We start from the raw sequence: 60,948 nt of genomic DNA on the forward strand, positions 1-60,948 counted from the left end.
AATTAGTTGGAACTCCCAGGTGTTTTTATAGGACAAAAAAGTTCCATTGTTTATCTTGTTTGTATCAACACAGTGGGCCGTGATCATGGAAATCAATGTAGTGCCACCAAGGCTATGCTTACTGGAAAATATGCTCTTGTGGGATGCTTTTCACCCTACCCAACCAAGACACCCTACCCGACTTCTGCATGTCCCTGGATTTTAACCAAAAAGTTTTAATGGCCCTTCAAGCACCATTCTCAGAAAGCACACTCAGTGTACATTTCAAATGGCTGTAAGAGTTAGCCCTGGAAAAGCTCCCACCGACATTTAGTTCACATGATTGCCTTGAGATGTACATGTTAACATGCCGGCATTCATTACATCTTGACATGTGTAACCTACTCCAGGGGACCTGGGACCCTTCAATTCTGATTTAAGCTTATGTTTTGACTCAGTAGCAGTATCCAGGAATAGATGGAAAGTTATAGTAGACGCAGATACATTTACAGATCCCTAAATGTATCAGTGCGGTGCAAAATTAGGAAATGAGTAAATTCTATCTCTTAAAGTGCATAGCTTCATGAAGCATTAAGCAATGCCTTGGCTGGCGAGTGGCATTATATGTCTCCTGTGACAGTGTTTTTTAGATTGAGTGCCCTCTTAAACCGTCATTTAACATCAATCACCTCAGCTTGTGTCACATGCCAAAAGGAGCTCAACGCCCCTCAAACAGCAGAACACTCTGGGAAATGACCCAGTAGGTCTATATATTGTGTACATCTGACAGATCCTGATCTTATAGGATCCAGTAGATCTAAACCAGGTAAAGGCCCAGACTAAGCTGATATTTCACTCACCAACTGCTGTGGGTATAAAGGCCGCACATAAAACTTCAACCTCAACTTAAAACATCTCCTGTTGTAATTTTGTTGGGAATAATCAATGACACACATAAGTCTGTAAAACATTATTTGATTCTTTAAGATTTAAGTCTGTGGTGAACATGCAATATAAGTAGCTGGTGGTGCTTGTGAAAACCCATCCCCCTGTGAAGTAATTCCATCAGCCCTACAGAAATCCACAAAGAGTTCTAACTTGTAGTTTCCTTTCAAGATGGCTGAGGAGACGTTTCATGATTAAGACCGTGGCTCGACGGCTGCCAGCTCCTAAACAGACGGGGTGTGGAGTGTTTAATTAAAGGGATTATTGCTCTGTTGAAATTTAAAACAGGGAATTTGTCCAAGATCCATTTTGTAGGAGTGCCGTTGGCGCAATAAAAGTCTGACACTCCTAATCATATTTTATCTGCCACTATTCGTGGCATACATTACTACCGATTTCTTTCATCAATCTCAGAATGAAACAACCCCATATTCAAAGTGTGTGTGTGTGTGTGTGTGTGTGTGTGTGTGTGTGTGTGTGTGACTATGACTGTGTGTGTGTGTGTGTATGTGTGTGTATGTGTGTGATTCCTAGTGGTCCCCCCTTGATCACAGCTCTTTGAAGGGAATGAAGATTAGGCCTGTTGCCTCTAAGTGCCCAATCATATTTGGTGCCAAACGCCCCTAAGGATTGCTCGGTTGACTGTTGACAGTCTGAAAATAACACTGCTAGAATATTGCCCAAAGTAATTAAAAGACACTCTATTAGGCTCAGGACAGTGAGATCAGCTAAGCATCCAGCGGCACAAATCTGTGATGAGCGTGTCACTTCTCGATTACATCAGAAAGGATTTCTGATTGTGAGAACATGGTAGAACTGCAGGAAAACTTGATACAATTTAATAGTTGAACGTCAGTTTTAATGTGAGGTGTGGTACAGACATTTAGGAGACGATTTTGTGAGGTATTTTTACTGTGTCAGACAAAAACTGGGGTCTGAATCAGACAGTGACCTCTGGCTCTTGTCATCTGCTATACTGTAGTGCAGTTTTTTTGTGAAGCCCATGACACAACCCACTCTGTTAACTTGTGAGTTCCTTTTGCATCTCACTTGAAAAAGTCCAGAAGCCAACGCAATGAAACAAAACCAGATCCTGCCACCACCTAAAAACAAGTGAAACACCACACTCCTCTACTCCCCTAGGGAGCTACTATGAGCCTTGTACTAGCCTTGTTCATACATCACTATGGGCTCTTTCAAATGGCTAGATAGTTGTGTTTTGCATGATCCTTAGATAGTATTCACTAACCATCACAGAGACATTGTCAGCTTTTGCAGCTTTTGTTATTTGCATTTATAATGCAGGGTGGTATGTTACCATTCAAAGCAGTAGAACTGCAAACAAACTATTTTTGCGGCTGATATGTATGCCTTTGCTCTCCTTTGACAAACACATGGTGGTCACATATTTCTCCAGCAAAGGATTAAATTAACAATCAGCCACACCCACACCCACACCCACACCCACCCTACACACACTCACACACACACACACACACACACACACATACACACACACACACACACACACACACACACACACACACACACACACACACACACACACAGGTGTTTGCTTTCAGGCTCATCTTCTTCGCTGTGTGTTCTGTCCACCTGCAGAGTGTGTGTGTGTGTGTGTGTGTGTACAGCTCAACTTGTTTGTCCTGCCCGGTGAATTTGCACAGTAGTTTTCCTGCACGCTCAATTGTATCAGCATCATTTCCCCACCTTTGTCGTTCACTTTTAACTGCTTGCCATCAGACCATGACAGGTGGGTCCAAAACACCGGGGCCATGATCCAAAACAAATAAGCTGTCTCATCAGTGACCGTTTCGGCACTGGCGATGGCAAAACCCAAAGCCCCCTACAAAGGTAATTACCAGAGAGGCCGCGCACAAGCAGCTGTCCCATGGCTTAAGCTAGCCACAGCGAGGGCCTGACCGGTGACACAGCGGGCCTCGTGCCCCTGCGTGCATTAGGAGCTGCCCCATGGCATCTGGAAAAAAACACGCCACGAGGCTTGTGACTTCGCTATTCCCCCAGGAAGGATATCAGAGTACATGAGTCTGCATTCAGAGCTCACACTATGTTTGAAATGCTCCTTTTGCTGTGCCCCCTGATAGAGGCTCAAAGGCACGTGTTGGGCTCACACAACGGCCCTCTCCATTGATACAGTGTTATAAATAGACGGCGGAGGCTGAGAGCATGCCTGTTTGAACACAGAACAGACACAAGTGCATTATTTATAGCAGGGCTACTTCATGCTTTACAGGAAAAGACAGAGCCCCTGATATTTTTCCCATTTCACGTCTGTGGAAACTACAAATGAAAAGAGCACCACCCATGGTAATCACCTCTTTGCTGTTAATATACATGGAATGCTGTATTTGGTAAAAAAAATAACAAAAAAAAACAAATGGGTTGTGGTTAGGGTTAGTGAACAGGCGAGAGGCTGCCCTTTAGATGTTAATTCAGTCTGTGCTAGAAGTTTCTACCTCTGAAAAGCAAAACCTTGCCCTTTCCTCAGTCTTTTGTTCTCTCAGGAAAACGGGCGTGAAGTGAAATAAGAGCCGCTTTTCCACTTTCCCTTGTTCCCCCCTTTAAGTCCGTCACCACCCTTTCCATTCAGCACAACCCACAGCAAGTTGTTTTTTTTGTGTCTTAGTTTGCATGCATGATGCAGTGCCAGCCCGACACGCAAAAAGCCTGTGTGTGTGTGAATTTGTGTGTGTGTGGGAATCGCTGCCGCATTCTCCAGGGGGTTTTGAATACGGATGACGGGCATTTCCGGTGAAGGCGCGGACGCCCGGAGACGTGCCGCTAAACGGTTCACGCTTGTCCAACTGGCACTGCGCCTCGGGCAGAATGCGAAATGCAATTTAACATAACACGTTTTACTCCTTCACAGGCTCTTTAGTGCGTACGCAGCTGCGAGGCTGGTTAAATGCACTGAGTGGCTCTGTGCTGGCCGGTGTTGGGGGGTGGGTGGGTGAGTTGGGGGTTTAGATGTGGAGGCGAGGTGGGAGGAAGTCTCCTGCAGCATATTGCACTGTCAGAAAGGCCCTGCCTGTCAGCGTGCGATTGTCCCGCTGGGGGTCGACCTTGGTACGACTCCTGGCATATTGCGATCTCCCACTCGCAACCGCAACATTGCCACCCACCAGTCTCATTACCGGCAACATTTCTGGCTGGGCTTGTAATGCCTGATTACAGAGTGCCTGGAGCCAGATTGACCGTGCACCTGTCAGTAGGAGACAGCTTAGGGGCCTGGGGAACGAGCCCGAGCACTTTGACAGCCCTCTGTGGTTTTTATGATGTCAAGGCCTGCTCCTGCTCTCATCAGTGCAGCCTCCACACACGCGGCGGCTCACGCCAAACGCCTGTGCTGTGGGGTAGAGATGCATTCACACGTGAAGCTGCCATAACCCACACCTCGGATACAACTCAGCTCTGTTGTTCAGGGATTTGACGTTTGGTGGTTTGGAGTGCTTGTGCTTGTGCTGGAGTCTCCCATGCTTCCCAGCGACGCTGTGCTTGCGGGTTTGTATGTCTGCTAGAGTTCATTGCCTTGAGGTTTGGCCCCCTGCCTAATTTACCACATAATCCCTCCATATATGCAGCTCACATTAGCACTGCAAATTTGTTATGCTGCTAATTTCCTCATGTCTTTGTTCCTGGTCCATGTCTCATCAAATCCGAGACCAATGACCTTTTATGCGATCGAGAGTCCAGAAAAAACAGCTATATGCACGTCCGCTTGCTTACTAGACTTTCACTTACATCAAGGCGCATATTCACACAGGCATCTGATGAATTGCTTGATTAAATGTGTATTGATTTTTGGCCATGACATCCGAATGTCGTTCCATTTGGGTGGAAGCATTATTTGCCACTGCTAATGCCATCATAATATCATTCTGTTTGTGCACCCCAAGCACATCAGTGTAATGTGCAAGATTGTGTTGTGCTGTGAGCAGCCATTAGTGTAGAGTGAGGTGTGCTGACTCCCCATATCTTCTGTAATGCTCCTCGCTTGATGTCAGAAGGCTTGATGGCCAGAGATTTACACTAATGTTGTTGAGGACCCTGTAGGATACATTCACTCTTTGCACTGATACACAGCTAGATCGTAGCTTTTAAAGCAGCACAACGGATCAATAGCTATTCGCTAACGGTATGCTAGCAGCTAAAACTAACGAAATCTCTTGAAATGTGCTGACTTTGACATTATGACAAACAAGTTACTCAACGACTGTCCTTACACAGTCATCAAGCAAGTGCAACACAAGACAAAGCAAGACGGCAAATAAGCTACTTACTAGCTCGGCAGACAGTAAACAAGTCGGGCTGCGGCAGGCAAAACTACGAAGTTATATGCCTATGGACCCTGGTAAGGCAATGGCACGGAGGCGATTCTCCATATTAAAAGTCATTGTAGCGCCCCACTTTTTTTCAAGCTGTTTTTTTTAAGGTAAAACTGCGTATCCTAACCCTAATCCTGAAGTATAATTGTTGCATAGTGTTACTTTAGGGACTGGTAGTTGTCAATTAATTCTGTTTGAAATTAATTACAAACTTCCCTTTTATAGGTTTTAGGCCAGGTAAGGTGGAGGCAAGGTGAAGGGCTCCACCCAAAACTATTAGAATAAGAACTCAAAAAATTACAAATATAAATAAAAGAATATTTGTGTTTTTGTGAAATGTGTGTGGACAGGGCAGGACAGGGTCCCCGCCAAGTGTATTAATTCTCTGTGTACACAAACCATACTTTCCCAACCATGTCCTCCACTGCTCATAGACTATGAAGAAGACTTTGTTTTCTGCCATGTTGGATATCGATTTACATCACTAAACAGGGCTTACACTTTAAACAAACAGGGATCAGTATATGTACACAAGCGCTGAAATGCTCACTGAGTTTGTCTGTGCCATGACCTCATGCATAGCCTAGGACTGTTAGGATGCAGATGTGAATGGCATAGGTGAAGCCTCCAACCTGAATGTGTGGGGACCCAAGTCACTCTCAGACTCAGACTGAAACTGGTACCAATAATTTGGTGGAGTACCATCCCAACGCTGTCCGTTTCCAAAGAATGCTTGGATGGAGATCTGTTGTGAGGAAGGGATTATGCGCAGTGATGTGATTGATATGGAGAGTTCCAGGAACCTCGTTGAGGGGAACCTGTGCTTTGAGCCCAGCATGAACCACTGCCCCGGCTAAGGACACGGATCCGCTTTTGCCCACTTTGTCCATTTGTTTGTACGGCGCCAGGGACCTGGGTGATGGCCTTGTGTTGAGAGCCTTGCAGGATGATCAAATTATCTCCTCTTTTCCTTCTCCTCCTCTTCCTTTATTCTTCATCTCCCCACCCTGTCTGTGTTTGCACTCCACACTCCCAAACTGCAGCCTGCCTCCTGTGCCACCATGGAAACTGGGCGCAAAACAAAAACATAACAAGGTTTTTTGTGTGTGTGTGTGTGTGTGTGTGTGAGTGTGTGTGTGTGTGGCATGCACCTGGCTGGCAGGGAGTATGACCGCCAGCTTTCTCACATGAGATGAACACAGTAATTGGGAACATCCAGAGTTGGAAACTAATGTGAGAGTGCTGAATGACCACCATTTACAAATAACTTGTGTTGTATTTTTGATAGCAATGGAAAATCTTATGACTAACATGAGAGTGGAAATACAGTGGGGACTATTGAGAAGCAACTGGCATGGCAGCTCACCCTGAGCAAACAGCGGTGGCTAGATTGCACAGATGAAGGCAAAAGAAGTCCTATTGATCTCATATACAATCAACACAGCCTCTTTTGTGAGAAGCATGTGCTGTCAGAAGTGCATTATAAAGTCCCAGAGAATACATGTGTCTGTCATTATGACTAAATGTTCACGACTCCTCAACTCGACTGTATCCCAGACTAAGTTATTTTTGTGAGAAGTAAATGGAATGTTGTTAAATTTGTGTCTGTGCACGTTCATTGACAGGGGATCTGCTGTATGTCGATGGCCGACTGACAGAGAGGCTTCATCTTTTCCACAGGTTCATTGGTTTGGCTTTTCCTTTTGCTTTTAAAAAGAGCTATGTCTGCCTGAAGGGAGGGCGATAGCACAGCAGTAAGACAAGCGAAAAGATAGATGCAATTAACTTGTACTTGTATGTACTTGCTTGCACACATTTGGATGCAAATACTCTTGGTTTCCTACAGTAAACACACAATTACTTGTCTTCACCCCATGCAAAAGGAACACCATTTATTATAAAGTGCAGTAATTAACAATTAATTTAATATGGGTGCCTACACATGGTGCTTGGAATTTACTGCTTGTGAATAACTTCTATTAATGATAATTAGTTTGTGTAGTGGTCATGATGTTTGTGAGATTTCCTCCTTTCTCAAAATTCTTGGACTTGGAAAGACTTGGATACTATGATTAAGTCATATAGTAACTCATGCACTGACCGAAGTAGCAAATATTTTGCTCCTGAAAATCTCTTTTGTAGGCTACCCTTGCACGGATGTCATAGGGGTCTCTACGCATCCTGGTGACAGTAATACATATAAATGCGACATGCAGCAAATCCGCCTCTCATCTGTCACGGGGTCCAAGCATCCAGGAGCAAGTCTTCAGCTCTTTTCTAATGCCATGGCAGTTGCTATGGAGACTGTTCCAGAAGGGGCACGGATGGGCAGCGGAGTAGCACTCTCCTGTACTCTGGCCGATGTACACTTCAAGCTGGACGCAATGCCAGTTAGTTGGTTAATATTGTTCTTTTGCATGGGTATTTCTGTGTGTGTGTGTGTGTGTTTGTGTGTTTGTGTGTCTGTTCTGTGTGTGTGTGTGTGTGTGTGTGTGTGTGTGTGTGTTTCTGTGTGTGTGTGTGTGTGTGTGTGTGTGTGTATGGTGGGGGAAGCCCATGTAGTGTCAATCAATGACATTTTCTGTTTACTCAGAAAAGAAAATGTACCTACACTCATTTGTTATTTTAATGTCCATTAAAATATTGGTTTTCTATCTCACCCTCAATAACAGAGAATGGCAACTCTTCCGTACCTAACTAGCTTCAACTAACTTCTTCATTCCTGGGCCATTCTACCGAATTGGTGCAAAGTCAGGTCGGAAATATTTTGAATTTTTTTTTGTTTTATTCCCAAAACTTTGTCTGTATGTATATTGTACCATATCTAAAGTACACATATCTAGTAAAAGAACAGTCAATTTTGATATTGTATTTTCAGAATGTGTTGGAATGTTTTTCCTCCTCCAAAAATTGTCACTACCGAAACATCACATTTACTATAGTAAAAAAGTATTATCATTGACCTGTTCAGATTGTGTTTCCTTCCCTTCTCTGAAGAGTATTTTTACAAATATTTCTTGAAGGTTTTCATAATGAAATTCATAAAAATGAAATTTTAACCAAATTTTCAAGTTCAATTTATACAATTCATCAAAATCTAAGTGCAATATTTCTTTGTAAAATGCAAAATACTGATCATATTGATTCCAGAATTGTTGATTGATGAAATTGAACATACATTAATCCAATCAGTATCATAACATTTTAGTTGATTACTTAATATACTTAATTTTTTACAAAACATCCAGTGTTTCGGTAGTGCTGCACTGTTTCGGTAGTGACATCCAGTGTTTCGGTAGTGACTGCACTGTTGGATGGATGTTCATTTCTCTCCCAAAATCATCCAAAAGGTGCTCTGGGCCGCCCTTTAGTCAACACAACACATTTATTTAAAAATTATGGGATCAAACTACTTACCATTTCATTTTGTCACTACCGAAATCATCTGGTCACTACCATATGTTTCGGTAGTGACTGTTTCGGTAGTGACAATTCTAGCTAACTTTAAGCATAAATAAAGAATTCTAGCAAGCACACGGCTTGCAAACACATCTTTGAAGAGGTGAACACACATACAAACATAAGATTTTCCATGAAACCCCAAAAGGTTTACTTAATTGAAGAAAACATGCGTTTCGGTAGTGACCATTCTTAAGGTTACACGTCGATTTTCAGACTTTGGAACACATTTATATAAAAACTATGGGATTTAGCTACTTACCATTCAACCATGAGGGACAGAGATGCAGTGTCAATGCATGGTCAAAAATGCAGAGTCGTGGCTAAAACACAGGCTCAGCTAATGGACTAAAACTGTTGTGTTTCGGTAGTGACATGAAAACTAGGGACATGATTTTTTGAGTATAGAAAATTGATTTAAAAATTAAACCCACAATAAATCTAAATATTCCAAGTTCTGTTTCAACCCAATCATAAAGATCTTTGAAATTAAATCATTGAAAAAATCTAAAAAAAATTGAAAAGTGTTATTTAAAGGCATTGAAATTTAGATGTCAGGGTTGGGGACAGCTACTTCCCAATAGAAAGTACCCTATAAATGATGATTTTGTATATATTTAGCTTATCACTATCTCATGTAATGCATTGGGTTTATATAGACCATAACATGTTCTAATTAAATATCTATGCCTAAATACCTAAATGTTTTGTAAATAGTTTTTATTGTTGAGGGACTGCATATTACACGAATTCGGTAGAATGGCCCTCCTATTAAACCTACTACTATTAAACATGTCCACATGAAACAGACAGTTTTATAGGTCATTCATAATTCTTTTTTTTAAACTCTCGGATACACAATGTCTGATTCCTAAAAGCAGAGCGAATGAGAAGACATGAGAGTGGAATACCGGAGGCCGCAGAGAACTAAAGCAATTAGACATCTCTTTGACAACTGTTTGTCACATGCCTATCCAGCCCCCATGACAAATGCATGGACCATATGGAGGGCCATCAAAAGGTTGCCGCTGTTTTGTGAAAACATTTCTTTTTATGTCCCTTGTAAACACTTGCATTTCATGCTGGGCAATTGGCTCCTTTTCTGTGATTAAAGAGGTAATTAAAGGTACTTAGAGACTCAGGGGCTCAAACACGTTTTGTGCCTGACCAATGCAACAAGGGCCAGATCATGTGGCGTCACTGCCAACGACTGTGTTGGACATTTCCAGTCCAGTATACAGGCCTCTACGAGTCTAAAGATGAGCGAAAATGAGAAAAAAATGACAAAAAGTGTGAACTTTTTTACCCCATGCCATGAGGTTGTGCTGCCCTGGAGTGAATAAGTAAACGTTTCACACTCTATGGAAGCAGACCTGTTATACAGTAAAGACAGTAATCATTGCATGATGAGAATGAACTCTGTCATGACACAGAGGTACATCAGAGTTCACCGTGACCTAAAACCTCTGTATCTGCTGCAAAATATGATTATGTGACAGATCCCTTGCCCAGCAAATAACAGATTGTACAGCCCTATCACATGAGCACATAGCATGCAGTAGGCTTTATGATTTATGATGATTATGATTCAAAAAGTTTACTGTTGTCAAGCTACATAACTTCAAGGCAAACATTTGTGACCATTTGTTAAATTCATTTTAAGTGTAAAGAATAATTTAATCTGTGTTCAGAAGTGTACAACTGGCAGAGCCAGTGATGTCACAACAGGCAAACGTTCCACCATTCATTTCAACGGGAAAAAAGAGGGATGACAGGGCCATTTTTTACAAGGTCACTACACAGGATCAGGATGAATGTGTCAGAGTTGGAGTGGTGTTGATACCTTTTAAAAAAACTTTAGTAGCAACAGTGGCACCAAAGAAACAGGTGCAATAAAGAATAAATATATATAAATGATAATACAAAAATAAATACAACTTAAAAAGAGCAATAGTGTGTTTGCTTCACAATGCTGCGTGATTGAGCAATCACACTAACAAAATGGGTACTCGATTACAACCCGATTTCAAAGTTCCAGTCTGACTCTCTTTAGAGATGAAGAATTAGCCTTGTGGGTCTCATATTCTCTGTGTCCTACAGTTTGTTCTGTAAGTACTATAATGCTTCTACTTAAGGAATCAATACCAAGAACTCCTCCTGCTCTGTCAAATGCATCATGGGACAGAGGATATCACCAAGGCTTGTTGTTGTCCGATTGGTTAGTCAAAGACGAATGTGTGTGTATTGTTGATTTAGTTTAATAAACATTGCATTTCCTTATTGGTTTACTCCAGTGTGTGCCTGGAGTGCTGTGTCGACGTCACCACTGGGTGACTGGGTGGACATGTTTATTCTGCCCCATTGTTCTACGTTTCCCTTTTCCCATTTCATGATAAGTCCTGGCAGGAGCGCTCAACTTCTCGTTGGCAGTCCACCCTTTCCCAAAACCCTATAAATAACAACGATTCCAGGGAGTTACACAAATCCTCAGATGTCTCCCTATTCATTCAGACATTCCTGGCAGCAGACTTCTCCACCCACATACTTCTGTAGTGCTCTCTCTGACTCATGGTCACAGAGAGACTGAAACACATTACATCCACACAACACACCAACACATACACCCAAGTCATATTAGGCCAATTGTTGATTTATAATTATCAATATTATTATTCAAATAAACATATCATGAAATCATAAATAAAACATATCGTGAAATTATATATAAATCTTTACTAAATGTTTATAAATATTTAATAATCAATCATGTTTAGCCACATGACACTGCATGTCAAACATACATATAAACATACGTGCAAACATACATTTATTAATTCATATTTTATTAATTCAAATTCAATTTACCTCAAACTCCACACTAACCCAATATCAAATGCTCTGTAATGAAAATTTACTATAAATTATACTGCATTCTCATTTTTCAGATAGCTCCTCACCTGTAATAGTATCTGTAAATGATACTGTGCAGAGACATGGCCTTTGCTGTGCCTTGTGTAAACATACGCTTGGGTGCAGGGTTAACTGTGCCCTTTCAGTGAGTCAGTTTAAGATAATACCAATAAAGTATTCAGTAAAACAGTAATGTACAATTTCAGAGCTTGATAGATCTACAACCGTGCGGTGCAGCCTTCCATATTACCATTCCATCAACAATAGGCCTACAAGCTTGCATAACACAATTACACCACCACAGAAAAGGGCACATTCAGGAGCTAATATCTCTCAATCATTTGTCATGGCAACCACTGTGTGTGTGTGTGTGTAGGTCTCTTTGTGTGTGTGTGTGTGTGTGTGTGTGTGTGTGTGTGTGTGTGTGTGTGTGTGTGTGTGTGTGTGTGTGTGTGTGTGTGCGTGTGAGTGAGTGTGCACTCATCCCAGCCATTCTCACCGTACACAGTGGGTAGATTTCTCAGCAACTGAGCTATAGAGACTTGGAGCTTTTATGGAGGTTTTGTAAAAATATGAATTTTATTTTGGTGAACATGGCTGGTGACCCTAACCCCACAGCCGCCAAGTTAGGTGTTGCAGCCAAGTGGTGTAACAGCTCCTGTGCCTGCACTATTAATACAAACTGTTACTGGCACAGTGCTGTAGCTGTACCACTGCTAAAATATTAACTCTCACCTCTTCCGATGTAGGCTGCTTTAAGAAAACCACAACTACCAGGAAAATGTTGTGTTTGATGGGACCTATTCTTATGGCATGCAATGCTGCAAGACAAGAATGACAACAAGGCACATTAACAGCATGAAGCTGTACAGTGCTTTGGATTGATGCTGTATTGCGTTTTGAGCTTTTTCTAGTGCAGATTATTGAGATCAAAAAATAGAGTACATTTGAATTCAGAAATGTCAGAAAGAAAATGGCATCCCATTTCGCTGACAGCGCTCCCCTTGGAAGCAAGAGGACCTCCCATGTTTTCCATGCAGATTGGCGCACAGCAGTAGCCCCATAACTCATATTTGCCCTGGTGATCTGCTCATCTGTGGGCTCATTAAATTTCACCACCAGCAAATGGGCTAATCAAAGAACAATGTGAGACACAGTTGTGCAGCTGACCTTCAAGATGGATGTACACACACACACACACACACACACACACACACACACGCACACGCACACGCACACGCACATGCACACTAACACATACATGAACACTCCCACACATACATACACGTGTGACACTGCCATCAATAGACGCTATGTCCACTGTGCTGTAAGGCCCCACTGTGCTGTGCTGATGGGTTGATTGATAGCAAACTCCCTGCCCTTGTGTTTTCAAACTGAGACACTTCTCATTTGGTTATACAGTATAATTACAAAGGTGACCTCTCATTCACTGACCAAAGCTCATTCTGATAAAAAGTGATATGACAAATGCCTTATCAAACAGCTTTCATCATTTCCAGCTAGAGAAAGAGCATTTTAAATGTTCATTTGAGCAGAATTCTCTCCGGCACAAAGTGAAATCAGCATGGACCAGCAGGTGATGCGGTCTGACCACTTAACTGCTTTCTACAAGAACCCATGCACACAACAAATTCCTTAAAGTTTCTTAAAATATGACTCTTTTCATATATCAAAACATGGAACACCCCTTAGCAGTCCTTGATTTGCCCCTTAATGGGTTGAAATAATGTAGCCAATCAATGGATTGTTCCAGAAATATGTTCTGTCTGTTCTGAAGTTTGTATAAAACTTGGTTGAGGGTTTATGCTGTCCCACTCTTACCCACTGTGTTTAGCTCTTGGGTTATTTATTCATGGGTGAATTCGCTTGTTCTGCCCTACAAGCCTGTCCAATGTGGATGTAAACCTCAATGGTACTTTGTCAAAAATTAATGAACAAATTAATGAATACATGGATGAATGAATGAATGAATAAATGGATGAATGAATGAATGATTAAATAACCCACTCCACAGTTAGAGCAGTGGCCTCCAGATCACTGATATGGGTGCTGAAGATGTATGTAAGGTCAGCTTAATAGAGTTTTTTTTAAAGATGGAACTGTATTCATGTGAAGTGTTGCCAAAAGGTCATCAGCTCATTAGTCTGACCAGAGATGGGCAGTATTTCAATTACTTGTATTTGAAATACTAGTTAATTTGCTTTTGAGTATTTTGTAATTTGTATTTGATAGGGCTAATAAAAAAATCGAATGTAGTTTGTATCAAAATACTTTAGAGTGGAGTAATTTTGTATTTAAAATACTCAAATTACTTTGCAGTGTTTAGGCAGAAGGAGATTTTTTTTCTGTCAGATTCTACCACGAGACCATCTGATCTGCCTCTGAATGTCATTGTCGAATCAGTCAATTTGCCAAAAGTGTTGCTTCTTATGGCCCGCCTCTTTTTGGGGCGAAAAGGAAATCACCCTAGATCTCTCTCATTGACTCAATTTTTTTCACAAAACAGGGTTGTGGTCGTAAACTTAGAAAGCTGTCTTGATCCTTGTCAATTTATCTTCATTAGTACACCGACTTAAAGGAGGTTCTTTCAAAGAGCAAATCCAGTTGTTGCACAGGACGTGATCTGGCACTCCGCGCCTGGGCGAGACTCTCCATTTTGTGAATGAGACGCACCTCACCTAGGACGCGATCTGGCACTCCGCGCCGCATTGCATAGAGGCAGGCATTAAAGATCTTAGCCTACTACAAACGTTGTTGAGACTCTTACTAAAGATCTTACTCATTCTCACAGAGACAAAACAAATAGCTACACGGTCATTTATCTGTGTGATGTCACATGTGTATGCCAGTGTTGTCAATCACATGCGGGCGCCAATGTTTTCCAAGATAATCTGTAACTTGTGGAAGTTGAATTGTTAAACGGTGAGTACTTTGGTAGATTAAAGTGTAAACTTTGAATACAAATGCTAGTACAACTTCTATGCGTTATTGTTACCGACTTTCAACCTAATAAAAATCTCAACAACGTTTATAGTAGGCTAAGATCTTTAAAAAGAGTCTCATCTGCGCGGAGTGCCAGATCGCGTCCTAGGTGAGGCGCTCCTCATTCACAAAGTGGAGCGTCTCGCCCAGGCGCGGAGTGCCAGACCCGCGTCCTAGGTGAGGCGCGCCTCATTCACAAAGTGGAGAGTCTCGCCCAGGCGCGGAGTGCCAGATCACGTTCTAGTCCTTACCTGGCAATTACGTATGACGAAAGCACGGTGGGGATAGCCCTCCCGGAAGCCATAGATATTGCAATGAGAGCCCTGTGGCGGTGGTTACAAACATGAAAAAAAGGATACGGAACCACTGACATGGGCCCGTCAAGTCATAATAGCCTGCACCTGGCCCTGTGGTTACTACGTTACACCACTGATTAGCCCAAACCTGAATGTTCTGTTATACCAAATTGTGAGAAAACTGAAAAATCTGAAAAAGTATTTCCTGTATTTTAAAAATAGAAAATACATGTATTGTATTTTGTTACATTTTCTGGCAACAGTATTTTGTATTTTATTTTGATACATTTATTTGAGGGGTATTTTGTAATTTGTATCAAAATACATTTTGATGTATTTTTGCCCATCTCTGAGTCTGACTTAGTCACTCTCAACAAAGAAAAGTAGAAAAGTTATAGCATCCAAAGAGGCTCATAAATAAATGCACACATCCAATTACAAGAGCAGTTTTCTGCTGAGTGAGGTTCTACCACAGAGACAAAAGACATACACCTATGAGATGTGTGTCAGTGTGTTAAAGATGCACTGTGGTAGATGTGCCTTAGACAACAGAAAGGGTAAACTTGATTGGCGTGTTCCTGAAATGCGTATTGTAATGGTGACAGAAGTATATCACAAGCCTTCATTTTATTCTTATTTATTGGACATTAACAATATACTGTACAGTTCCTGTGAACACAATAGATTTACACGACCCCTACACACTTGTGTTTTATTTATGTACAGGCAGACATTTTTCTCAGCAGCTTGACTGAGACATGACCCAATCTTTATGGGGGTCACTCATAAAATGTCAACTATCTAACTGACAGCATTCACTCTCCATGTGATCAATTGCTGAGAGGTTTGACAGACACGATTCTATGAGAGGCAGGGCAAAGAAAGGCAAGGCACATTTCTTTATAGAGCACATTTAAAAGATACTAGTGTTGACCAAAGTGCTATCCAGGGTTTAATCTTTAATGTAAATAAATGCCATATACATAGGACTGATTTATGTGGACATACCAAATGATAATAATACAAAGATAACACACAAAGAGAGGGCTAAGATACACTTTGGGCCATGCAAGTTCTTACAACACGAAAGGGTCACCAGACCCAGTAAGATTCAGATCCTTAAGTGATGTGCGCCTGTAGAATCAAACGTTTCTTTCTAAGCAACCATAATGGCAAGGAATATCAATGACTGCAAAAGTTAGTAACCAAAAATGTAGCCTACTAGTTATATTTATTGTATTGATATAATGCTTAAGCATAGTAGAAGACTGGGTTTGTTTCCTCTCTCTATAGAGGATGATTAGTTTCTTACTCTAAGGGAAAAGAGATCACGATTGCAGACCTTTGTTTGCTTCCTCCTCCTACTGAAACTCCCCCTCAAGCTAATGCTCACTGATACCCCTTTGTGGAAAACTACCACCCACTCTTCATTATTGAGTAAATATTTTGGAAATTGCTTGGAGTGTGTGTGTGTATGTGTGTGTGTGACACTACAATAAGAGCAAAGCAAACAATGTAACTACACCTTGTACCTAGTCTAGACTTGCACTTGTGTTTTCAAGGGTGGTAGTTCTTAATCTGTTGGATTAACAATATTTGGCCTTTTCTGTGAGGTTTGCATATGGGTGAAATCAGTCCCTCAAGGATCCTGCAAGGATGGGTTGTGATTATTAATTATTATTATAAAAGTGACTGTTGCTGAAAATTGCGACTGAAACTGTGGTGATTTTGAGTTTGCATTTTTTGGGGGGAAAATGTTGACGAAATAAAAGAAAATGACATACTGCGATTGCGGAAAATCATTGAATTTTCGAAAACAAATGAGGTACACAAATGAATAGGAAACGGTCACTAAGGAAGGAGGGAGAGAGGAAGAGAGAGAGAGAAAGAGAGAGAGAGAGAGAGAGAGAGAGAGAGAGAACGAGAGAGGAGGTGTGTCTGTGTGTGTATGTGCGTGTGTTTGCTGCATGCTACACAGCGCCACACAAGGCGGGTTGTGTCTGGGTAACAGGAGACCACACCGAAGTGTAATACGCTACAGATTCACTCACAGTGCCGCTGGACATGGAACAGTGACACTGCGTCAGCCGCACACTAGAGTGATCGAATCTTGCCGGTACTGTTACGTACAAGAAGAACGTTCGGAAAGGCACTTCTTACCAGTAAAGAAAACCAGTAAACATGACATTTGAAAGTAACAGTGACGACGATCTCTCCTGTGTTTCCGTGACTAAATCGTTGGGAATTTTCGGAGTCTTTGCGTGCCTGTGCTTTATGTCTAAGTGGCAATGAGGAGGGACTATCATAAGGCAGCGTGCTGGAGTCTGACTGTACATTTACAGTCTTAGTTTCAAGTTGCATTTAGAGAAACAGAGGCGAGAAAGGCAGCCCCGGGTAACGCGGACAAACACGAGGCATAAGAAGACACGGCAACGGGCTTCTAATGTTTATCACCGGGCTGCTTTTGCTCTCGTGCTGTCGCCTCTGGTAACGATTTAAGGTACTGGGGGCATCTATATTCTCCTATAATGCAAGTAAAAAAACAAAGCTGCTCAGACAGGAGCCCCGAAGACATACAACGAGATGACAAGGAAAAAAAGGCTTCATGTTTCTCAAATATCAAGATATTCCTCGTGTCGGAATGTGCATTGATGTTGGCGCAGGGCACGGTTGGAGCGTACCTGGTGAGTAAGACGTTTCCAGTCACTCCCTCACTTTGCAGCCAGTTTTTGTATGTATTGCTAATATTGTATAAACTGCAGTTCAAACATCAGCTCTAGTAGCATCAGGTCGTTGCTCTGATTCGGAAGTACTCTGTAGGTTCGAATGTTTATGGTAGTTGCTAGCTTAGTGGCTGCTGCACGGTGGCTGACTTGACTAGCAAAAATAGTCCTTTACTCTGTTTAAAAATAGCCATGCAATTATCTGCGAACAAACGTTACATCGTGTCCTAGTTAAGATAAGTGGGAGAAGTAGTCTTTCACACCAGGTATCCTACCCTGTTTAACCTTGTCTCCTGTCCGCTCCAATCAGCGAAATGCGCTAATGTTCCCTCCTGTCAATCACTCCTTGGTTGGAATTAAAAAGGCTGTGTTTGCACATGTATGGGTCTGCACATCAAAATTGTTGTCAATTGACAGTGTTTTCTGATTCAGAATTGAGGGGGGACCGTGGGTCTATTGATAATGTGCATGACATATGTCATGCATGTTTCGAACTCCTAAAAGCACAACACTGTAGTGAAACAATGGCCTACCACTTTCAGACGAAGGCTGTATTCTGTTCAACTGAGTTACAGGTGCAGTGAGTTAGACTTAAATAGAAAAAAAACATTTTCGGTGGTTTGGAACCTTACATGGTCTATAATATCACTACATAGTGCTTTTGCTTAAAAAAAAAAATTAAAAAAAACAATGCATAGGAAAATATATCCTTGTAGTAATTGCATGCTTTACAGTAGGTAGTTATGTAGATGAAATGCAGTTCTTCATTGGTACCTACCTACTACTTACAGCATGCCAGCAACATTTGACCAGAGGTTATGTACAGGGGATGTCTGTTTAAAACATAGCTTTAAACTCAGAAGGTGTTTCCATTGGCAAATGTTATTGGTGTTTACAGGCATTGAGCAGTTACAAAACCCCATGAGATGGCAAAAGTTACTGAAGTTGCTGAGTCTTGTAGCCATATTTAGAGTTTGTATTTTATGTAATTTATTTGTTGTGTGCCCCTTAACCACTTTGGCCATGGGAATGGTGACAGAGGGGCATGGTAACTAAAAATGTGGCCTTTCCCAGACTAAGAGGAATTTTAGAACAGACTCTGTTGTTGGCCTTCTGCCCCTCCATGCCCTGACTTTGAAGGTTACTGTTTGGAATCAAAACATATGAAAAATCAAGCTTTATGTCAACAATGACTGTGAATTTAGTCTTCAAGCCATGCAATCATAGTAGTTGTTAGTTTTCAAGCTTTTACGCAAGCAGAACCTATGTTTAGCTACTTAGCAAATGTTATGATATCTTAGATGACAGAATATTGACCTTTTCTGTCTTCTTCCAATCAAGCAGTACCTCATGCACAGATTTAAGTCAGCTCTCTACCAAACAGTTCATTAGAAGCACACTTTTAAGCCACAGCTATTTAATCTCTTTAAGCAGTATCTTCTCGGTAGGTGGGAAGAGCTGTCATGGAGTTGTTGTCATGGTTCTGCTAGAAGGGTATTAGCAAAACGTTTAACGAATCCCCTTCGCTTTGAGCAATGCTAAGCTCTTGGCCTGAGCCAGAGGAAGATCTAGCCAAAGTACAGCTCTAGACTCCACCTTCACACACACTCTCTCTCTCTCTCTCTCTCTCTCTGACTGACTCAGTGTGTGTAGGGCTGGGCCCAGTTCTCATGCGGCTGGGGTGTGTCGCTTTGCTATGTTTAGGTCCTGATGCCACGATGGAAAGAATTGGGCATCTGGATCTGTGTATGCTGGAAATTCCCTAGATGTCATTTATTTGGGATTTCTCTCCTTATTTGGTGCGTCACTAGTTTGGCCCTTTCCTTCACTGTGGGGTGCTATTGAAATGGCTGGCTGACCGACAGCCAAGTTGTCAGTGTTACCGAGAACACCTTTGTTTTTATAGAGAACAACGGGTGGTATTTTTCGAGGGTGTGTGTATGGGTGTGGGAGTAGGCATGCAGCGCAGAGTGTTGATTGCGGGCAGGACTCTTCTTAGCCATCAGCTGCACACACCCACACACACACACACACACACACACGTGCACACAATACAAACTCACACGTACATATCCCAGCCAGTATTTGTAAACTTGCAAATGTCTGACCTGGGGGACAAGTCACATGACATTTCTCAGTCACATCTCACCTGCTCACTTTGCACACCCATGAAACCAGGCACCACCCCTGGGGGAGAGCCTCCTGACACTGGCCTGACCCCGCCTGGAGTCTGTCATCTGTATGCTCCCATTGTCTCCTCTTATTTGAATAAGAGGTGTGGAAGGGGATGGGTACGAGCAGTCGGAAATCACAGCTGACAATCTAAGGATGTGGATCTTCAATCTGTATAGTTCTGATTGTACTGAAGTTTCGTTGTGTAGGCAATATGTGTCTGCGATTGATTGACTACTAAATCATACATTAGCTCCATTTACAATGATTCACCATTTAGAGTTACTGTGAAGGACTTGGGTAAAGGTCTGTAAAAAACAACAACAACAACAACAACAACAGCTGTGCAGTTTTAGAGAAATGATCTGCATGCTGTTTTTAACCCCTGGGAACATGGTGTTTGGTGACACTTTTGTAGGTATCTGTGCAAGTGGTTTTGGCTGTTAGATTTCATATCTTTTTCAGAGGTGTGATGGTAGGATGTGCCATGACAGCTCTTCATACTTCTGACTCAAACTGTGCTTGATCATTTGTCAGTCACAGTCATTCTTTAAGTGGGAGGAAAGAAACCAACATGATAACTGTGCTTAAAAATTATATTTTAACACACAATATACAGCTACAGTCCTTAAAGTCAAGACCCAGCATTGGTGGTGCTCTGTGCTTTCAAGGCCTTAATACGGTTTCCCATGATTCACTTGCCTGATGTTCTTGAACAGGGAGTGAGCAGCTTTGATTCTCAGCTTCAGGTAAACAACTCAGACTGTAGCACAACCTAAGGAGCACTAGGGTGGAATAGAATTAGCATACAACCCCTTTACCTGATCCCTTAAACAGGAGACTCAGGGTTTTACAACAACACTGTCCCATTGAAACATGATATTTAAACAGTAAGGCCTGTTTAGCCTAGCCTGGTATAACCAGACCCAAATTCACTTTGTGAAAACAGAGCTGGGAGCAATAAGCAAGTGGAGCCAGGCTAGGTTTAGCCTTTCAGCATTCTTAACAGGTGAGGTAATGGGGTAGCTTGGAGTGGCTCACATAAACTGTTTGATGTCATGTAAAAGTTTGATGTGCAGCAAGGAACTAAATAAAGCACTGTCTCCAGGCTGGTGCTGTTTCAATTTGATGGGTTCAGGATGCCAGCTCTGTCGAAAACACACCAGACAGGTTTTTTCCATACTCTGGAATGTTCACTGTCTGTTGGAATAACATTTACTTATAAACTGTACCTGATCTTTTCAGTTCTCTCTCTCTCTCTCTCTCTCTCTCTCTCTCTCTCTCTCTCGCTTTTTGTAAATAATTGCATTCCTAACCATGGCGCTTGAAAAGGGCATGTGGATGGCTGACAGATAGGGATGTACACCCAACTCATGGGCTTGGTGAAGGTGGTTGTCACTGCTGGTGACTTAGGCTGAGCCGTCCGTCACCTGAACGTGACCTGAAAGGGGAAAAGGCATATCTCTCCTGACCAGCTGGCACCATTGTGGTGTGATGAGGTGACAGACCCTGAGCTTAAACCAATCTATGCCAGGAGCTCATGCCACGCTGTTAACAGGTTGCTGGGGGCTTGGGCACCGGCTCGGAAAGCAGGAGCAGATGGCGATGTTTCCAGTCCCCTTCCTCACGCTTCCAGAACTGTTGGGCAGCCCCACACACACACACACACACACACACACACAGCGCTGGCCTGCCCTGGTCTGTCCTGCCTTGGCAAACAAGGCACTGAGTCAGGACAGTGTGCTTGATGAACACACACACACACACACACACAGACACACACAGACACACAGACACACACACACACACACACACACACACAGACACACAGACACAGACACATTCTCTTACACATTCACACACATTAACCACTTCCTCCCTAAGTACACACACACACATACACATATACACATTATCATACATATTCTCATACACATACGCACACACACACACAAACATTAACAACCACTTCCTCCCCATGAACATGCGCACACACACACACACACACACACATCACAACGCCCCACCCACAAAGATCACATCTTTGTTGTAGATCGTTAGACCCTGTCTGTAAATGAATAAATCGGTGTGTAAGACAGATGTAAGGGGACATGTCACTTGTCTTCTTCTAGGCATGTCAAAATTCAAAAATTCCCAAAATGGCAGCTGAGCTCATATTAACTGCAAGCTTAATGCTAAAGTGTCTGGAAGCATAGCTTATCTACCTAAATATTGCCCTAATTTCTAATTACTGGAATTCCCATGGTCCATTATTTGATTATTTCAAGTATTTTTCTATTCTGGTGTCTGCCCTGCTGAACATACAGTACCAGGGAGCCTACCCTAAGTTAATGTTGTACAGCGCTTTGGGATTTGGACACGAACATTACCATTCAAGGACATTTAGAACAAATCTCAAAATAGTCACATATTGTTCTGTGTGAACATGTGGTACAATACCCTATGTGGAGCCTGCATTTTTGCCAGGCTCAAACACATCAATGTAGATCGTTTTTTTTTTAGCAAAATATTTATGCCTACATGATAATATGCAAGAAACCTGTTTATCAGCAGGAGAGTTCAGTTGCGTACTTCTTATTATATTGACATATCAAGACTCTTTTCTTTAATGGGTCTGCATGAATGAGTCCATATAGAGTAGACTTATAACAACCTTTTGCTCCATCCATACAATTATGCTGGTTTCCCCTACTTTCTAACAGTTATATACCATTTATGCTGATAGTCAATGGCTGTAAGGGAATAGTTTGTGCAATACACCTTTCCAAATATTTACAGAAATTGTTTATCAGTGTATGTGAGTGGAATAGTGTAAACGATGAGTCTGAGCGCAGACACGGAGGAATGAATGTCCACTGATGAGCCATGAGTCATGGGAAACTGTTGTTTGTGTATCTCTTTCATTGAAATATACCATGACCTTTCAGGGCCTGACTAACAGACTGGAAATTGTTTGGGTAATATCGAATAAGCTGTATATATCTTACACTAACACCACAAGTTCTGCCAGAGCAGTGACATTCGCCAGACTTGCAGGAAAGAACAGTTTATTTTTTTTCCCTTTTTTGACTGTGCCACGTTCCTGTTCTTTTCTACTGGCATTTAAAACCTGGACTATTTATGTGGAGAGATTACATGTCGTCAAGTGACCAAGCAGAGCATTGTCCACTTTCAAACAGACGGGGAAAATTCAGCATTGCAGTGACCGGTTTATCAAAACCATCTGAGCCGGGGACTGAATCTTTGGCAGAGTGGCGCGATTTCGCTCCAACCACAATGAATAGCATCCTAGAGAGAGGTCTTTAAGTCAGTGTGCTCCAAAGGAAACGGATTATAGTGAAGGGCACGGCCTCAATAGCATGGCATTTTTCTCATAGTTAGTGCCCTATTTCTCTGAGATAAGTATGAAGAAAATAAAATGGATTTGCTGACTATCAAGATATGCCTCAGGCAATATCTATATTTTATTTTGATATTTGTAATTTGCAATAGTCTCAAAAATGTTAAATGAAGACCATTTTTCTTTTGTTTTAAGCAGTGGCCTAAAATTAATCTAATTACCAGGTTACAACAAATCTTTAATGCAATTTTTTACTTTTTTAATATAACTTTCATTTGTCATGTTTATTGCACAATGCCACATTACCTGTCTGCGTAGGTAATTTCCAGCAACATAAATGACAGTTGATTATTTTGTCCTCTCTTCAGTATTTTCCGGTTTCCTGATGACCACATGCTGGTATCTGAGATTCTGAGCTCTCGTTTCTCCCTCTCATGGTGTTGGTTTGCCTTAGCTGGTACTTCTGAATGCTACTTTGGATTTACAGAGGCGGGTCCTCGCTCTGCCTGTACTGTAGAGATAACCTTGATTTGAAAAAGTTAATAGATTTGAACTGGTCTGCTTTCTACAGGCAGATAGAGCTGACTTTGACAGATTCTAGCACAATCACCCCATTAAAGATGTGCTGTGCCATAGAGTTACATTCTATATTGTTGTATATAGTTTTATATGTTCATATTGTTGTATATTTATGCAATATATAATTGCAATACCATCTAAAATGTGTTGTTATCCTTTTTTCTGTAACAGCATAACATTTTGACATATGAATTTGTATTGTTAGTAAGTATATGCTATGTATAAATATAGGTATGTTTAAATATTTTATTATATTATATTATTGACTTGTACTTGTTGTCTCCCAGGTGAGTGTGCTTACCACGCTTGAGCGTCGGTTCAACCTGCAGAGTGCTGACGTTGGCGTGATCGCCAGTAGCTTCGAGATCGGCAACCTGGTACTCATCCTGTTCGTCAGCTACTTCGGCGCGCGTGCCCATCGGCCCCGCCTCATCGGCTGCGGGGGCATCGTCATGGCGTTGGGCGCGCTGCTTTCGGCCCTCCCTGAGTTCCTGGCCAACCAGTACGAGTACAAGCCGGGCGACCCGTGGAGTGGGAGCGCGCTGGGCCGCGACGTCTGCTCCAACGCCTCCAGGAATGACCGGCTCGAGCAGGAGCTCTGCGGCAACCGGGCCAACACCAACATGATGTACCTGCTGCTCATCGGGGCCCAGGTGCTGCTGGGGATCGGGGCCACGCCTGTCCAGCCTCTGGGGGTGTCCTACATCGACGACCATGTCAAAAAGAAGGACTCTTCCCTCTACATAGGTGAGCCCACGAGTGTATGTGTGTGTTTTCTAACGTAGGATTGTGGCGTTTGTGGTGTGTGTTATGGTGCTTTGAGTTTCTCCGTAACCACTCTTGAAAACTGGGCCAGGGGTGTATTAATCTACTACCTAGCATACCCAAACGATGCGCAGCATTCAATTTTGTTATCCCTTGAAGGCCCAATATACCGTAAAAGCAGATGGTTATCAAGGTGATTTGTTCTGCGGGAATAGGCTCCAAGGCAACCAAAAAGTGGCCCACATTGAAAGCAGAAAGCCAGTGTTTACCTGTTAGCATTTAGTTGGAAGAGCTTGCGTGCCTAGCTTCCGTGTCATTCTAGTCTGAACGTGGGCTTTCTCTGATCATTTGTTGTTTGCCTTTGAGTGTAACCTTGACCACGCAATGATAAGAGGTCTGTTTGCAGTTGCTTTTACGTTTATGAATTGGATGAGATGAGGCTTAAAGGGCGTTACGCACATGCTGCACAACAGGCAAATGAAGAAAGCAGTACAGTGCAGGTTTGCCAGCCAGTGCTCTTTCTAGCTTTCTCCTCCTTTTCCCCTCTCCCCACACTCTCTCTCTCTCACACTCTAACTCTCTAGTTCTCTAACACACCATGTCTTTCTAACTCTCCCTCTGCACCCCCCCCCCTCTCTCTTGCTCTCTCGCTCTTCCTCTCTCACTGCTCTTGACCATCTGCTGACTTGGCAGTGTTAGGTATGAGAGTGCATTGCCCAGAAAGCACTTTCTAAGCAAACCTAAAGGTGCGGATTATTGTTTATGAATATGCCCTGAGGTAAAAATCTTTTCCCTCAGTTACGGTATAATTTATGGGTGCATGCGTGTCTCTTTGCAGGCCTCCAAGTGTGGTTCAGGTTTTCTGAAAGCCTTTAACAGCTGTTCCGCCTAGCAGCATTTCAGTGTTTCAAATAGTTTGCTGTCTATAATCATAGAAGCATCTCGGTAATGAAAGAGACGTGTTGCTTTCAATAGGTCATTTCATTCCAAGACAAAAGACAAGTACGTACTAAAAAAAAAAACATGACTTTTGAAGAACAGAAAAGATTTGCAGAAAATGTCTGAAGTAAAATAGTAAACAGTAAATGCTCTCAAAAGCTTCTGTAATTTCCAGACTGCAGGTGTGATTCAGAACCTTCATTTGTACAGATGGAATAAAAAGATCTAGCTCTGTAATGTGAAGGAAACATGTTATCGACAAAGCTCTTTACTGATGTCTTTGACTTTGTACAGTTGTCAAGGTGATAGATGCAAGGCGTTGAGAGATAATTCAGCCCATCCACACCACCCCTAGGGTTGCTTGCATGTTTTCACAGATAATGAGGGCTGTTATCTTTGTAGATACAGGCATCCGTCCTTAACAAGGCTTGCATGTTTTCCTAATTTCACACCAAAGTCCTGACTTTGATTTGTGGTCCATGCATTTTGGCCTTTGATGACTCTAAACAGGCGTGTTTAAAAGGTTTCTGTCTTGGCTGTCCTTGTTCAGGGACATTGATGGGGCCAGCAAACTGGGAGACAAGATCCTAGTGGCCGTTAGTTTCAGGTCAGAAGAAGTAACAGGAGGGGCATTTGGCATTACAGAGAGGCATTTATATGCAGAGGGGCAATTATATACAGAGGGGCAATTGTAAATGATCTGCCTTTCATGAGAAACAGCCTTTTATTCCTACCTGTCTGTGGATACGGGTAGTGGATGTCATTATTTAGCGCAACAGGGCTATGCAATATTTCAATTCCATTACAGCGAATAGGAGAAGGAAATGTGGTCACTGTCATGCTCAATGTGTTCTCACACGTTCTCATCCTCAGACACTTGTCAAAGTGACACTCGGTTGAGCGTCATTGTCAGGGACAAAGTCACGGAACAAAGGCTGCTTCTCTGTCTGACTGCGATTTTGGCCCGTGTCTAAATCTTCGTCTCTCCTTTTCGTTGTTGTTGGTTTTGTTCTTTTCATGTTGATCCGCAGCCATTTGTCACAGCTCCTTTGTTTGAGGCCGGCCACTGGCGACAAAACACAAACGGGGGCACGGTGACGGCTTTGGCGATGGGGGCAACTGTGGCACTTGTTGACAGTGTTCGGTGGTAGGAAATCTACTCACATTGATTAAAGTTTGGCAGGCTCAGGAGGAGATTTGGAGCTGTTCTCCACCGATAAGCTGCATGGCGGGAGACGGGGGAAGTGCGCGGTGAGGGTCGGAGAACAATGTCGCATTGAACTGCGAGGGCCGCGGCCTCAGCTGATGCTCCTAATCCATCGGCCGCAGGCGCGTCATGTGCTGGTAGCTGCAATGAATGGACCAGATTGTTTGAAAATCACCAAGATTTTGTTTCACTTAACCGATAATGTATTCTAACTTGGCGGCCATTCAGTACACAGTAGTGTGTTTATGCTGGTGTTTGTGGTTTTTGTTTACCTTTTCATTTATGTGTCACTACACAGGCCTTTAAGATGGCCTTGGAGAGAGTTGGGTTCTCACATCACTTAGGATTTGGAGAGAAGGTGTACGACCAGTCTGTATTGAAATTCAATTCAATTATTTGTCATCATGCTGTATTATATTCCTTAAAGTCCATTCATACTTGACAAGGAGCTAAGATGGTAGTTGAAATTGTGTTTAATACCCCAAGGCTGATAGTCATCAAGGTTAATGGATGGACTACAACTCTCTCTCTCTCTCTCTCGCTCCCTCTCTGTCTCTCTTTCTCTTAAACAGGCGTTGTCTGTGTCGTAATTACCCCCCAGCTGCATTGTCTCTCTTGTTGTGGCGCTCCCTGTCAAGACTGTCCTCACTTTGCAAAGTCTTCTTATCTTGCCGCCCAGGACCTCACACGTCAGCCTCTGCTCATGCTTATCTAATCTCTGGGCCGGCAGCACTCTCAGTACACAAGTCACTGCTGCCCTTTTTAAACATTTCACTGTTGATGTCGGTGCGTAGGCAGAATAGGCTGCGTACAATTTTAATCTGTGGAAAAACGTAGTATCCACCAACCCCATCTCTGTGGGGGGGGGAAAGATGAATGAATGCGGTGCATATTCTCTTGTCGGCCGTGTAATCAATCTCTCCTGGTTTGTCAGCTGTTATTTTTCCTAAAAATGCCGTGCTCATGAATGACTCCCAATGACTCCCGCTTTCGTCATCGTTTTGAATTTGAAATGCCTCATTGCTGGTGTTTTCATTCAGCCAAGAGCTGAAAGATGCTAATGTGAAATGAGATGCTCACCACCTGCTAGCCATGGCAACTGCTGGAGTATTCGGTCTTCTCACAACAGAGCAAGGAAGAGCTTTGCTTTAACTCTCTCAGCAATGACACCATATGACTCTACACACAGTGCAAGTTGTGAAGGCATCGTTTTTTAGGTGTGCTTGCATAGGTGCGTTCCTGAGAAAACGACAAGGAGTCAGTAGAATCAGAATGAGTTAGCTATAAAGATTCGCACTGAGGAGCAGCTAGCATAAACATTCGTTCTTTGTTGCTTCAGCCAAATGCACTGTGTTTTAGCATGTACGTGGCAGAAAAGGTGCTTGGATGATTTACGGCTGTGTTTACTCCCTGACACCACGAGGTTACCCCCATAGATCCACGTGTCAGATGGCAGCAGGAAGTTGATTCAGTCGGCGCGGCAGGCTGCCTTATAGCGAGGCGGAGGTAGCGCAGCGTGGCACAGTGGGCTCTGAAAGTGTTGGCAGCATTCATATTTTATCTGCTAGCGCCGACCGAGCCGAGAGGGAAAGCTCCTGGAGTGAGGAAACTTCCAGTCTGTTTGGGCCCAATAAGGCGTCATTATCCACTAATGAGCTTTTGCTATCAAATGCAGCTGTACGCACAGTCTGAACCGCTGGAAAGTCAAGCTGGAGACTGTGGTCTATAATGCCTCGAGCTGCATGCCCCTTTCAGGGCTTCTGCTGGGTTATTTCTACTGTCTGCACCACTGCTACCAGCAAGGACTTTCATTGGTGGAATGAATGAATAAGAATGACAGGACAACTGTGTTAACTAGGCACTTTGCTGAAGAGAGGGGGGGGGGGGGGCTTTTTAGTCAGTCAGTTGCTATGCCGGGAAGCGCTTAACGCTTGCCCCGTGCCATATGAGAGCATTACATCACTGGCAGCCAAGCTCTGTTAAAAATGCACTCACAGGACTGGAAACACTGAGAGAGAGAGAGAGAGAGAGAGAGAGAGAGAGAGAGAGAGAGAGAGAGAGAGAGAGAGAGAGAGAGAGAGAGAGAGAGAGAGAGAGAGAGAGAGAGAGAGAGAGAGAGAGAGAGAGAGAGAGAGATGAGAGAGAGGAGAGAGAGAGAGAGAGAGAGAGAGAGAGAGAGAGAGAGAGAGAGAGAGAGAGAGAGAGAGAGAGAGAGAGAGAGAGAGAGAGAGAGAGAGAGAAGAGAGTGAGAGAGAGAGAGAGAGAGAGAGAGAGAGAGGAGAGAGAGAGAGAGAGAGAGAGAGAGAGAGAGGAGAGAGAGAGAGAGAGAGAGAGAGAGAGAGAGAGAGAGAGAGAGAGAGAGAGAGAGAGAGAGAAGAGAGAGAGAGAGAGAGAGAGAGAGAGAGATGTAGGAGTGGAGCGGTAATTACAGAGTGAGCCTGGAATGCCAACCAGCCAGCAATGAGGTGGGTCTGGACGGCCCCAGCCGTGCATGCATACCGCGGCCCCTCCGATAAAAGAACTCCCACCACCAGGCTCCTGCTGCTTTCCTCGCCTCAGAGGAGCTACTGTACTGTACCAAATATAAAAACATTCATGAAGGTTCAAGTGCTCACCTCGCTCCTGTTTCAAAGTAGAACAGTGGGTTAGCTGCCACTCCCTGCAGACCTCTTTCATTCTCCTATTTTTGTTATGTTTTGTTTCAGGGTTTTTTGTTCGCCTAACATTGCTAGAGAGTATTGTTACAACTCAACAAAAAACTGTACAATACAGGACACAGTAAGCGTTGTGAATTTGCTGAGGTGGGATGGCGAGCTGGAAACCCCACAGACTAAAATTAGCCTGGTGACTAGCTTGGATTACTTCACACACTGCCACCGATAAACAAGGCATTTAGAAGATTAGCTTGTTTTCCCTGTCTAGACGCTGGTATATATATATATTTTTTTTTCTTGTTTTGTTTCGTTCCTGTCCAAAGCAAACAAATCCAAACAGAGGGCCTTGAGTCAACAGGCACTCTGTTCCCAGCACTCTCTGACCTTTTACAGCCTACTTCTAATTCTGGCATGTCCCAACAGACTGCCGCTTGCATAAATGTACAGATATACATGAAGCGGGGTGGAATTGGGCGGGGGGGGGGGGGATGGGGGCAACTATGGCACTCAGTAAGTGAGATACACCCGAAGGACAGCATTCTGCTTTGCTTCACAGGCCTTTTAGCACCGGCACTCGTTGCCGAAACATGATGCTTGTGTTGACTCAGAGGTCTGTGTTCGTTTAGGAGGTGTCTGTGAGGGAGTTTGTTCTGTGAGGAACCTAATTAAGAGCGTTTGATTAATGTTTTAAGAGAAGGAGGGTTATCATCGCTCTGGATCTCGTTAACTCATTTACACATTTGATGGTCTCTGACGCTCTAATGTAAGATAACTGCCTTTGTAACTTATTCAAAAATGTTTTTCTTCAAAAGACTTGCTTTAGTTGATATGCAGGGTGATGAAAGATCTAAAATGCATAGGGTTACTTACACGTGATGAACTTGTCTGTGGTAGGATGGGCGAGTGTGTGTGTGCTTCATGTGTTGTGTATTTTGCTGAGGATTCGGGGCAATACACAAACACACACACACACACACGCAGTGAAGAATGCTTGGCCTGTTCCTGTATCTCCTGGCCTGTGAACATGTCATGCTGTGCTGCACTGTTGTCCAGTCCAGCATCCCCCCCACACACACCCACACACACACACCGCCCGCTCTGTGAACCACGAAACGACACGCAGACATTGATGACGGGGATGAGGTAGAGAGAGAGAGAGAGACAAAGCTCCCCTCTTTTCTCCCCTGCCTGGGCTTAAGAGGGGCCAAGAGAGAGCCTACAGCTGATGCACAGAAATCACAATTGTCTTATTCAGTCCTGAATACTCTTCTTTTTTTCCCCTCCCTCAGTCATGGCAGTATGCCTAGCGTCAGTGTTTACTCAGTACAGCGCTACCCTTGTTACTGTACCTAGGGCTTTCATCCCAAGTCAACAGCAGACCTGATCAGTTATTTCGTGGTGTCTTAGTGGAAAACTTAGCAAAGCATTTGAGCCCTGGTCCTTGTGATGCCTATGTTTGCATCCATCTCCATGAGAATTTGCTTTGTTTAGCTAGTTCTCACCAGTTCTGTTGTCTTGATTGGAATAGTGTCTTTTAAAAATGCTGTTTAAAAAACAGGCATAACATTTCAACAAGTGTGGTACATTTGTACTATCTATCTATCTGTCTTTCTATGTATCAACGTCTATTTATCTATCTATCTCTGTCTTTCTGTCTGTCTGTCTGTCTGTCTGTCTCTGTCTGTCTGTCTGTCTGTCTGTCTGTCTGTCTGTGGATGTGAGTGCAGTGGCAGCAGGGCCTCTGAGGGGTCCTTCAGAGGCATGTCAACATCCCTGCTTTAAACGTTCTGACTTCAAATAGTAGCCTTGGTCGGCTGCGTTTATATAAGCTACTTAAACTCTGCGCCTATGTCATCTTCGAGGATTAGATCCTAAACGGCTTTTTCCACTGCTCTGCCCAGACACCGCCTAACAACTGCTGTGTTTCCTCTCAGGACAACAAAAGTGTCCATCCATCCCTCCCACCCACTTTCACCACCCAGTCTAACACTAACCAACAAGCAAACAAACTAGCCATCCTTCTCCGTAGCAAGCGTCCTGTTTACCAGGATCATCTGGACATCAGCTTGTCAGTGGCTTCATCATAAGCCTGTAGATAGAATAAGCGCACCTATTGGCCTTTCCTGGAGCTTTCCTGGAAGAAGTTGAGCGCATTCAGAAAGTATTCAGACCCCTTCACTTATCGCACACTATGTGGCAGCCTTGTGCTAAAATCGTTAAAACCTTTTTTTATCTCAAAAGTTTACATATATTACCCCATAATGACATTTGTGAAGATAGCATGTTTAGACATTTTTGCAAACATATTAAAAATGAAACACGGAAACACGAAAGACCATTTACTGAAGCGGCTTTGGCAGCTTCCTCCTCTACAGTAATCATCATGGTAGCATATTCATTTTTTCCACTTTCCGAAACTCCCAATAGTTTCCACCATGGGAAGGATACCACAGCAACCAGGACTTTAGGAAAACCCTGTGCAATCCCACAATGCCTCAATGCCTTTATTGGTGCACCAAATCAGCGGTTCCTATGCTTTCACAAATCGGTCCCACAGAAATGTGACATTGGTCATGAGGAGAGAAACTGGATGGTGCTCCTGGGAGGCAGCTGGCCTTCGCCGAACTTAACTGCTGCAGACCCAGTCTGGCAGCTTGGAAACAGGCTCTTAGTCAAATGTCAGATGGTGCCACTAAGTCTCAGTGTATCTTGTTTGAGTGTCTTTGGATCTGCTGCCTCTGCCCAGCTGGCCCTCTATCCTCAAACAGAGTGGAGAGACAGAAAGAAGGGAGAAAGAGAGAGAGAGAGACAGGCATAAAGACAGAAAGAGAATAACTGAGAATTGAGAGGAAAGAGAGAGGAAAAGAGATGCATGTCCCACTATGACATCAGTCTCAAGGGTATGTCTTTGACAATATGAACTGCCATGAATAAATGACGAATGGCCCAATGAATTTGTCACCCTGACTGTGGACGCCAGTTGAGCAGTGTAACCACAAGGGGATAATTTCTCTTTAGCTCTCTGGCCTAGAGTCACAGTCGCATCCCTTAATATATTTTCCCAGTGTCACTGTATACTGAACAGATCATTGCCTATATGAACCAAAATACAAGGTGAAGTCTACGTGATAATGATGGGGGATTCATATTACAAGGTGATAATCATTGTTCCCTTGGGTTCTGCCCCATCCCAGACATCCCTTTAGGGAATATAAATCTGGCTGTGGAATATTGTTTGTAATTATTAACCTCTAATTGGTTCATGCTCTTACTGTACTCTGAAACATGTATCTTCCTGTAATTTGTCTGAGTCAGTGTTACAGTGAAGTGATTTTCAGCCTGATTAGTCAGTCTGATGCTTGGCGTCTTAATGCAGAGCTCTTGCAAGGCAGCAGAAAGCAAAGCAGTTCAGTCACACATCTCCCTGTAGACCCGACCTGAGGCCCAAGTACCAAACTCTCCTCATTCCTTTTCTCATCCCCGCCCCGTCTCCCCCCATCCCAGGCAGATCCTGATCCTGAGCCTCTCCCCCATGCTCTGCCTGTATGCTGTGGTAGGCTAGGCTAACTCCAGATGAGTACCACTGTAGCAGCTGCGTTTGCCGTAGAGAGGAGTGCGGGAAGGGAGATGTAGAGGTAGAGAGAGAGAGGTGGGTGCATGGAGGTGGCAGATGTTTGGTTTTGTGAAGAAGCTCTTAAAATAGGTCACCCCTCTTGATCTGTGAAATGGGTCAGGGCTGGAGCCCAGAACAAGGGGCTGCAGAGAGAGAGAGAGAGAGGGAGAGACCCCAAGGGCCGGACACTTCACTGGCGGGAGCAGCCGGACTGTAGACCCAGGCCCGTAGGCTGTTCCACCTCAGGAACAACTCAGCAGAGGAGAGAAACAGAGACAGACAGAAAGAAAAAACAACAGAGAGAGAGAGGACAAGAGAGAGAAAGAAAAAAGAGAGGAGGTGGTCAAAAACAAAGACAAAATTAGACAAAAAGACATGAAATGTTAAAACCAGGGCTGCAGCATTGCTCCTCTGCCTGTGTTTTAACTGTCTGTCCTGCCAGATCACTGAGTTATTCAGTGTGCTCTAGCATTTTTGTCTGAGCCTTTGTCTTCTATACAAGGTACAGTATCACCTCAACTTCCTCAGATGGACAGAGGAGAGAGGCAGTCACCGTCACTGCAACCTCATCGTTCCCCTCAGCCTGTCTGCCAACCTCAGGGCGCTAGTAAACCCGCCACCAAGCGGCCTCTCACTGCTAATCTGGGTCATGTCCCGTCTCCGCTGATTAAAAAAAAGGGATTTTTTTTTTAGTGAAGTGGGTGTGGGGGAAGGGTGGGCAGCAGCATCATAAAACCTAACAACATCAGTTGGCCATTTCCATGGAGACACATTTGTTAGGATCTTTTTTTTTTTTTTTTCTCCGCTGCATTGGATTGTGATGCTCAGGCATTCAGTCAGTCAGTCAGTCAGTCAGTCAGTCAGTCAGTGAGTTTCCTCTCCTCTCAGGCCGCGTCGGTTCTCCAGCTTTGGCCCACTGCCTGCTGGGAAAAAAGTCCAGCTGCCACAGAGCTCAGGGAGCTCACAGAACCCCCCCCCCAGCCCTTTACACATACAGTAGAGCCATGGCCTTAAACGAAGGAGGAACGAAAAGAAAAGGAATAAACCACATTTTCCCATTTTGTCTTGGAAAACTCTGAAAAAGTCCCACGGTGTGATTGCATCACGTTGTTGCCTGATGCCGATGCTTTGGCCATTGCTCACTTTAGGATTGCGGAGTGGCGGTTGTCTGAAAAGCCTGCAGATCCACTTTACCTCTCCTGGCATTAGGGCAAATCCCTGGCCGCATTGATTGAGTGGTCTGTAAGCAGTGGCTCTGCGGGCTCCCAGGATTACCCAGTAGCATGTTCAGCACTTTATCCAGGCATCCGCAGCCACCGCAGAGAGAGACAGGCAAGATTGCTTAATTAAATGGACACGGATCGATAGGGCAGGCTGTAATTATTACAAACAATCAGTTTGTTGATCAATTGAGTCAACTTTTATGAGGTGAAGCAGGAGTCTCTCCTCTATCCCCTGGGGCTTTTGTGTTCACTGAGCTGAGAGGGCAGGAGCTGACCAGATAGAAAACTGACAAATGTATGTTTTGGTCATTTGTAGCAGCGTATCATGTTTCCAAATGCATCTGAAAAGAAGCAAAGCTCAGGTTACAGACAACAGTCCACTGCTCTCTGCTCACAGTAAATGACAAGCGTGCATCTGTGGTACTTAAAGACTCAATCAATATTGTGTCAGGCAGTATATCTGCCCAAAGCCATCACAGCAGGTATGCAATACATCACCCATGCATTGCACTCTTAGCTCCCTGCCCCGATGTTTCCTGTGTGTGTAGCCTCTGATTAAAAAAGATGATGGCACACAATGGATCGAATCAACTTCCTGTATCTCTATCACAGCTCTCCCATTTGGCAGACCACAACAGTTTCTTCATTCCTCAGGATATGGCACTATTAGTGGCTAATTGCGAGTGTATGGAGGACACGCTCCATGCTAACCAGCTTTGTGATGCCGCTGCCGTGTTCCTCCCCCTGGATGAATCCCGGAAGGGTCTTGAAGCGTGCTTCTGGCACGCCTGCACGCCCTGGCAATTAGGCCAGGCCACCTGCTGAAGGAGAAGAAGCCAGTGGCAGCTGCAGCCAGACTGTCGCCTGCTCTCCCCCTTCGATGTGTTCCCATCTCCAGCCCCCGTCTTCTATCCCCTCCTCTCCTCTCCTCTCAGAAGTGCAGCTGGGAGCACTTGAGCTGGAGAGCGTTGCGGTCGTAGGCCTGACTGTCCCAAGCTGTCACAGCTTTGTGGCGGATGCCTGGCTCCACGCTCTGTACAGGCAGGGTCTCTCCAGGAATGGAAAGCCACACTGAGAGCGGAAGGCTGCTGGGGCCAGCGGGAGGTGAACGGATCATAGAGCAGAATAGAGCAGAGCAGAGTAGAGCAGAGCAGAGCAGCAGACTAACCAGACCAAATAGCTTTCTTACGCCACAGATGATGACATCTTCTTGTCTTCCTGCCTTATTGAGTGCCTTTTTTTATATTCATTTTTCTTTGCCTTACCTGTCTCTGTAATTCATTCACCAATTATGTTGTTCACCCCTTCTCGTCTCATTTCTTTATCTCCCGGCTTTACTCTCTTCTCTCTCTCTCTCTCTCTCTCTCTCTCTCTCTCTCTCTCTCTCTCTCTCTCACTCTCTGTCCCTCTATCTCTCTCTCTCTCTCTCTCTCTCTCTCTCTCTCTCTCTCTCTCTCTCTCCCTCTCTGTCAACCATCCTGCCTGAGTACGTTAGAAGGCCACTGACATTGTAGGTCCACATTACTGTGCTGTTTCCAAACACGTTGAATCTGTTTTCGCAGTCTCGCTGCCACTGTCATACACTATCATTACAGTGCATGAAATGCCCTGTATTGTTATTCCTAGGCTTCTTCTTCTTCTTCTTCTTCTTCTTCTTCTTCTTCTTCTTATTCTTGTTACCTTTTTCTGCGATTAATTCAGCCCGAACCGCTTAACGTAGAAACTTCATTCAAACTTTGTCGCGTAGGTCTTGTAAACGACACTTATGCTATGTATTTTTCACTTTTCTAAACTTTATACTTTTTAAGATATTAAAGAAAAACGAATATAAATTTCTCCCATTGACTTACATTGGGCCATTATGACATCATAATAGGGTCTTTAAACTGGCTTGCACCTGTGCTTCACTGACAGCTGCACCAAATCAAAGGAACCTCTACTCTCTCTGTCCCTCTCAATTTAACTGTAACTAGGAACATTAAGACACCATCCATTCTCTACTTTTTTTTCTCTCCATCTCTCCATCTTTCTCTCTCAGTCAACTTTCTCTCACACTCAATCTCTCTTCTTCACTCCATTTTTATCTCCTTTTTTCAATATTTTCACTCTCTCTTTATCTCTTCATCCAGAGCCACTCTTGTTCACTCTTCTTTCCTTCTTCCACTCTTCTTTCCTTTCTTATTTTCTTCTTCCATTTTTCTTTCCTTCTTCCACTCTTCTTGCCTTTCTTTTTTCCTTCATCCACTCTTCTTTCCTTCTTCCACTTTTCTTTCCTTTCTTCACTCTTCTTTCCTTCTTACACTCTTCTTTCCTTTATTCTTTCCTTCTTTCACTCTTCTTTCTTTTCTTATTTCCTTCTTCCACTCTTCTTTCCTTCACTCTTCTTTCCTTTCTTCTTTCATTATTTCACTCTTCTTTCTTTTCTTCTTTCCTTCTTCCACTCTTCTATACTTTCTTCACTCTTCTTTCTTTTCTACTTTCCTTCTTTCACTCTTCTTTCCTTTCTTCTTTCCTTCTTCCACTCTTCTCTCCTTTCTTCACTCTTCTTTCCTTTTGTCTTTCCTTCTTCCACTCTTCTTTCCTTTCTTCTTTCCTTCTTTCACTCTTCTTTCTTTTCTTCTTCCTTTCTTAACCTTTGCATTTCATGCACTGGTATTTCCTTCAGGAAATGCATTTTCTAGTTACCATTGTGAATGCACCATTATTAAAATAACTGTAAATCACCAGCTTAGAGAACATGCACAAAAAAAACCATAATAGCCCATAGTGGCTTTGAAGATAGTCATCACACCATTCCAGCAGCATCGGCCCCTCTAACAACATAACCAGTGACATGTGGCACGGTGGGGTTTCTTCCTCCCATATATTTCAGCTTGTTTTTAAATAGCTGATACCTAATGTATGTTAGCATATTTATGAGCTCATCGGAGGCAGCGTTTCAAATCATCAGTACGTCTTAATTAGGACTTCCATATGAGCTGTGGATTACTTGCCAGGTAGGAATGACAAAGCTGCTCAGCAAGTTTGTTGTTTTGCTTCTCCTTTCCCGTGAATATAATGCATGAGCTGCACAGGTTTCAGGTGTTTGACAACAGCTAAGTCAAAACACACAGTTATGGGTGGGTCTGTCATTTCAGTACTGGCCGTTTCCTTCTTCCTCTTTCTTGGTGCAGTATGGGCCAGGCCTAGTACAAACTGCTTGGTCATGTAATCTTGTCATGACCCTTGACCCTGTGTGCACATCCCGCTTAGATTTGTTTTATTTTTGTAATTATCCTTATTATTTTTGCTGTATCAGGGGAACATATCCCTGAAAGGGCGTGCTTGGCTTGGTTGCTGGGGTCTGTGCTTTTTTTTAGCCATTGCGCACTGGTCCTCTGGATGCAAAAAAGCGCTGCACAGATCCATATCAAAGACTTGTTTAGGAGGGAGGGAGGAAGGGAGGAAGGGGGAGGGGAGGGGAGGGGAGGGGAGATGAGTAGGCTGGCTTGCCTCTCTCCAGAGATTGTTTGTCCTTAAATGGTCCTTGTTGAAGGTTAAGTTGGGGCCATATTTTTAGTGTCAAGCTCCATCTTCGCCAAACAGAAAGTTAAGCCCCACTGAGCTTAAGACCTTTAAATCCACACTACCGCACATTGCATGGGGAAAAGGAGATTGTGGAACTCACACCCAAACTAAATTGCTTTTCTTAAATGTTGATCACTTCTGTAATCACACCTATCATGAACTGTGCCTAAGATTGATTGCACCTCTCAAGCTCTTGGGGGAAGTAGACCTAAGAGGCTAATGTCTGTCAGGCTTGATCTTTCATGTAATTGTACACGGCATGAAACATTCTATTTTGTTTTCGATAGTCGTACCTCTCATTTCGCTGTGGATCATCTATCTTCTCCCCTGTCTCAATAAAGATCGCACTCTGGGAAAATTTGCGGTAATTATCTAGGCCTTTGTATTCGTCTGAGTTTCGGCGGGTTACCACTTCGCTCTGTTGTAAATGTCACATGAAGATTTATTGAGATTCATCGACTGAGGAGGGAAAGGGTCTGTCTACAGATGCAAAGAGTTTGTTTCCGTGCTCACCCCATATCTCTTAACCTCACCAATCTTGCAATGTTAGGCCTACTGTTTTTTTTTTTTCTATCCGTTTCAGCCAGAGATGCAGAAATGACCCAAAACCTTCTCCATGGTATGGTGTGCTGAGGAGAGCAAGGCTGACTGAACAAAAACATAGCGATAATGGGATATTTATGAGTGTTTTGTCCTGTCCCAGCACATTATTCCCTACGAGATGACTGGATAGAGGTGCACCTGAAAGTGTTGTGTGCGTGTGCGTGTGCGTGTGCGTGTGCGTGTGCGTTTGCGTGTGCGTTTGTGTGTGTGTGTGGAGCCAAGTGTCGGGAGTGCAGTGTGGGGATTAAAATAGCTTGGATGCATAGCACGGTAAGTGTGATGTGTCAAGAAGCTTGTGCCCAGCCTGGCACTGAAGCTGTGGTGTGTGTCACTGCCCTGTGGATGCGTAGACTGACCCCGGACATAACTCGGTATGACAGAGGGAAGAGGAGACAGGAGGCAGAGTGGCTCAGATCTTTGTTGTCTGTTGTTTGTTTATTGTATTCCTATTCCCGGTTCTATTCTCATTTTATTTCTATGGTACTGTTCCACAGCAAAATGATGCACTGTCTTTGCTTGAAGTTGATTTGCTCCATATAAGGAGAGTACACAGAGTAGACGTTCACACAACATATTGGCGCTGTGTCAAATGTGGAAGAGGAAGTAGTCAAACAAATATCTTGATAATGCGTTTGGTTATTATGTTACTGTTACATTTATTATTATTATTATTATTATATAATATTAATATTGATATGGCCAACAAACCCTGCTGAAACATTTCCTTTGCCTTTTTTTCCCTGATGGGGACACAGAGATATTGGTGCCATCAGATAAATCAAACCTCTTACACAATTATAAGACAATGTATTACCTGTATTGTATTACTCAGCAATCAATCCGTGGACTGTCTCATAGTGTTAAATCATATGGTACAGTACTTTGAAAGGAATCTAATCTATTTTCATGTCCTCCAGAAAGAGGCATGGTAAAGAGTCCATCTGTAAGTCATTTCCAATTGTCCTCCCTTGCACAACCTAGAGACACTATATTCAGTCTATTTCCTTTATCCAAATAAACAATGTCCTTGAACAAGATGAAGGCATTTGTTGTTCAAATGCAAACCTCACGCCAAGATGAAGGATGTAGCTGATGAGTGAGGAATTTGAGTTTCACAGAATGTTTCGATTGGAAAACAAGTTATTCAGGTAAGCTCCCTTCACAGGTTCCTCTGTGTGTCCAAGTCGGAGTTCGTGCCACGTGTTTGCATGACCTGAAAAGTTAGCGTCGGAGGTAGGTTGAAGAGGGATGATCTTAGCAGTAATGGCAGTTGACAGTTTGAGTTGAGAAGCTACTTTAGCGGTGTGTGGCTTTACACTATTTAGGTCAACATGGAGGCCTGCCATCACCTAGGCTTATGAAAGAGAGTTTATTAACGAGGAGACCCTAATAACCCGACAGCGTTCTCAGAAGATGCCAGCTTAAACACTTCTGACGTGGTTGGCCTGAGCTGTGTGTGTGTGTGTGTGTGTGTCTGTGTCTGTGAGAAAGAGAGAGTGTGTTTGGTGGCCATATCTACTCATGCACGCTTGTGTTTCTGGCCCTTGCATTCAGATTGGACCAGCTACTGTGTCTAATCTGTGTCGCTGAATCACAAACAAACATAATGTTTACAGATGGTCCATTTACCAATTTAGAGTCCAAAATGGATGTGTCTGTTTTGAGCTCTTATGGAGAGTGATTGCACTCCTAGCCCTCGTGAACTAAATGGTCCTCTTATCTAATAGGCCACCTCCTGGTTGATTTCCAGCAGAAACAAATCTGGACTCTAAACAGAAACTGGGCTGAGGCTTTTTCCATTCCTCACTTTTCTATAATTTATAATTTATAAGCATTTTGTAATTTGATTTAAAAATGACTTAATAACTATATGTGTTGGTTCACAGTAACCTGGATTAGCCGGGAACAGAATGACTGTTTTTTTGTTTTGTTAATCCTATTACATCATCTTAGAATCTGGACCATTACACATCAAAGTGTGTGCTTATTGTTTATTGAGAGTCCAAATATTTCCTTTCAGTACCCAGACACAGAAAAAAAAAAAAAAATCCAGTCACTCTGCTACCTGCTGCTTTCCTCAGTATAAAGAGGAAGCGATCAGTATTGTCATATTAATATTTGTCTGTTCCTCTTTCCTGATGTGTCAGAGAATTAGGATCCTACCATATATGTGGCCCAGACTCCGAGACGCCATCTAAAGACAGTTCCTCTGAGACCTGCCCGTGCGGTGACAGATTTCAGTACAGCTTCGTGCTCCCAGTGTAGTTAAAATACCTCCTATAAGTGTTACGCACAGGACCTACCAGAGAGGAGTCAGACAGACAGGCTAAGAGAGGGAGGTAGAGAGGGAGCTGTGTGTGTGTGTGTGTGTGTGTGTGTGTGTGTGTGTGTGTGTGTGTGTGTAGGGGTGGGGGTGTGTGTTGACATTGCGGCGTGCACTGTTACATTCCCCTCGCCCATTAAGGAAACCTTCCTCCCCACATACCTTGTCAAGGACAGCAGGTTGCGTGTTAGGGCATGTCATCTTCATCTCAGTGTACTGTGTATCATTGTTACATGGTGCAGCATTATTTTACACTTTGTTTGTATTTTAAATTCATGCCTCTTTGACATTGCCTAACTCGTCAATGTAAATGAGACATTAAAAAAATGCACCGGTGACTATGGAGGAGGTCTGTGCTCTGTGCTCTTCTGGAGGCTGACTTTATTTGCTCTGTTCTCACCCTCAAATATTTGCTCTGTTCTCACCCTCAAATATTTGCTCAACACTGGAAACTGTGATGTTTGACATCAGCTGAGTGACTTCTCCTGGGGCCCGTCAGGAACAAAGCACTTCTTATAGTTTCTTTTTGTTATAAAGGGCAACTCCCCAGAGAGAGAGAACGAGAGAGAGAGAGAGAGAGAGATATATATATAACCCAGACACAGGCCACATGGCAAACAGCACAGATGAAGCAGTCTTCTTCATTTGCATAGGTTTGATCAGTGGTTAGTGCAGCCATGTTGCTTGTTTGCGTGTACGAGCTTTAGAAGTGAGAGGTAGCCATTGGAAATCGATGCCTGATGAAGTGTGCTGCTCCTGTCAGATGGCTTTGCTCTCCACGGACAGGCCAGAGAGGAAGAAACAGAGGAGGAGGAGGAGGAGGAGGGAGGGGGGATAGAGAGATGAGGGAATCTCTTTTCCCTTCCTGGCAACATCAGATGTTATTTTGCTAATGCAAGCTGAGTTTGTGTGCTTGACCCTAACCTTCCGCTGTGGCGAAGCCTCCTCATTGGATTTGCAATTACGCTGCTAGATTTGCTCTGGTGTTTGGCTCTGGGAGAGGTCTGTTATGCCACGCCAGGTTCCTCCCTGTACCGCTCACCACTCTGCTTTGCTGCTCCTGAACCTATCATCTTCCTGCCTTTCCATACTTTTTTTTATCAATAAATCATCACATTAGAAATAATTGAACGTCCAGAATGGCTCCAGCTGTCCAAAGCAGAAATTCACTTTCTATTAAAAGACACACACACTCACACACATACACACACTTCCATGCACACGCACAGAAGGGTCAGACAGCTGCTTGTGAATTATATAATGTGACTGCACCCCTATAAAATCTCTCCCCCCCACCCACCCCCCCAACACACTCACAAATTCCTCCAAGTGTGTGGGGTGACAGCCTGAGTTGTCAGTTGGCCCGGGCGCTCCTGCTAAGCAGGAAGTCTTGAGGAAGTGGGAGGGCCTGTGTAAGCCACTCGGTCTTAACGTGCATGTACAGAAAGCGAAAGCCTGCCTGACCTCTCTGCATTAACTCTGAGAGGATGTCCGAGGGCCGCACACAAAGCTGCGGGGATAAAACGTGTATTTGTGGAGATGGGCAAAGGCTACGCTCAAATAGCACTTTCGTCCAGACTGAGGCTTATCCTTCTGCTCTTTCTTCTGTGCACTGAATTGGTTGTTTTTTTTTATGAACAAATCAGTAAAGCAAATCAAGTTTTGAAGTTTTGAATGCCAGGTTCCAAGCAGGGTCTTTGACTGTGCAGCTGTACATCTGGTGCATGCTGTCCACTAGCTCAAACTTGTGAAAACCCAGCTTCAAAGTTAGTGATTTAATGTCTTTTGAACTGCATGCAACTCTAGAGAGAGGGATAGGCTGTTTTTAAGTAGTTGACCTGGAGTTTACATAATATCCCTGGAAAGGACTTGTATGTTTGGGAAAACATATTAGATAAAAGCGGCAAGTTCAAAAGCACCGCAGTCTTCAAAAGGGCAGACTTCACTGGCACATTGTCAACTCACTCATCCCCCCTCCCCATTATAAAATTGGTTGCCATTTCGTTTATTTTGCTTGGTCATTTTTAGCAGGAAACCATCAAAGCCAAGCTGTCAAGTCTTTGCCTTCTATTAAAATACCTTGAGAACTTTGGAATAAGTGCACAAATGTTTTTGAAAAAGCACCTCATTCATTTCTGCAAATCCTTCTGGCCACACCATCTATTGTTCTGCCCCCCTTGAGAAACCTCTTGAGTGTATATGGATGTTGGCTGCAGTCTCTATCGCATATATGTACAATACGGGCACTCAAGCAAAAGGAAAGCTTTTCTTGACAGGACAATAGAGTTTGGGCTTTTTTTTGTTTTTGCCTTTTGGAAGATCTGACCTCCACTTGAAACAGCAGGAAAAGCGCTGAGTGCACATTGTTCTAGACATCTATGGGAAGAAAAAAGAAAAAAACAACCAAACAAAAAAAAAGGGCAGCGGCTGCATCACCTCACGCAGCACCAGGGTAGCGACTCTCCGAGTCCATCCACAAACGCCTGGCAGCAGCCCTCCCTGCCCTCCCGCACCATTCCAAACTGTCCCATCCGATCCGTTACCTGTCAGCTCAGAGGATATTTGCTGTCAGTTACCTACGTATCGGAATGCCGAAAACAGTGGGAGCAAAAAACAAGTGGAGGCCTCACACTCTGAGTGCTTTTCCCACTGCATCCGCTCCAGAAAGTCTCTCCTTAGACTTGTAAGGTTGGTCATGAAAATGTTTTATTGCTGCACAGTGTACGGTGAGAAAAGGTATGATTTATCGTCTGCGATTGTGTTGGTGTTGGTTATCGTGTTCCTGCAGCTGGTTACTGTCAGCATTACTGCACTCCCACATTCCTACCCTTGCTCTCATTACTGTTTATAACATGAGGTTGAAGGCTATTTTTTGTGTGTTTTTACCCTGTTAACTTCACCTCAGCAGGAACTGAGAAAAGGGATGTGCGTGTGTGTGTCCATGTTTTCAGAAAGTATGCTACCTGCTGTGGTCTGACAGGTGGCAGGTGGGCAGGTGCCCTAAATACGATGTTTACCGTAGCGATCGCTCTCCTAACACCTGCGGTTTTGGCCGTGGTTAACCCGCCAGTGGAGGAGCAACTCCGAGCAGCTCCAGGTGCCAGGCGGATTTGCGCCAAGGGGATGACAGGGGCCATTTTGTGGGCAGTGGTAATTAAGTGCGTCTTCATGTGCTCAATAAGCTTGGCTGGGATTAGTCACCCTGACGTGCTTTGCAAGATTGCGTGGGATTAATGACGTGGTTACAAGGAATCCCCAGAGCAGGCGAAGGTGTAGAGGCAGCCTGATATTCTCTGTGCCATCTTAAACTTGAGCCTGTTTCAGGTCACTGTGCATTTCTCGCATTACTCTCATTTCTCACATTACTCATTTGAGTATGGTATAATGTTGTTCAAACCATTCATGAAATACCATTCTTCATTCTTCCTGACAAAATAGTTTCATCAAAAGATCATTAAAGTTGAAATATCAGTCCATCACCTGTGTATATTTATATCATCTGTAACTTTGACATACATTCTATCGTGTCACGTTCTCGTATTTTCACATTGGCTTTGTTCATCATGCATCGGAAAAGAAGAACTTGTGTATAACATGAGGCCCCGAGACTGAACGTGATACCCAAACAAAAACAGGACTGAAAATGAACGTTGGGGCTCATTCAGGTTTCATTAGGGAAGCAGGAACTCATGTGCCTATATAGCAGCAGCACAGAGGTGACTTTGCATCAGAATGGTTCCTCTCGAGGTTTCACGCCATATAACAGTGATCTATATTACGCGTAGCGAGCGCCACAAGGTCATTGGTTGCCTTTTATGAGCCCCATTACTGCGCAGTCCCAGGCTGGGATGGAGTCGGAATGGCCTACATCTTCACCTGTGTGCTTCGGAGCTGCTGGAGACGGAGAGAGACATCTATTAAAAGGCAGCTCCCTTTGACAGAGGTCCCTGCGCTGTGCTTTACTGAATACACATTACCTGAGGCAACGTGTAATATCATAACCTTAAACATCCCATTTTCCTCCTAATAGAGGTGTATTAAATCCTTACCGTCTTCCTCCTTCAGCGAGAAAGAGAGAGAGAGAGAGAGAGAGAGAGTGAGTGAGGAAGAGGGGGGACATTAAAGATTGATGTTCTCTGTCCACTGGATCATTGGCATGTAGCTATAGAGACATTATCCACTTGAACCCGGCTGCCACAGAGTGAATGGTATGGGATTTGTTTTTGCCTGGGATGAAATGGCCAGCAGTAACTCACTGCCTGTTGCTGCTCTAGTACTATCACCGTGACACTAAGAGCTGACCATGGCAAAGAGCAGCTGATTTGGGCACGCACGCGTTCCACACAGACATGCACAAGTCAGGTGTTCTGTTGTCGCAGGATCACTCCTGCACCACTGGACGATTTGGGTTTGAATTGGGTTTGAATTGATTTGGGTTTGAATTGTGTGTGTGTGTGTGTGTCCCAAACACACACACACAGCCACACACACACAGTTTTTGACCCTGTAATAGAATAGATCAGAGAGCAGATGTAGGGGTTAATAAACATCACTTGGGGACTAACGCACAGACCACACTGAATGGATCATATTGTGCTCTGTTGTGCCAACCACCCTGTTCCTTAAACACATTACTGTGAAGATCGAGGTAACACAGGAAAGGATTTTATGATTGAATTGTCTTTGCAGTGCTCTGTGGAGAGGAAAGCTCACAAGATGCTTAAAATCTTTTTGGCCTTGAACAAATGAGTTTTGTTTTTGTACCTGCTCTATAATGACGATGAGGAGAGATAGAGGGGGGGAGAGAGAGAGAGAGAGAGAGAGAGAGAGAGAGAGAGAGAGAGAGAGAGAGAGAGAGAGAGAGAGAGAGAGGAGAGAGAGAGAGAGAGAGGAGAGAGAGAGAGAGAGAGAGAGAGAGAGAGAGAGAGAGAGAGAGAGGAGAGAGAGAGAGAGAGAGAGAGAGAGAGAGAGAGAGAGAGAGAGAGAGAGAGAGAGAGAGAGAGAGAGAGAGAGAGAGAGAGAGAGAGAGAGAGAGAGAGAGAGAGAGAGAGAGAGAGAGAGAGAGAGAGAGAGAGAGAGAGAGAGAGAGAGAGAGAGAGAAATATAAAGAGAGAGAGAGAGAGAGAGAGGTGGACTTCATAGGCAATTAGGGAGAATATCGTGGACATTTACCAGCACAGCCGTTTTCTTGCTGCCGCCCTCTTGGCTGTAATGAGGATTCTAGTCATAAAATGAAAAATGCTAGCCATTGCATTTGCTCAGCATAATACAATTTTTATTTAATTACCTGCATCATATTGATTAGATGGAAAAGTACAATACATTTCTGAGCGGCCCGGTTGTAATGCTTTAAGACCTGGTGTCATTTGTTCAAGGAGGCATCGTGCTTTGTCTTTTTTTTTTTTTTTTTTTTTTAAATGGATGGTGTAGCGTCTTACTTTTTTGGGGTTCAGTAAACAGTAGTCTCATTCACATTTAACATTAGCCTAAGTGTGTTACAACTCTGAAAGGCCCCCCATTAGATGTTTTTTTTTTCTTTTTCATGATGATGTTCTCAGGTTGCCCAGCCACATAGAGTGTGGGAATGAAGGCAGCGTTTTAAAGAAAGCTCAGTTTCAGTTAAAGGTTAAAGGCTGCGGTTGAAAGGTTTTGGTTTAACAGCTTCGATGGGGGCTATGATAAACGGTGGTTTTGAGTAGTATGAGTAGTGTTCTCAGCACCACCTACAGACAGATGGCTTCGGGAGAAAATGGTGGTGGTGGTGGTGGTGGTGGGGGGTGTTGACCAATGCAGAGGTTCATCTGTGTAATGGCTCTAGCCAACCCTGAGCACTGGACCCCAGAAGCCCCGAGGGAGATGTCTGAAAATGAGGTGTTTGAAATACACAGACCCTTGAGTTAGGCCTATATTTGTCATCTCAGAGTGGAGAGGAGAGGAGCAAGGCACTCAGGCAGTCTGTGTGTGTGTGGGTGTGTGTGGTTGGGGAGGGGGTAAGCATGTACCTTCAAAAGCCCAGGGCTGGAAAGAGATGTAACGGGACACATTTGTTTTGGAATGAAGAGACGTGTGTCTGTGTGTGTGTGTTGTGTGTGTGTGTGTGTGTGTGCTAGGCGTGGGAGTGGGTGGTGTTAGAGAGCCACATACCACCAGCAGGCATGTATGCTCTACTTCACTCAGGAGGACAGTCAAAATGTCCAAAAAGCACTGCTGCTTCCTGTTTCAGTTGGAGGGGAGCACTGTGCCAGTGTGTCTCCAAGGAAATGAGAGTTCAGGAGAGACAAGAGGAGAAGAGACAGACAAATGTAGAGATAAAGAGAAGAGAGTGATACAGAGAAGAAGAAACAGAATGAGAGAAAACGTCTGTCTTTGTGTCTGTACCTAAGGCCCTTGTAGCAGTATACCTATATAACACAGAGTGCACTGCAAAGCTACACACACACACAGCTTTGCAGTGCACTCTGTGTTATACAGGTGTGTTTGTGTGTGTGCACTTGACAGTGTGCATACCTGGTCATCTTCCTGCTGCATGTTTGACTCTAAAAATACCCTTTCCCTTCCCCTTGACTCGATTGCAGGCCTCTATCTCACTCTCTGAAGCTCAGACACTCACCGACAGTGAGGAGGACAGACGCCCATTCACTGCCAAAGCGGGTCTGGGGGTGAAGGAGCAGAAGGAGGAGGAGGAGGAGAGGGGAGCAGGCTCTAAATGTGTTGGACTGAAAAGCTTTCCTTAAAAGTGTTAACGCTCTGCTAGCATTCTGAGTCACAGAGAGAGCCATTACGGATCTCTGGAATAGCACTCACGCTCTTTTACCCCAGACAGGCGCTCTAGAACCATATGGGGGAACTCCGTAAGGTGGAAAAACTCAGTCGCCCAATGAGAAATCTTGAGAATGTTCTGTGTGTTCGTGTTCCGACCACGTCACGTTACAGCAAAGGGTTTAGTTTGTTAGTTTAGTTTGGAGGACACCCAGCATCTTCGCAACACCGGTTTATTGAGCCCATACTACTTCCTTCATTTAGTCTGCAGGAGAGGAGGAATGTGGCCAGGGCTGTGCAGTGTTTGGACCTGTTGGGTCTGTTTACTCTTGCCTGTCAGCGTTCCGAGCTGTATGGACAGAGATGAGGAAGGATGGCCGCGTCAGTGCCAGACCTGAGGTCCAAAGGCTTTATAAACAAAGAGGCTCTGCTAAAAAAAGAGCGCTTCAAGTTTATTTATATTCAAGCGTTCTACTGAATGTATTGTCAGGCCATGAAGTTGACGACAAAACAGTAACTCAAAAGTGTTCGCTCTGATCTAACAGATGGGTTTGGTAGCGCCGCGCTTATTTTTGATGTTGCATTTCACAGTCGCCCAGTTCCTGCTCAGGAATTGCTCTTTTAAAAGAAGCCAGTGGTGTAAAAAAGTGGTGGTTTGAGTTTGTCCTGACAGTGATGGGGCCCCACAAATGGAACGTTACAAAACCGTTTCCAGTTTGTTGTGAAACGTGAAAAAGAGAACTAGGCCCCTTGATGTCAAAATTCTAAATAAGAAACCAAGCTTATCAGTCTTGTACTTCAGCATTATCCATTCTTCTCGGAGCTACACTCAGTGTCACAACTTCACTGTATGTATATTTGTTGTTGTCAAGGAAACGTGTTGGTGGAATGTTTTCACTGCTGTGTGGTTGTTTCTCCTACCCAGCTGTCATTCCCGGTAAGGTAATTGCGCGATGGTAGTTTCCTTTCTGACGTTTCCTGTGGGGACAGTGGTGGTGGTGTTGTTGCTATGAGCAGTCAACAGGCGCTGTCTCTCAGGAAACTCTCTGAAACACGCCCACCGCTGGCCTGAATGAGTGAGTGAGTGAGTAAGTGTAGTCAACATAGAAACTCCACAGCTAGCTCCCATGAGGCCTTGGCCTGTCATGAGCAGACAAAGACGTTTATTACACCACCCTGTCGGACAACTTTCTTTGAAAAACATCTCTACTTGCTATTTTTGAGCACAGATTTGTTCCATGAAGACCACTCAATCAACTCATTGGCTGGCTGCTCTGGAACGCTCTGTGATATGTGATGTCAGCCTGATGTTCTGCAGCACAGTCCCTCAGCTTCAAATACATAGAAATAGATTGAACGCTAATGAAGGCCCACTATCAAAATGTATTGAGGCAAGCCACTGATTGCGGTATTTTTTTACCAGCATCTAAGAGGTCCTGTGTATCCTCTGCTGATGAGCCAGGGTCATAGGTCATGTTCCAGGGTGGTGCACGTCCACGCCCAGTCACCACATGCATTCGACTACTGCATAATACTTACTTATCTGGCTAAAAGTGTCTGCTAAAAGACTAAATAACAAAATACCCCTGACTGAGTCCACCACAACAAAGACATCAGGTAAATAAGATTATCCCTTCGCTCTGTGCCAGTATAGGTTACAGGGCTATTATTAGTCTAATCCACACACAGGCAGAGAGAAGCAAGGATAAGAAGTCTTTGCGCTGCAGCCTGAGGTCCTCAGACCTGACATTACACTGGCCTTGCCCTGCCCTGCCCTGACTTGCCATGGCCGCACTAATGGTGATTAGTGAGTCATCAGCCGCAGGAAGAGTGAGAGAGAGAAAGAGAGAGCAACGAAAATATGTTTTTACTCATGGCATCAGTGTGCTTTGCAGCAGAGCCCCAACCTCCAATTCCTTCTCTTCTCTTCTCTTCTCTTCTCTTCTCTTCTCTTCTCTTCTCTTCTCTTCTCTTCTCTTCTCTTCTCTTCTCTTCTCTCTCCTTCTGTCTCGCTCTCTCTGTCTTTCTCTCTCTCTGACTCTCAGTCCCTCCCCCCCCCCCCCCCCTCTCCCACCCTGTTTAATCTCACTGTGCACTGAGCAGCCGAGAGCTCAGTGATCTAAGAAGTGTTGATATGCCATTAGCGAAGTGGCGTGAGTCTTCTGTCTGTGGCCCACTGGAGAGGAGAGAGGCAACATTTTGTCGAATCTTTGTGGAATCCAGCAATCCTCTGTGGCAGAATAGTTTCTGAAGGCCACTGCATCAGCAGCATCCCACAGAGATGCCAGATTCCTGTTTCTCTCTTTGTCTCCCAGCTTGTGTGTTTGTGTGTGTGTGTGTGTGTGTGTGTGTGTGTGTGTGTGTGTGCGCGTACATTTTTATGTGTGTTTGCCTGCTTGTGCGTACATGTGTGCTTGTGTGTGGGAATGTGGGTTTTTGTACGTGTGTATGCGCGTGTGCATGCATGCATGTATGTGTGTTGGGGGGGGGGGGGGGGGTGTATGTGTGTGTAACGCCCTGTGCACTCACACTAGGTGGGTGGTGAGGTCAGGAAGCAGACCTCTGCTGTCACCACACACGTCTCTTTTCGCACGTAACTCTCACACTTTAGTTTTGTCTGTCTTTCTCATGTTCTTCCATTCTCTCATTGTCTCTCACTTGCTCTCTTAAAAAAAAAACACACACACACACACACACACACACACACACACACACAAACACAGTGTCTCTCACTCTTTTTCCCTCTATTTCCCTTTCCCTAACACACACAAACACACACGGACACACAAACACAGTGTCTCTCACTCTTTTTCTCTTTATCTACCTTTCTCTAACACACACACACACACACACACACACACACACACACACACACACACATAAGCGAGAGAGAGAGAAGGGGGGGAGAGAGAGAGTCTCTGTGTCTTCCTTTCTCTCACAGTCCCAGCGTGATGTAGAGCAGCTTTGATCAGCGGGCATTGTAATTTAGCAAGGGCTTGAAAACTGACTCATTTTTCCCTGCGCTCTCATTAACTGCCTGCTCCGGGCGTATGAGGAACATCTGCCATGCTGAGCACAGCCCCTCTCCCCCCCTCGTCTGCCCCATCGCCAGCCACGACCCACAGCCTGCAGGGGGGTAATATGGACCTACTGAATCTCACATAGAGACACTCCTCACTCCTCACTCCTCAACCCTCTTCACACACAGACACACAGACACACAGACACACAGACACACAGACACACAGACACACAGACACACAGACACACAGACACACAGACACACAGACACACAGACACACACAGACACTATATATATATATATATATACTGTATATGTTTATATTTACAGAGAGAAAGAGCAAAATTCAATACACATGCACACACATACACACACGTACACACATACACACACACACAAACTCACTCACACTGCGGTGGGGTTAGAGCTGTATGCAGTGTGAAAACAGGGGAAGTGGCAAGGGCGTTTCTTCAGAGGTGCATCGCCCTGAGTCACCACATTGAACATCACCCCACTTCCATACTCCTTTACATAACCACATTTCTTTAAAATAACTTTAAAATGAGTGTGTGTGTGTGTGTGTGTGTGAGTGAGTGTGACTATGAGTGCGTCTGTGTGAGTGTTTGTATTTAAGTGTGTGTAAGCACATGTGTAGATGGGCCACCAGAGTTGGTTTGGAGTAGTAGAAAGCACACAGCTAAAAGAGCAGGTCATGGCTCTTCATAGTGCAGCCTGAGCTCGGAGCTCTGAAGACGGATAGTGTGTCAGTGTGCCAGTTAATGCTTCGCTTTGCTTTCCTGACCCATATCATCGGGTCGCGCATGTTTAGCATGTTGTTATACAAAAGGCCTAAGAGGTCAAGGAAGACGATGAAACCCATTTAACTAGCAGAACCCCTCACACACACACACACACACACACACACACACACACACACACACGCGCGCTATGTGTACTGTACGAAACGATAGCAATATGGTGTATGGTTTAATGAGAGATTTGTTCGAGAGTGGATGATGAAAGGGGAGTGAATGAACGAAGCGCGGCGGTAATCTCTACTGGAAGCCGCGTGCCTCTTTACTGGGTCGCGTCCACACTTTCTGATAGCAGCGCATTAGTAGGGGATTTGAGGCCACAGTTTTCTGCCACAGATGTCCGGCACATTTGATTGGAGGTCAGTCTTCATGGCCCACGGGCTGCCCAGTGTCTCAGAGGGCCGTGTCACTCTGTCGGCAGTCTTCAGTGATTCGTTAGAGGAACTGAGGTACTTCTAGGTAGAGGTGCCTGTGCTGTTATCTGGTCTTGATCTGCCCATCTGCGGTTGGTGGTTTGGCTCTGCCATATTTTAAACTTATCTTAAGGTCATGTTTCGTTTGGCTTTTCATACCGCATTGTGAGACAGAAATAGTTTTCTCTAGTTCCCTCTAAGGTCATGATTGCATTCGGATCTTAGTTGCAGGGCTACTGTAGTCACACTCTAAGGGGTTCTGCGGGCACGGTCTTCGCATAGTGCAGATGATGCAAATTTCAGACATGTACGTATTGACTGCACACATGCGAAACTGAGCGTGCACATATGTCGTGGTGCATGTGGGACACACCAATGCGTACGTCTGTTTCCATAATGGCCAAAGCCGTGTCCGCAGAAGTATACCTCGGCCTTAAGGCTACACTACACACTTTAGAATCAAAATTATTATAATTTCTATTGTTGGATCCTATAGTGGGGGCTTATAACACAAACATTGTGTGTGATACTCTTTATGTTTACAGCAATTTGAACAGCAATTTCAATTTGAACTTGGTTGCCTTTACATTAACCTGTGAAGTTGAGAGAAGGACACCAGAAATTGAAATGTATTTTTCACTGGCAGATAGTGCCTCCATGTGGCCAATCGGGGAACTGGTTAGTATTGATATTGATACTGATGCAGAGTCCAATGCCAAATTGCTCTTGTACTTAAACTGCAAAGGCTTAAAAACTATGCTTATACCACTATTATTTTCACATCAATGCATCGCTCACCTTTACCAGTGGTGTTCAACTCATCATGGTGCTTTTAGTAATGTATTATATCCTTGGTCAAATTATGGGGATGCTGAAAAGGTGTTCAGCACCCTTTCTCTCTCTCCCTCTCTGTCTTTATCTATGTCTTACTCCCCCTCTATCCTCTGATTTAACTAGTCGTTGCTCACAACCTGCCTACATCAATTTTTTACTTTCATACTCTATAATTGTGAACAGCAGGTGGCAGCAGTGTATCAGTTTTTCTTTTACCTTTCTTACCTACTGTCGATAGCTGTTTGATTCATAAACCTTATATGGTTGCTATGTTTCTCTCTCTCTGTCAGAATTGTGCACCCTTTATATCCATGAAAACATGATCACCCCTATGAACAGGGAGTGTATCAGGGACCTTGTGAGCGCCACTCATTCCTATACTCTCCTCTAGTTTTGCTACTGCCCTCTCAAAAGCAAATCACACGTACCGCACACGCACACCCACACACACACACACACACACACACACACACACAGACACAGACACACACATTCAAACACAAACAAACACATACGTACAGTCATTTTGTTCTCCTGTCATTCATGATCAAAACAACAACATTCCTGATGCCATTGCAAACGCACCACTGTTTACTCTCACACTCCCTCTCTGACACATTGAAGGCCTTGGTTATCTTTTGCAGATATTTGATGTTTTTACGGAGAGTGTGTGAAAATGTTCTGCAGACAACTCTCATATTCTCTCTCTCTCTAGCTTAACCGCAGTCAACCATCTTGTTGATTACCATCGTAATAATGCCTGTTTGTTTCTGTCATCTCGCAGGGATCCTGTTTTCCACGTTGGTGTTTGGCCCAGCCTGCGGCTTCATTCTGGGGTCCGTCTGCACAAAGTACTACGTGGACGCCCTCTTTATCGACACCAGTGAGTTAGCCTATCCCTCACCTGCACATTAATTCATGGCACGCTTAAACATCACAGCAGGGCACCGCTAATACACCTTCAATTACCGTCCAATACCTTGACAGGCTCTCTGTTCTGCACACTGCACTCATGATATTATTGTTTTTTTATGTTTCACTTATTTATATAATACTTCCATTATTTATGTGCGATTATCTTTGAAAGGCATTTGGCATAAAGCATGTGTCTATGACTCATTGACTCAAGTTCATCCCTTATTTTGACCACACAGCTTAATATTTCATTAACTGTCCACTATATAGGTTTGTCTAAGTGTTCCTAATCCTATAATTAGTGTACTGTAATGAGTGTTTGATTATGTCTCTGCCAATTAATGCACTCGTTCTTTCAATAGTGGTCCCTCATCCATGTATACGTCCTCTGTAAAAGCCAATGAGAGAATAGAGTGGAAAATGAGCTGGATGAGATCCATGAATCTGGTGTTTGTCTCTGACAATTATGTTGGATAAATGCATGAGGCATTTCAAGTTGTTTGTCTTCCCTCAGTGTGGGGAAGATGAAGTTTAACTTCATGTTCATGTAAAGTCTTATGCAGATTAGCCATTTAGTATGTAAGCATAAAGAGGGATTCTTTGTTCACTATTAATCTTTTTATGTCTATATGTTCTCTCCCTGTCCTGGCTCTCTCTCTCTCACGCACACACATACACTCTCTGTCTGTTTGTGTGTGTGTGTGATTGTTTCCTTGTCTTCTGTCCTCTCCAGGCAAGCTGGACATTACTCCTGATGACCCTCGCTGGATCGGAGCGTGGTGGGGGGGCTTCCTCCTATGTGGTGCCTTACTCTTTTTCTCTTCACTCTTCATGTTCGGCTTCCCCCAGTCCCTCACCACCCATGAGGGAGAGGCCAGGGGGGAGAGCGAGCAGGCCATGCTGCCCCCCAGCCAGGACTACGAGGGGCACAAACCCAGCAATGGGGTAGCAGGTCACCCAGACAACAGCAACAGCCCCTCCTGTTGTCAGCAGCTCAGAGGTGTTTCTTCCACTCTTTTCCCCCTTTGAAAACATGCCCTCTGCTGCACTGTATAAGCATAATTAGTCATTAGTCATTTAATTAGGGTAATTTACCTCTTTTGTAAGTGCATGTTGTTACGAGATGTACATAAGATTAGTAGTAAGCCACTTGTCCTTACATAAGGAGAACATTGTAGTTTAATCAATTATTAAAATAAAACATTACCTCAGTAGTTTGTGCTTACAGTCAACCAAATTAAAACAGGCCCTAGAAAACTTTTAGCACAGTCACTGAAACATTAAACAGGTCTCTCAGGTGTACAGCAGGGACATTGGCATTATTCTTTTATATGCTATGGGTTTCCTTCTCTGTCTGTCCAGTTACGTGTAACAGTATCTACAGTCTCATAGGAAAGTGTTTCATGTGGCTCCTCTGTGTGGAGTCACTGCGCTAGCTCACTGATTTAGCCATCCGTCAGTCACCGTCAGAGTTTACCTGGCCCTTGAAATAGTGCATATTTGGCGGCCTCCCTCCCAGAGGGCCACTGGTCTGGTCTGGATGAGATTCGCGTCTAACGGTGGCCTAGAGTCAGCCAGCTGATGATGAATGGTGCGGGGCCGATGCTTCAGCAGATGTAACAGAGATTCTCCTGATTTATGAATTGAGAGTGTTTATTACCGTAGCTAATTCGGATGATCCTTGAGAAGGAGGTTCAGCTGTTCGGGGAACGATGTCGTGTTACATTTGAGATCAGGAGCAACAGGCTCAGCAACAAGAGGATACGTGGGAAAAGTAGTTTTCCTCTTGCGGGAAAGCTTGAAGCTTTATCTGCCAAAATAGTCACCACACAATTGCAGGAAACCTTCACCCAGCCCTACAGTCTTAACCATGGAGAATACGTAATGAGCGCATATGTCTCCATCCTTTGCTTCACGACCACATCTTTACAGGGGGAAAGAGCTTTTACAAGAATGGAAAGCCGTCACAAACTTTAATGTCGGAAAGCTGTGGACATCACTGACTTGTCACATGTGGCTCTTTAAAAGTTTAAATTGAGTGGGGTGAATGTGGGAGGCCAATAAGATGTGTGCTACCCATGCGGAACAGGATAATTCAATTGCACCCAGACATATTCACTGGAGGAGTCACAGACTGCAGTTAAAGCAAGTGTGATGATGATCGTCCTGGAATATGAAAGTCAATGTCCATGTTAACGGTTAACAACAGAAAAAACAAACAAACAGAAGATTGGTAATGGAGAGTTGTCTTATTATAAAGGATCTCCATACTCTAGCGAGAAAACTAACTTAAACATTCTTTAAAAAACTGAATGACTGAGTGTTATGCAGTCATTCCGGATATTAATGTATTTGCTGTTGTGATGCTGATAAATTGTGAACAGATAGACCCATTCCAAGAACGGCAATGATTCTGTCAGGAACCAAACTGTGTTTGTTTGTCCTTCTGTCGTGGGAGTAACAGCTGGGCTGAAGAAAAAAGTGCCAAACAATTTGTGTGTGGTCCCTATGTATGGGGTCTGCCAGAATGTATACTTCTAGAATCCAGGCAAATGTAGTCATTCTAGTGTCTTTACAACCTGTATGAACCTTCATCAACAAAATAAGCATTAAGTACACATTATTATTATTATTATTATTATTATTTTATTTTAATATGATCCTCAGTTTTTAAAATCTCTCCCTGTCTCTCTCCCTCTCTCTCTCCAGTAATCCCTAAGGTGACCAAACACCTTCTGTCCAACCCTGTGTTCACCTGCATCATCTTGGCTGCATGTATGGAGATAGGAGTGGTGGCTGGCTTTGCTGCCTTCCTGGGGAAGTACCTGGAGCAGCAGTTCAACCTCACCACATCCTCAGCCAATCAGCTGCTGGGTAGGCCACAAAGACACATGGCTGGTCAAAACACTCTTTCAAACCCACAGTTTATTGTATTTCATGTTCTAGCCTTTCCTTAGCCAAACACCTCTGAATCAGTTTGAGGTGGGTTCTGTCATTGATTTAACTTTTAATCACTCTCTGGCCAGCCTCGTTTAGTCGGGTGGGCCCCGCCACTGACTTAGGTTCTGTGTAAAGCCTCTTCGTTTAGAGGGGAGTATGGTATTTCCAGAACTGCTAACTCTAAGTATTTGGGGATATAGCAGATTTCAATGAAATGTCACAATACACCTGTCATAAAATGCGGCTCAAATATCATGAGTTTGAATGGATGTCTGAAATAAGTGTTTTGCTCCGTCTCAGGTATGACTGCCATTCCATGTGCCTGTTTGGGGATCTTCCTGGGAGGGTTGCTGGTGAAGAAGCTGAATCTGTCGGCCCTCGGGGCCATTCGTATGGCCATGCTGGTCAACCTCATCTCCACTGCCTGCTATGTGTCATTCCTCTTCCTGGGCTGTGACACTGTACCTGTCGCCGGGGTGACAGTCCCCTATGGCAACGAGTAAGGGCAGGCAGCATCCTTGTTTGTTTGTTTGTTTGTTTGCCTCTGACTTTGTTGGCCAAAGCTGTCAGTTAACACATTTACACAGTGATGTTGCCAGAACCTGCTGACATGTTATGATGTATAGGCACATGTGGATTTTGCATTTACCCCTGAACAACACATGCTTTCTATGTCTGTTTCATTCATTTCTATCATTCTCTCTCCCTCCCTCCCTCCCTCTGTCTCTAGGACCTTGACCCCGGGTCAGAAGCCCCAGCCTGCCTGCCTCAATAACTGTAACTGCTTCACCTCGTCCATCAGTCCCGTGTGCGGCTCCAACGGCATCACGTACCTATCGTCCTGTTTTGCCGGCTGCACCAAAGCCTCACCGAGCAAAGGGCTTCCTTCCTCTGTGTCTCAGGTCATTACCCTGCCCTTTCCCACACACACTCTTGTCATCTCTCTCTCTCTCTCTCTTTGCACAACTGTGATGGATAGAGATGGAGGTTTGTCTATGGTAGTGCATATGCTTGGGTCATTACAACGAGGCCCCACCATAAAGTATGAATCACGGGGAGAGGACACAGTGTTCTGTCTAATGAGGTTTTAATGGCATGGTGCAATATTGTGTCCTCAGTGAATTTACATGCACACACCACCCCAAACCCCCCCCCCCCCCCCCCCCCACACACACACACACACACAGAGACGCACATACACACTATTGCACAAACTCAAACATACAGCACAAATGCACACTGCATGCACACGGTACAACACTACACGATCACACACTAAAAGGATCTAATAATCTTTCAATCTATTTAATCTCAGCCAGTATAACCACACTCAGTGGCTCTAAAATATCTAATTAGCTTCTGTTAATATCTATACCCTACCATTAATATCTGCTTGGACTTCTCCTTGGGCGGATGCCAGGTGTTTGTTCATAAAGGACAGATGCTTGCTGTGGTAGCGAGGCTCATCACCTTCATATCACAGTCAGCGAGAGCAGCAGGCGTGTTGTACTGGAACCGTCCGCAGGCCTGATCAGCCTGATATTCTAGGGAGGCAGACAAGTGACCTTTTCACAGATGAAATCACAGGGTCTTTTATTAGCTTCCGAAGGCAGACTTGTGTGTGATTCTTTTCTATAGCAGATGCACAAGCTCTACCAACATTCCCCCAGTTGTATACTGTATATATATATATACAGTATGTGTACAGAGACAGAGGATTTTTTTGTGTGTTATTATTTTGTTTGTTTGTTTTGTTGTTGTTATTGTGGCAGATGGAGTGGAGGCTTTCTCCTAATGCTCCTCGTCATGGAACATATGTACACGGTGCCCGTGGTGCATGTGATTATGAATGGGTTTCATTGTAATTCAACAAGCATGTGCAGTGGCACCAAAACATTGTCCAGAATGTCTCTTTTAGGATGAATTCTTAATATATGTTCAAATCTGCATTATGATTCTATATATATATGTTTTAATAACACACCCAGTGGCATAATCAGAACATTATGGTGCTTGAATCTCATACCTACACACAGACCAACACCACTAAGGGCATCCTTTATTATTTGCATTAGAGTGTACCTGACTGTGTGTCTTACTGCAATTTTCTAGAACCTGTCAGGGTGCAGGTGTATCTCCAGCGACCCTGAATTAGCCACGGCGGTCCCAGGCAAATGCCCCAGTCCTGGCTGCAAGGAGGCCTTCCTCACCTTCCTATGTGTGATCTGTGCGTGCAGCATGATTGGTGCTATGGCCCAGACTCCCTCTGTCATCATCCTCATCAGGTAGCCCACACAGCCTTACATTTTCAGAGAAAATGTATATACATTTGTAAATGATGTGTAAACTTTGATAGAAACTCTTAACTAATGACATGACTACTTCTAATGACATTGTTTGATGTGGTCCTCTTTGGTTCTTTGGTTAGTTGGAGCACAGTCTGAAGAAGATTTACAGTGAAGAGTTTTCCCAGTTGTCAGTGTAGCAAGATGCAAAGCCCTATTCTTTGCTTGAATTGTTCCCTATGCTTTTGTCTGCCCAATGTCCTCTGTGAATTCCTCTCTCACGCTCTCTCTCACGCTCTCTCTCTCTCTCTCTCTCTCTCTCTCTCTCTCTCTCTCTCTCTGTTCTTAGTACTGTTGTTTCCTGTCACAGAGAAAAAACATGTCGAGATTAAGCATAGACTTCCACATTGATAGTGTTGTCAGTGACATTGTATATGTCTACCTGTATACTTCTATATTTCTTTGCCTCTGTACTGAAAATATAAGCGGCTGTGGCTGGTTGAGAAGGTAATTTGTTCTAATTTCCACCTCTCTACCTGTGTTCTAGGACGGTGAGCCAAGATCTGAAGTCATATGCCCTTGGAGTTTTATTTCTGTTGCTGCGACTGCTGGGTGAGCTGACCTTTTACTTCTTGTTGAGCTAATACTGGTGCACTTAGCAAGATATCAACTATCATATTTGGATCATACTTATTAAGAATTCCTCTTGTAAAGGGGGAATCGAAACCTAATCTAGAATTCAGCTTGGAGAAAGGGCAATTAAATCAGCAAACTTTGCAGCGAAACACCATTAAAAATCAATGACCTGGAGTTGGGCATTCAACTACACACTCCTACAGACTCCTACGCCTTACCCTAGGGGTGACTAACAATTCTTGTTCTGATCCTCATGTGTCTGTTGCAGGTTTTATCCCTCCTCCTCTGATCTTTGGTGCTGGGATCGATTCAACATGCCTTTTCTGGAGCACTGAGTGCGAAGCCCGTGGTGCCTGCCTACTGTACGATAACGTGGCCTACAGACGCCTGTACGTGGGCATGGCCATCGTCCTCAAGGTGATCGCCTTCCTCTGTTACACCACCACGTGGCAGTGCTTGCGCAACAACAACAAGAATTACATCAAGAGCCTCGAGGGCTACCCAAGCCCCAACGACATGTTCAACAACTCCAATGTCAACATGGACAACCTGGGCAAGGAGGGCTTAGGAAATAGGACAAAGTTTATATACAACCTGGAGGACCACGAGTATTGCGAGAACATGGAGTCCGTTTTATAGTTGGGGTGGGGCGGGGGGGTGGGGGGGCTAACCCGGACACGAGCTACATCGCTAATTCTCTTGAAGAATAATCTTGATTTCTTTATTCTTTTTTTTTTTTTTTTTAAAGGATAGCTGTCTTGGTTTTTGTTCTTTTTTTTTTTTTTCATTGAAAAATATTAACTATTAAAATACTGGTTCAGGACCCCGCAAGAGAAGACTGTTACTGCACTTTTTGCTATGAATCCATGATATCATTCAATAGGGTCCATATTGTTCTGTCGGGGTGATATCAGCGAGAGTGTTGTCCAGTTCCAGTGAATTCTGTCGTGATTATTTGTGGTAGACACCTTCTGTACTGCGTGGCTTTGTCCTCGGCTCATAGCTAGCTGATTGGTCACAAGCCAATTTTTCTTCTTCATTTTGACGATGATAGTCAATACTAGAAGAACAGGTTGTCTGCTTAAAGGTTACAACAAAAGTGTCAAATTACAGATACTGTCTTACTTTTTTTTTCTTAAAAATGGAAACAGTCACATAGGCCTACGCTAGGTTGGTTCTCTGGACACAGAACAGAGGAGTTGTTTCCTGTGTCTTAGTCATGTTGTGTGTTACTGTCTGGCAGTTACGTTATATCACTACACAGAATGCCAGTTTGAGGCCAAGACACAGTGATTTTATGTTCTTCTTTTTCCTTTTTTAAGGAATGATTATGTTATTTACGTCCTACAATTAATTTCTGTCTCCATCTTTGCGTTGTTACAGATCCTGTATCTGCTGATATTCTTTTGAGCATTTTGTAAAAGAGTTATCAAGGATCTCTATTTTGGCTTTCGCCTGCATTTTCCTTATGCTCACATATTTTACATAGTTTGATGAACCTTAGTATGTCTTAATTGTGATGGGTTGTCCAGGAAAAGAAATTATTAATATATTGCCCCTTTTGGCAAAATGAGTGGGAAGACATATTGTATTGTAAAAGCAAAAAAAAACAATATTATTAATTTATGGCTATTGAGATTAACA

The 60,948-nt window shown here is 43.9% G+C and overlaps 1 protein-coding gene across 3 annotated transcripts; it reads left to right on the top strand.

The window, feature by feature from the left end:
- Window positions 1-17,034: 17,034 nt before the first annotated feature.
- Window positions 17,035-59,943, top strand: slco3a1a (solute carrier organic anion transporter family member 3A1a; the record flags this gene model as incomplete). 3 transcript variants are annotated; one of them, XM_080842820.1, is made up of 10 exons in its annotated part: window positions 17,035-17,640; window positions 24,079-24,538; window positions 53,313-53,411; window positions 54,177-54,443; window positions 56,153-56,317; window positions 56,684-56,882; window positions 57,114-57,285; window positions 58,496-58,668; window positions 59,216-59,280; window positions 59,573-59,943. In XM_080842820.1, exons 1-10 carry the CDS (start codon window positions 17,485-17,487, stop codon window positions 59,941-59,943), a joined length of 2,127 nt encoding a protein of 708 aa, XP_080698946.1. In that variant the 5' UTR covers window positions 17,035-17,484. The 3 variants fall into 3 exon arrangements, with proteins under 3 accessions (XP_080698946.1, XP_080698947.1, XP_080698948.1); XM_080842821.1 differs by having other exon boundaries at window positions 57,114-57,276; XM_080842822.1 differs by having other exon boundaries at window positions 57,114-57,249.
- Between the last annotated feature and the right edge of the window lie 1,005 nt (window positions 59,944-60,948).

This window comes from Sprattus sprattus (genome assembly GCF_963457725.1).
Source record: "Sprattus sprattus genome assembly, chromosome: 7".
Classification (NCBI taxonomy): Eukaryota; Metazoa; Chordata; class Actinopteri; order Clupeiformes; family Clupeidae; genus Sprattus; species Sprattus sprattus.